A 70,690-nucleotide genomic window follows, 5' to 3' on the forward strand; every position below is an offset into this window, starting at 1 on the left:
AGAACGGAATGAAGAGCAACCTTGGCCCTCAGGAAGCCTCACCAGTCTTTCTTAGACCGCTAAATGAAGACAGATTCTGGCCGCACCTCCTCTGCCACGAGGCCTCGGGTGAGTTATCTCCTCATCAGTAGAACAGAAATGACCCTTGCCCCTCAGGTGTGCTGGCAACACTGGTGACCCGGATTCCCTGTACACAGCACATGCCCAGGACATGACGATGGAGTTCAGAGAGAAAATGCAAGCATTGGCGACAGCTGTCATCTTCCTGACTTTCAGGAACCAGGCCAAGGACTCTTAAGCTAGGATCCACTAGAAGTCCATGAACCTGTAAAACTGCCTGCAGAATTCTGTATTTTCATATTCTCATGATTACTCACGGGTTAACGTCTACTTAATGCTTACTGTATGATAGGTTCTGCATACACTATCTCACTCAGTAACCCTGTGGGAGTGAGTGCTGCTGTTACTTCCACGTGATGTCTGTGCATTTTGAGGTCCGCACATCTAGGAGTGACAGAAGCCGAGAGGGAGCCCATCGGCGGCTCCACAGCCTGGCCTCTTACCGCGGCACCGTTGCTTTGACACGTTGCTGGGAGCAGGGAAACACTCTCCAGGCACTCACGATGCAGAGGAGTCCACGAGCCATACATCTGAATGAAAGGAGAAGAAAGTCGAGGCCGTTTGCCAGTGTTGCCTCAGGTAAGACAGTTTTCTATTTCGTCCTTCCCTCGCTTCCCTGCTGTGGGTGCTGAAGCCCCAGTGCACTGGATTTGCAGAACTCTAGGAGCCACTCCTGTTCCAGAAGGCCAGAGGAGCAAGTTCCTGGGGGGAGAGAGGAACCCGTTTTCCCGGCCAATACCTTCTGGAAAGGGCTGCAGCAGGAGGGTGTCTGTACTGGTTCCACTTCACGGTCACTCCTTTCAGACTGCGGCTCCACACAGCTAGTGGTGTGGCATGATCATAACCCCGAGGGACCACTGCCCTGCTGGCATCTCAGGCACATGGCAGTTCTGTGCTTAGAGTCACGTGAGGCAATGGGACGATAAGGGCAAGACCAGATCCTCTGCAGGTAACCCTCAGACTGAATAGATCTGCACTTTGGGGGTAAAATCACTAGGGGGCAAATCATCACATTGGATGGGGTCCCTTAAAGAAAGGCTTTGGGGATGGATTCCTCTGAGCTTAGAGCTAGGAGATCACTTACCTTCCTGTTCAGTTGGTGTGCATTCTTCTACTGGTAAGAAATGCTCCATTTTCTGCTGTTTTTCTCTTTGCCCTGGCTGTAAGGAAACCCCTTGTGTTTGATACTGTGCTTTTCCTCCGTCAGGGTTTCGTAATAAAATTCTTACCCGCCTCACCCAATGTCAGTCATTTTGTTTGGTGTTAATGTGCTTGGACATGTCTCGAGTCTTTCCAAACTGCCTCGAGTCTATTTTGGAGAAGCGGAGAGTGAAGAAAGGGCTGCTTATGTGGTACAGGAGGTGAGGCTGCAGAGAAGAGGGTCGTGTAGTTTCCAGGAGGAGGTGGGACTGGGGCGGCTCCGCATAGAGGGTGGGGCATTCCGGGTGGAGGCCGTTGGCACTAAGGGCTGCTCTTATGTAGTGAACCCCTAGGGTACTTGAGAAATCTGCTTTCGGTTGGAAACCATGTTTTTCAAACAGCATAGGGACATCAGAAGGGAAGTTTTTCTGCTCAAGAACCCGGAAGAGCCAGAGGCAAGGTTATGTGGACAGAGTTGATGGCCACTTTCAGCTTGGCCCACGTGCCATCCTTCCCACCTCTCCCAAACACATAGCATCAGTGCTTTGACTGTGAGTTTGGGTGGCCCTTTGCTGTGGGACTGAAAAGAAGGGAGTCTCTCGGTTTTAATGTCCGCTCTATGTTCAGTCATTTGCCTAGTGATGTGGGCACGGGTTCTATGGTGACAGAGGTGACCTGTGGTTAGATCTTGGCACTGACGTAGCCTTGGGGAGCTGCTTAACCTCCAAGCCTGAATGAACACCTCTGTAAAAGGACGACCATAGCTCCCATCTATGGGTGGTACAGTCCATACGAATTGAAAAATAGCACCCCAATAAGTAGTCCTTTTTTTATCTTTTTTTCCCATGGTTCCTTGCCAAGGAAAAGACCCTGCCATGGCTACCAGGTGTTTCAGACTGTGTATCTTTGTCCCTGTTCCCCAGCGCCATATCCATCTCTCCTTTGGACTGCTGGACCAACCCAGAACAGTTTGCTTTTCACTGGGGTGTTTCCTGAGCTGCTAGATGTGCCCCCGGTGGGGTGGGAATCCGAGTCTCTTCCCCAGAGGTGCGGACAGGAAGCAGTCTGTCCTAACATGGCGGCCTGCCGGGTATTGATGACCACAATACCCAAAAGTCACTGCGAGGAGGACCTTCTGTCATTGAAGATGGAAACAGGAGCTGTTGAAATCACACCTTGGGCCAGCGGGACCTGCTCTTACTCCATAGACCACTGCAGTGGCTGCCTGCAGGGAGCTGCCCTCCTTGAGGCCAGGATGGGAGGGAGCACGGAAGGGCACCGTTGGGACAGGGTAGATCCATGTGTGCTTGAGCTGGGTGTGACACCAGCGAGGGGCTGCGGTGGGCTGAGAGAATCTTTGGTGAGAATTTGTTGGCTCATCCTTTGAAACCCTCTGACAGTTGTCCTATAATAAAGGAATGAGAGCAGTACTTGTTTCTTGGTGTGCCTGGCAGGACTTAAGTTCACATATATCCAGGGCTTGAGGACATTGACGGCTTGTGGTGCTCAGTATGTTGTTTCCTAGCTGGCAGTTCTGGCTCAGCACTTCCACTCTGTTAATGTACCCTAAGGAAATGACTAAGGATGTGCAGCCTTTTTTTATAACACTGAGAATTGGAAACAACCTAAATTTCCAACAATAGGGGAGATAGGCTGTGATGATTCATTCAAGGAATAGTATGTGATCATGAAATAGATTCTTTTAAGACAAGAATTTCAAGATAAACTATTGAGTGAATAAACATAGATTACAGAACAATAGAGAATGAGTTCATTTTGTAAAGTAAACTTTTTATTTTGGAATAATTTTAGGTTTACAGGAAGTTCCAGAGATAGTACAGAGAGTTTCTATATGCACGTCACCCAGCTTCCCTACTATTAGCATAATCATGGTATTTACCAAAACTGAGAGATGAACGTTGGGACGTTACTAGACTCTGACTTTATTTGGTTTTTACCATTTCTTCCACTAGTGCCCTTCTGTTCCAGAATCCAACTCAATATACCACACTGCATTTAGTTGGGGTTTTTTTTAAGTATAGTACATAGAAAAGCATCTGGAAGATTATAGACAAAAAATATTAAGCATGATCATAGCTGAGTCATGGAACTAAGGGAGATTTTTATTTTTTTTAAGTTTACGTATTTAGGCAATCTCTGCACACATTGTGGGGCTCAAAGTCATGACCCCGAGATCAAGAGCCACACACTCCACCAACCGAGCCAGCCAGGTGCCCCAGGAAATTTTTATTTTTAAGTTTTGCTTGGGTCTTCTGTTATACTCTGTATAACATATCACATAGTTAACAGCAACAACAACCAAAATGAATGCCTTCAGGCTAAGCTGATTACTCCTAGTATGGCTACTGTGGATTACTTACTCATTTGTCCTCTTTAGACTGAGCTCGGAAGAGGGGCCATGTCTGCTTCACCCCTCCTTCCCCAGCTTACAGCACAGGGTCAGGTGTGGGAGGAGGCACTGACATCTGGTTGAATGAAGGAGTCTAGTCAGAGAAGTTTACTGCTACCAACTCTCGGAGACTAACTAGTCTTGCACTCTTTCAGCTCGAGGAAACCCCAGTCTTCTGTTTCCCCAGATTAGTCACCCTCAGCAGAAGTACAGGACCTGTTTGTAAAGCTTGCAGGCTCAGAGCTGACTCTCATGCCCATCACTGAATGAGTTGCTGTGGTCAGTTGGCCAAGCCTTTAGATGACATCCAAAGAAAAGTCAGGTTCTGCTATTTAAAGGGGGGAGGATAAATGCTAAGCAGGTTACGTATATCAGAGCCAGCCCTCCAAACAGGCATTTTAATCCCTGATGCTTTCCATCAGACTGTAAGCACTTTGAGGAGGATAGGACCACATCAGTACATTGTGCTTGGTGTGGAGCAGAGGCCTAGTCGGTATATAAGTGAATAAACGTATTTGTTGGTAAACACAATTGTTTACTGGATAGTGTTTGAATCAGGATGATTTTAGTTGCAAGTAATAGACGATCGACTTAACAATAAAGGAAGTTTGTTGGTTCGTGCAACCGAAAAGTCTAGCGGAGCCTGGCAGTCGGGCATGGTTTGATCAGAACTCCATTTCTCTGCCGCTGTCCTACCTCTGGACCCTCAGTATCATCCTCAGGCTGCCTTCTCTCAGTTCCTGGCTGCAGCGGTTCCAGACCTCACATTTGCACTGCACACCATGTGGAGCCGCAGAGAAAATAGAATCTGTGTCCCAGCATTCCCAGCAAGTCCTAAGATTCACTGTGGATTACATGAGTTCACCTGCCCACCTGTAGATTAACCCCTAGGGGCAGAGGTTGTTTAGTGGCTTAGCTCAGAGCATGTGTCTCACCCTTAGAATAGGGAGTAGGTGGGAGTAGAATCAGCTTCCCTGAAACTGTAAATTCCCAATGGGAATTGAGACTGGAGAAGGAAGAGCAGTCTAGATCATGGGGAGACGACCTGGAGAGGTGACCAACAGGAATCCAACTCAACCGAATATGCTGACTTATGCAGCACAGACGAGGGCCCCAGGAGGAGGAGGACGCAGTGAGTGAGGGGTGCGGCAGTCAGAAGGGCGGCTTCACGGAGGAGAAAGGGGTGTGTGGAGAGGAGGGAAGGGCACCCCACAACAATATGTTGAGCATTTCCCACGTGCCAGATGTCACGCTAAACTCTGTATGCATCATCTCGATGAATCCTCACAGTGACCTGCAAGGTCGCTATCCTCATCCCATCCATTTCACAGACAGGAAACAAACACGGATCTCACGGTAAATGTCGAAAGTGGGACTTCGACCCAGCTTGTCTGGCTCGGGAGCCACAATGCTAGTGAGTAAAGGGGGCCACTGTTGCCCAGAAGGTCTGTGCACCAGTGGAGTGGCCTAAGGTAGTGAAAAGTGGAAGCCGGCTTCCAGAGTCTCCTCTCCCAGCCTGTGTCCTCTATCTGCTGTTGTGAGAAATTAAATGAGTCCGGATAGAGCTCTCAGCACCGAACCTGGCACGTGGTGGCCCTGCAGGAATTGAGGGGGTTTGTTATCAGAGTTGCAGCCTGTGAGACATGGGAATGCCAACCCCACCCAGTGGGGCCTTTGGGGTCCTGTCCTCTTCTACACCCTAATCTACACACCTTCTCCTCAGAGCAGCCAAGAGACAAAAAGGAAGTCATGTGACCTTGCGGTGGCAGTGGGCCAGAGTCCCCCTCCCTTGGGGTGCTGGCTAGGGCTGATATGACCCCCTTGTAGGTCCCAGCCACCACTACCCCCTGCTGCTCCTCTGGTCTGAAGCCACTAAGGCTGGGCCCGGAGCCTCCCCTGCTTCTGCCTCAGGCTGGGGCAGGTGTGGGGAAAGCTGCAGAGCTACACGGACTCAGGCTGGAGCTGGGCCAGAGCCGCAGGCCGCAGTGGCAACCGTGCAGTCCCTCACGTGCTCCAGGGAGACCAGCATAGCAGCACGAGTATAGCACTGGGCAGATGCCCAGATTGCAGGGTCCTTGGTCTAGGGCCAAAGGACATAATCCCAGGAGTAGGCCCCAGTCCCCCACAGAACTACACAGCCTTCCCCTTTGAGAGTCCCCACCTGGCCCTTACTCCTGTTCATGTGAGCCCCTGAGCCCCAGGCAAGGAGGCACTGAGCCTAGAGTTCAGATCCTGGCTCTGTTTCTCCCTGACTGGGAGATGGTGGACAAGTCACTTCCCCCTGGTGAGCCTCAGCTTCCTCCCTGTACATTGAGGATCACAATACCTTTTTCAGAATTAAATAGAATTCTCTATATGAGAATGTCCATGCTAGGTCTTCACACAGTAGGTGCTCAATATATCTCTTCCCTTCTCCCTCAAGCATGCCATCGGCAAGGCAACAGGGATCAGAACTAAGGCATGATTCCTTTGAAAGTGTGCCAAGCTCTGACCTTAGCCATCTGAAGCCATGCCTTCTTTCCCCACCAGATGGACTCCCCAAACCTGGGCTCAGTCCTGGTTCATCAAACCATCATGCTGTGCACCTTAAACTTGCAAAAAATTTCCTTTTGTCTATGCTGGGCCCTTGGACCCAGAAACAAAGATGAATGAGACAGTGCCTGCCATCCAGGAGCTCCCAGTCTAGTAGAGGAGACACATGTAAAATCAGAGACACAGAGTGGGAAGAACAGAGCAGGGAGTGAGAAACCTAGCTCAGGTGGGTTGGGGACGGCCTCAGAGAAGGGTTCACTTCTGAGCCACAGCTTGAAGGATGATTAGGAGTTTACCAGGCAGCCACTAGGGAGAGAGTTTTTGTGTCACATAAACATGTTTTATAAACTGGGCTGCCTTTTCCTGCTAGGCTCCTACCTGAGCACCCATTGCTCCTGTGGGAAACAAATGCCCTAGAAACCCCTCCCCAGGTCAAAAGTGCTGAGAATAGTGGGCAGGGGAGGGATATCATCTGCTGGGCAAAGTCTGAACTCACTAGCCGGCCACACAGAGGCCTGGCGAGCTTCATCTCCCCTTTATATTGTACGCTCTGGCAAAATGGAACCACTTGGCAGTCCATGAAATCAACTCCACCATTTCTCCTCCCTGGGTCTCCCCACACTACCTGGCAACCTCCAGTTTATCTCCTGGAATTGTGATTAGGCCCACACCCAACTCAAGCCACCTGGCACTTTTCTATTCGTAAATACACGGACTTGTAAATACACAGACTTGTCCTAGCTCCCCAGGTGACTGGCGCTCCTTCCAGGACAGCCTCTGCCTGCCTCCTCCGCCCACCCCCCCAGTGCCCAGCACAGGGACTGACCCAGAGCTGCATCTGGATGGATGCTTGGAAGTCCTCCCCTTCCACAAACATCGAGCTGCTCCGGCCTGCTGGTGCTGAGCCAGGCACAAAGACAAGGGCAGGGCACAGTCCAGGGAGAAACACATTCACAGGTAATTGCAGTGTTGGGTGATACGCTGGGAACAAGACAGAGCAACTACTTCAGCTGGGCGCAGCAGGGAAGGCTTTCAGGGTCACCATCCCATCTGGGCCTGGAGAGTCAAGCAGGGGCTTCCTGGGTGGTGAAAGAAGGAAAGACTGTAGCTCGTACAAGGCACGGAGGCATGGAAAAGCGCAGCAGGCTCTGGAGACAGCAAGTGTTTGCTACAGCTGGAGCATGGGAGGAAGGGAATGGGGCTGGGAGATGAGACCAGGGAAGCAGCGGGGGGCAAAGGAGGAGCAAACTGCACCCTCCTGCCAAGGCGTCTGTGGACACCTGGTCTTGAGCCCATTTATTGGAACTTTTCAAACAGGGAAGGGCTGATGTGGTCAGTTTGTGTTTTAATGTTGAGGACAGAGGGGTTAGAGAGGACAATGAGGAAGTCGCTCTATCCGTCCAGGGATTTGGGCCACTTAACAAGTTAACACTTACTCAGTGATCACTCTGTTATAGGCCCTGTTCTAATTACCTTTTACATATTAACTGATTTAATTCTCCCACAGTCCTATTTGCAAGACTGAAAAAATGAGGGGGCACTTGGCTGGCTTAGTCAGTAGAGCATCTATCTGACTCTTGATCTCAGGGTCGTGAGTTCAAGCCCCACGTTGGGCACGGAGCCTACTTAAAAAATAATAAAATAAAAGCAAAGATTTTAAAAATGAGGCATAAGGCAGCTAATTACCTTGCTTAACTTTGTAGGTAGGGGAGCCTGGATACGCCCCCTGGTTGGCACACTTTCAGGGCCTGTGCCTTTAGTCACTGTGCCACATGGGTTCTTGTTATCACAGTAATAATAATGATGCCATGCTAATGAATGTTGAGTGCATATGACATGCTGGGCTCTGCTCTGTGTACTTCAGACTGTTAACTCAGTTTTAATCGGGTTGGCAAGGAGGACACGGTGCAGCTGAAAGGCCAGGCCCAGAGCCCACAGTCCAGTGGAGACGCTGTTCTAGGCCTCGCTGTGTCTGAACCACCCACTGGGAAGTGGCCTAGTCACCTCCCCAAATTGCTGACAGCGACCTTTTGGCAGGGGCAGCCAGACAGAGCCTCGTGCTGCAGTTGGCTGAGAGCCCGGCCAGAAGGGCTGAGCCAGTGTGGAATGAGCAGCTGCAGGGCCTGGGCCCCTGGGGCCTCCGGGCACCCTGGCTTGACGCCCGAACACTGTACGAGGCTGCTACAGCCCAGAGCTGGGGACCGAGCAGCAGGACCCCTGGGTTTGGAGCCGAGCTTGGTCACTGATGTGCTGTGGGATGTTGGGCAAATCCCTACCCCTTCATGAACCTCAGTTTCCTAGCGGGTGAACGAATAAGGTTGCCCTTGTCCTTGGTCCTTGATCTTCTTCCCACATAATGCCTGATGGTGAGGTACTGTAGATACCATGAAGTAGTCTGTCCTGCCAAGAAACCCAGGTCCTGGTTACTCAGGACCTTCCTTGGTGTCAGACCCTGTGCTGCTGTGCACTGGGGCTGCAGTGAGGAGCTGAGCTGATCCCTGCCCTCAAGCATTTCCCAGTCAGTTGTGAGGTTGGGGACAGACAGGAAGCCAATCCCAGCCCAGTGTGGTGGGTGCTGTACTGCATAGAGAGAAAAATACCCAAGCGGCTCTGGGGCCCAAGGCAGGAGCAGCGAACTCCGAGTGTGGTGGCCTGCAAGGCTTCCCAACAGGAAGAGCACGGAGTCGAACGTGTCTTGCACCTTCCAGGCAGAGAAGGGGTGTGCACTGCCATTGAGGGGACAATGTATGCAAAGCCCTGGTGGGGGAACAGACCAGGTCTGTTGAGGAATTCGTGTGCTCCCCGTGGCAGATGCTGGTGGGGGGAGTGGGTGTCGGCGCAAGGAGACGAGCGGAAGGGGCAGGCGAGAGGCAGCAAGGGGCTGAGTGGAGCACCAGGCGCCAAGCCACATCTGAAGGTTCTTAGGCCAGAAAGAGCAGAGCCCCCCCACGGGCCTCACAGGCATCTGGGGGCAGCAGGGTGCCAAGCCTCTGGAACCTCAGCTTGCCCACACCACCCCCTCCCTTCCCCCAATGCCAAAGCCATCCTGCCTCCTGGTGAGGGCACTCCCTCCCTCTAGTCTCAGAGAAAGACCTTCACAGGGCAGCCCATCCACCCAGACACTTCACGCTTGGGGCCTCATCCTTGACCTTCTGGGTTTCTCCAGCAGCCCAGTGAGGCAGCTAAGACTCAAAGAACCTGCCAGGTGATACAGAAATAGTTATTGAACACCTATGGATCAGACCCCGTGTCGACCTCTGGAGAACAGGTCAGACAGGATTCCTGGAAGGAGCCCACGGGCTGGCTGGGAGGACAGACACTAAACATGTCAGCATGCCAGTAATGAGCTATTTGTGATTATTTGGGTTGTTTAGAAAAATATAGGTAGCTGGAGAGCTTTATAACAGGAAGCTCACCTCTCTGGGCAGGCGGGAGAGGCATTATTCCTAAGGAAGTGATGTTGCAGTTCAACCCTGACATGTGGAGGAGCGACTTCCTCAGTGGAGCAGTGGAGGGGAAGAGTGTTCCCAAGCCCAGGATGATTTGTCCGAGGTCATCTGGCTGTAGGGGGATCTGACTCCCGGCCAGACAAGGGGCTAGAACCCATAAGCTGTGAGATCATGACCTGAGCTGAAGCTGGACACTTAACCGACTGAGACACCCAGGCATCCCGAAATAAAGACGTTTCTAAGATGGGGAGGTGAAGTGGCTTGCCCAGGGTCACAGCTAGGAAGCAGAATCACAGTACCCAAGATGCTTGGAGCCCATCCCCCTCCTGTTTTATAGAGAAGGAACGAGAGACCTAAAAGGGAATGTCCCCGTTCTGCTGATGAGGAAGTAGAAACACAGGAAGGCCAGGTCTTCTCCAAGCTGTTCAGTGAATAGTGATCAAGCCCTCCAACTATCCTGGGTGTCTTTTCATCTGCCCACGGGGCTGGGCCTTTCTACTGTCCCCAACCCCAGAGTTGACAAAAATACTTGGCCACAGGATCATGGGTTCACGATCACGCCACTGCAGAACCAGATACAACCCACTGTCGCTCAGCACTGAGATCCAGAGAGGGGAAACAACCTCCCATGTCACCGCACAAGCCCGGATCTAACTCCCAAGGCCATTTCCCTGGGCCGCCTTTGGAGGAGCACAATAGAGGCGTGGCTAGTGGGCCAGCCTCTAGGAGACCCTGGGAAACTGCTCTGAAGAGAGAGAGGCTCTGAGGCCCAGAGAAGGCGAGTGGGCTGGGCTGCGGCTCCTCACGCTGAGGCTTTGCTGCCGCCCCATGAAGCACCGGGGGAACACCTGGTACTTTCTGACCGCGGTGGGGGCCGGCTGGGGTCACAGCGCCCGCCACAAGAACGCACCCAGCTCAGGGAGCTTTTTCAGCCGATCCCCGCGAAGTTGCGCCACCACCCCCAGTCTCACCACAAGCATTTCCTTCTCTAAAAACTCCCTTCTCGGTAGGCCTGAGGCCAGCACGGAGGACGCACACTAGCTTCTTGGTGTGGCGGGCACACCAGCTCAGGAATGTCCCCGGGGGCCCTCTTACCCCGCCTCGCCACAATTCAAGGGTTGGGGGGCAAGGGGCGGGGTGCTGGCCTCAGGAAGGGCTGGGCCTCCGAGAGTGAGAGTAACCGGCTCCCACCGCTTGCAAGCCGTTTACAGGCAACGGCGCCCTGGGTCCTCACTGCGGTCCTGGGGGCGTGGCACGGTTACGGTGGACAGCCGCCGGCTTACAAATAAGGAAATTGAAGGCAGGGAAGGAGCCAGGGGCAAGGCGGCTCTTTTCCCCCCGCGTCTGACTCAGCTTTCCGCTCCTCCTAAGGGTCTATCTACTCAGTGGTGTCAGGTATCAGGTTTCGATTTTGCTTTCGCATTCGGAGATTTTTTTGGAGGGAGGTTGCCTGGGAAAGAGTTAAAAGACTTAATCACGCCAAAGCGGGAAGGGTTTCCCGGGATGGGGAAACGGGAGCGGGAACGGAGACCTGGGTCGGCGAAGGTTCCACAGCAAGTGAACTGGCTGGCTGGGGCAGACTTGGCCCGGCTGCAGCCTCCCACCTACCCACCCACCCCTAAAGCCTCAGTTTCTCAGCCCTCTAGGCTGGGGCTCCGCCAGAGCGCACGCCTCGGGTGGGGCCGCAGAGTGTGGGAGCTTGCGTGTGCCGGAACGGGTTTGGCTGTGTGGGTGCACAGATTCCGGCCCCGCCTCCCCCAGCCCCGGCTGGCCCCCCCTCGACACCCGCCCCCCCATCTCGAAAGGCCCCGCCCCCAGAGACGCTCCCGCTGTGAGGGGCAGGGTGTCGTCGCAGCCGGGGCCAGGCAGGAGCCCCGCGCCCCACCTGAAGGACCCACCCAAGAGAAGGGGTTTCGCTCCCCCTGCGAGAAAAGAGGGTTGGGCTGCTGGACGACGCCTACTGGCTCCTGACTCATTCATACCTTCTTCCATTCACGCGTTTGGTCTCCCCATGTTTATTCATCCATTCTCTAACATTCTTATCCATCCCCTTCTTTTTTTTTTTTTAATTCTTTGTTTTTTAATTGAATTTGAGAGAGAGAGAGAGAGAGTGCATGAGCGGGGGGAGAAGGGTAGAGGGAGAGAGAGAGAATCATAATGTTTATTTTTGAGAGAGAGAGAGAGAGAGAGAGTGTGTGTGTGTGAGCAGGGGAGGGGCAGAGAGACAGGGAAACACCGAACCGGAAGCAGGGGAACTGACAGTGCAGAGCCTGACCCCAGCTCGAACTCATGAACTCATGTGCAGTGAGATCATGACCTGAGCCAGAATCAGGCGCTTAACCGACTGGGTGCACTTAACCAACTGTGCCACCCAGGCGCCGAGAGAGAGAGAGAGAGAGAGAGAGAGAGAGAGAGAGAGAGAGAGAATCTTAAGCAGACTCCATGCTCAGCGCAGAGCCTGAGGTGGGGCTCGATTCAGGGACTGTGGGATCGTGACCTGAGACAAAACCAGGAGTCCCATGCTCAACAGACTGAGCCACCCAGGTGCCCTTTATCCAGCCCCTTCTAATTCTCTCATTTGATGTATCCTGACAGCGACTCTGGGGCATGCCTTCTGCTGGACCCTGCCCTAGGGACACAGAAATGAACAAGGCGAGCATAGTCTCTGCCCTGGAGGAGTTTAAGAGTGTAGGGAGTACAGCATTGTGTGTCTGACGCTATAGCAGAAGGATGGTCACCGGACAGCCACAAGACAAAGGGAGTGGGAGGTATGGGAGCTGCTGGGGAAGACTAGAAAGGAAAGAGGCAACTGACCTGGATCTGGAAGGGAACAGCAGTTGGCCAGGTGAACAGTTAATAATAGTAACAACCCCAATATAAGCTCTTTGCAGGCTCTTACCGTATGCTTTATTTCCATTAATTTTCATGTTGACCACAATCCTGGAGGATAGATATTAATACCTCCATCTTACAGACAAGGAAGCTGAGACTCTAAGAGGTTTAATAAATTGTCCAAAGTGAAACAACCAATAAATACAGGAGCCAAAATTTGAACCAGGTCTATCTCCAAATCCAATGCTAAGTTTAGACCTAAATTTAAGTTTAAACATACAGGATGTTAACTGTAAAGTCCTGGAGGCTATGCCCCAAATACTAGCAATAGTAGTCTCTGGGAGATGAGTTGGCATTGTTATATACTGACATACGTTTGGATTATATATTTCTAGCATATATAGACATATCTATATATGCTAGAATTCACAATTATCCCCAGGTACACTAGTTTTGTTTTCTCCAATTCTTTTTCTTCCCCCAGAAATGAAAGTTGCTTAAGTGTGGGGTTTTTTTTTCTTGATTGCAAAAATATAGGATCATTTTAAAAAATCAGTCCATATTTGGGGCGTCTGGGTGGCTCAGTCAGTTAAGCATCTGACTTCGGCTCAGGTCATGATCTCACAGTTCGTGGGTTCAAGCCCCAGGTCGGGCTCTGTGCTGACAGCTCAGCGCCTGGAGCCTGTTTCAGATCCTGTGTCTCCCTGTCTCTCTGCCCCTCCCCTGTTCATGCTCTGTCTCTGTCTCAAGAATAAATAAACATAAAAAAAATTTTTTTTTAAATCAGTCCATATAAAAATGACCATCACCAGTGATTTTTTTCCCCTTTCTCTTTCCTAAATTACTGCATCAAGGATGTATTACTCTTGTCATTCAAAAGTAAATGTTATTTTTAAGAAATAAACTGCACGTGGGGCACCTGGGTGGCTCAGTCGGTTAAGCATCTGACTTCGGCTCAGGTCACGATCTCACACTTCGTGAGTTCGAGCCCCACATCTGTGCTGTCAGCACAGAGCCTGGAGCCTGCTTTAGATTCTGTGTCTCCGTCTCTCTCTGCTCCTCCCCTGCTCTCTGTCTCTTCTCAAAAATAAATAAACATTAAAAAAATAAATAAATAAATAAATAAATAAATAAATAAATAAATAAATAAATAAAATTTAAAAATAAAAAAAAAAAAGAAATAAACTGCACGTGTCAAGGACTGGGGTGACCCAACCAACCAGACCTCAGGCAGTTCCTAAGAAAAAGGCCTGGGGGTTTTGGTCAACCTCAGAGCAGAGTGAGTCAGCAGGGTGAAGTAACTGCCAAAGCTAGACAGACAAGTAGAAACATAGGTCCCATATGGGAGTAGGAAACTTCCCCTGCACCCTCATCTGAGGCTCAGACTTGCTAGAGAGCCCCTAAGCACCGCTGAGGGGTACCTTGGAGAAGAGACACCCGGAGGAAGGTCTCTATGGCACGTGCACAGTGGGTATGCAGGTGTGGGAAGGGCTTGACCAGGCGGTTTAACCTGTCTGGAGAAATAGTGAGCAAGGACAGGCAGGAAGACCGCCTCATTGTAGGGCAGCTGTGTGGGTGATAGGTTGCACATTAGGAGACCTCCCTAACACGTACAGTGTTTGTAGGATATGAAGGAGGAGGGATACACGCCCAACTCAACATCTCAGAGGGAACGTGCTGGAACTATCAATAGTAAGCACTGGGTGGCTCAGTCAGTTAAGCTTCTGACCTTGGCTCAGGTCATGATCTCACGGTTCATGGGTTTGAGCCCCACGTCGGGCTCTGTGCTGACAGCTCAGAGCCTGGAGCCTGCTTTGGATTTTGTATCTTCCTCTCTCTCTGCCCCTCTGCCACTCATGCTCTGTCTCTCTCTCTCTCAAAAATAAATAAACATTTAAAAAAAGCAAAAACCAATAACAAGAACCATTTGTTGAGTGCTTATTGTATGCCAGGCTCCTTACACCTAGCACATTATATGTAATACAATATATAGCATATTAACTATGTTAAGTGTATCTATAACATATGGTATGTTATACAGTACATAATATAATTATATATAGGCAAGGCATAAAGGCATATATATAAATGGCTTTCAAGCTTGAGCTACACTAGAAGTCTCTGGAAGGAATGTTGCAACATAGATTTCCGGGCCCCATTTGAAGAGTCTCTGATTCCATATATCAGGGGTGGGTCTAACTGACAGGTAATATTAATGGAGCTGGTCTTGGAACCACACTTTGAAAACCGCATTACATTATACATTATCTTATTTATTTGTCACAACTACCTTACAATGGAGGTTCTGTTATTATACCCATTTTACAGATCAAAAAACAGGCAAAACAATGTATATCATCTGAGTCTTCTCCCAGAGGTAAAATTACTGGGGTTTTGGGGTGGTTTTTTTATGTTTGTTTTGTTTGTTTGTTTTTGTGAGAGACAGATCACGAGCATGGAAAGGGCAGAGAGGGAGACACAGAATCCAAAGCAGGTTCCAGGCTCTGAGCTGTCAGCACAGCGCCCGATGTAGGGCTCGAACCCATGAACTGCAAGATCCTGACCTGAGCCCAAGTCGGACACTCAACCAACTGAGCCACCTGGGCACCCCTAAAATTATTGTTGACAGCTAGTAAGTGGCAAAGCCTAGGTTTGAATCCAGGCCTTCCAGATTCCAGATAAATTCATGCTTAACTGAAACAGTTCTTCTGTTCAATTCATTGATAAATAGAAATCAAGATTCTGTCGTTTGGTAACAAACTTATAAACCGTTTATTCATGATATAAAATAAGAGTAAAAATTGTGATGCCTGGAAGAGGCTGGAGCAGGAGTTACCAGTATTCTGGGGGCAGAACAACAGCAAAGCCTTGGGGGGAGGTGGGGATCTAGGATCTCATGTGTGGGCTCTCTGCTGGAGCAGTATTCTTCCCTTTCTTATGATGCAATTCACCAAACATGTGTTGAGTGTCTTGCTCAATGGAGCAAGTCAGGCTGAATAACGGCCAACCAAAGATATCAGATCCTAATCCCCAGAACCTGTGAACATGACCTTATATGGCAAAAGTGACTTTGCAGATGTGGTTAAATTAAGGATCTTGAAAATGGGGAGACCACCCTGGATTATCAGGGTGGGGCCGTTGTAATCACAGGGCCCTTGCGAGAGAGAAGGCAATGTGTGGAGACAAGCACAGAGAGAGAGAGGTCTGAAGGTGCTGGGCTGCTGGCTTTGATGATGGAGGAAGGGCCAGAGCCAAGGAATGCAGCTCTAGAAGCTAAACAGCCCAGAAAACAGATTCTTCCTAAGGGTCTCCAGAAGAAATGCGAAGCTCTGCCATCACCTTGATTATAGACCCTGTACGACCCGTTTTGGACTTCTGACCTCCACCTGTAAGACAGTGAAACTGTCATTGTTTTAAGCCACTCAATTTATGGTAGTTTGTTACTGAAGCAATAGGAAATCGATTCAAACGTAATTGCCTCTGGTTTTTGCATAAGTTTCCACACAAATCCACACACATTCACACTCACACTGCTGCTGGCCTTATGTATGCAGGGGAGCGAGTGCAAATTGATGTTTAAGTGGCTTCCAGCCTTGGGGAGCATCTGTAGTCACCTAGACCCACACAGACCACTGCTGGTCTTATTTCCACAAGTGAGCAAATGTGATTCATTCCCTTGACTGTGCCCAGCATGGTGCTGGATATGGGTACAGAGAAATGGACCCAAACAGATCCTCGTGGGGTTTCTGGTCTAGGAGTGGGAGAGGGGGTTAGAAATCCAATACCCTCTCACATGGTGAGGGTTGTCTCTGAAGGAGGTTTACCTCTATAAAGTCAGCCCTCAGGTGGAAAGGGCATAGCATTCAAAATTATATTTAAAAGCCCTTAAAGTGCCTATAATGCACACTGAATCTTTTGCATACTTGGGTCTGAGACCTGGGCTGAAAGAGGTAATTAAAGCCATCTTGAGATATTGGGACATTAATGCTTCTCTCCCCTTAAGAAAAAGACTCTACCTTTAGGGACGAATTGAGGTGGAGCAGAGAATTCAGGAGTGCTCCTGGCAGCTGCAGGGATGATTCCAATCTGTTTTTCTATTAAGCGTCATCATCCTAGTGCGTGTTAAAAGATTAGTTTGTGGGGCACCTGGGTGGCTCAGTTGGTTAAGCGTCCGCCTTCGGCGCAGGTCATTTCATGGTTTGTGGGTTCGAGCCCCGCACCAGGCTCTGTACTGACAGCTCAGAGCCTGGAACCTGCTTCGGATTCTGTGTCTCCCTCTCTCTCTGCCCCTCCCTGCTCATTCTCTCTCTCTTCAAAAAAGATTAGTTTGCTTTTGTGGGGATAATATCAAATTCTGGAGATGCACCTGGAGGTCAGTGGCTGGAAGGTGAGTTCTGAAGTTGGTGTGAGTTAACTGTGCCTCTGGTGCGAGTCCACAGGGCAAACTGGTGTCAGTGCAATTATGGAAAAGAGAAGACTCACTAGACTCTATGGTTAGGAGACCGTGGGGGTTCACAGAGCCCTTCCCAGAGGAAGTTACATTAAACTGACATCTGAAGGGCAGGTGGGCATTAACCAGCCAAGGCAGCTGAGAGGGAGAATGTCCTGGGCACACAAACCACCACAGCGAGTGATTAGAGATGACACCTCCACGGTAGGCCCCAGAGAGTGACACAACATGGCCAGCCGCCTTGCTGCCTAGAGGAACGCTAGGACGCTCAGCCCTAACCTTGAAACCTCAGGATATCCTGGTCTTTCAAACCCCAGGCACTGTTCTACTTCCTAGGAAATGCTGGGGATTCCTTAAGATGGGATTTGTTGTTTATGCCTAGGGCACTTTCTGTTTTCTGGAATGGTGAGGTGAAGCTTTGGCGAAAGTGTTCCGAGAATCTGCTCTCATATTGGCTTGCTATGTGACCTTGGGCCAGTCGCCAGTCCAGACCTGTGGGCCTTGATTTGTCCATCTATAAAGTGGGGCTTGGGGCAGGCTGAGCCTTTCCTGCTCCCTCCCCCAGAGGGACTGTCATTCGAACCCCCAGACCATGGCACTGGCTCGGAGCGTGAGTCTCGACTCCGTCATTTACTGGGAACTTGGGCAAGTCATTTCACCTCTCTGAAGCTCCATTTCTTCATCTGTAAAACACAGGCCTTTGTTCCCATCCCCCTGGACTGCATGAGGATTAAATGAGATCACCGACATAAAGCATGTGTTGCTGGGCTCGGCAACTGCTGTCATTTTTTGTAATGGTTGTGAAATGGAACGTGTTGACTCTGCTGATGACTGCAAAACACACCACCCTCAGGGTTTACCATCCATGCCATCTCTGCAAACAGCATCAGAAGGTCCTCTGATGGGTGTTCAGGGAAACACCCAGAGCTGGGTGGCTTCATTTTGGCAGGAACGGAGGAAACTCCCTACTCTGGGTAGGCGGTAGCTTCACTGACTCTGCCTAACTTGCGAGGCCAAAGATGGTTCCCAGACTGAGCTGCAAGAGTGGGCCTGGGATGGAGTCTGGCTGGCCTGAATTTGCTTGCGGCGGGGGAGGGCAGGGAGAAAGGAAACATCCCTTGCCCTCGGCTGGTAACCAGAGCCAGGGCAGGCTAGCACAGGACAGACACTGCTCTCCCCCACGACTGGCCCTGCCATCACTGATTCCAGCTATCTAGTGTCTACTCATACTGTGGCTAACACAGTCTGACCGCTCTTTAAACAAGGGATGGGAAACGGAGTCCCAGAGAGGGGCAGGGACTTGCCCTGCAAGTCAGAACCAGAATCAAGGTCTCCAGGCATCAGATCCAAGAATCTCTGACAGCATCAAGGCAGCCTCCTTGACTGTCAGAGTGAGGGAGTAGCTAGTTGTTGCCTGGCAACTGCAGCAGGCCCAGATGTTTTCCTTCTCCACATTTCCATGGGAATCAGGCCACCCAGTGACAGTTGGGCTCAGACCTCAGAGACCAAATGTTTCTGGCTTTCAGGGCAACAGGGACGAGGGCTTCTCCTGTTGAAGCACAGACCCAGGCAAGAAATAGTCCCCCTCCAGGTACTGGGACTCCTCCCAGGCAGCCCAGACCTGTCTATCTTTCTGGCTTAGGGACAGACTCCCATCATTCCTTCTGTCTAGGCAGAGCTGAGCTGTGGGCTGTCTTCACAGACAGCAGCAAGTGCTGGAGGAGAAAATCGTGCCAGAGCAATGTGGAGAGAGAGCAGCGTGGAGTCCCACGTGAGCCCTGGCTCTGCCACTCGTTGGCTACGCAACCTTAGTCAAGTCACTTCACCTCTCTGAGTTGGTTCTCGCATCTGCAAAATAGGATTATTAATAACTACCTCTCAGGTCTGTATAAGGAGTGAATGAAATAAGAAAGGTAAAGTACCAGGCATAGAAGTAGGTACTCAATATTGATATCTGTAGCAGTTAGCTTGCTCGATTATAAACAAGAGTCCACTCTAGACTGTCAGGCAGAAAAGGGCCAGAGAATCACTCTGGGAGGCTCTACAGCAAGGGACCATTGCTTGAATGCTACTCCACTGAATGCTGCTTCAGTAGAGAGAGCACAGATATGGCAGCATGCACGAGGGATGCTGCAGGCACCCCGTGCGCTTCTCACTCTCCTTTGGGGATCTGGTACAGGAGGAAAGAAGGAGAACACCAATATCCAACACATATATGAGCACTAAACACCTGGTACTGCTTACAAGTCTTGGGGAGAGATACTATTATGATGCCAGTTTCCAGGTTTGGAAACTGAGGCACAGAGAGACTTCCCTAACTTGCCTGAGATCACCCAGCTAGTAAGTAGTGAAACCTGGAATGGCCATGCGGCCCAGCGCCAGAGCCTATGCTCTTAACTATTACCTCTGCCCTACTGTTCTGAACTGGAACTCAGAGTGAGGTATCCCGAGAAATAGTGTTATACGTGATGGGGAGCTTCTATCATAAATATGACTAGATGGATGGATGAATGGATTTAACTCATTAACTCAGCTAGAATTAAGCACTTTCTATGTTCTCTGTGATGAGCACTGAACAAGACTAACACGTCCTCTGCTTATAAGGAGCTTAGCGCTAGTGAGGAAACAAGAAGTAGGCAAATGCCCAAATAAATAAAACAATCACAAATTACGATAAGAGAGATGATGGGGGTGCCTGGGTGGCTCAGTCAGTTAAGCATCTCTTTGTTTCAGCTCAGGTCATGATCTCACAGTTTGTGAGTTCAAGCCCCAGGTCCGGCTCCAGGCTGACAGTGCGAAGCCTACATGAGATTCTCTCTCTCCCTCTCGCTCTGCCGCTCCCTCGCCCCCCACTTGTGCTCTCTCTCTCTCTCTCTGTCTCAAAATAAATAAACTTTAAAAAAAGAGACGAAGGACACACAATGGTATGAGGAAGAATGACTGGGGCATTATTGGGGGTATGAGGACTCTCTCCCTGGCTCCTTCTGTTCCAGCCATGTTGGCCTTCATGCTGCTCTTTGAAACCACCAGGCACACTTAGAGCTTTTGCATCGGCCGTGGCTTCTGCTTAGAAAAGATTGTTCCTGGTTATCTACATGGCTAACTCCCTCACCTCCTTAACGCTTTACATAAATACCATCTTCTCGGTGAGGTCCCTGACACCACTGTTTAACATTGGATCGCCTCTCCACCCCTACACCCATCTGCACTTATGCTAACGGTACTTAGCCCTTATACGTTCTAACAAAACTTAACTGTGTTTACAGTTTATCTGCTTCCCCTTGTAGAATATAAGCACTAAGAGAGCAGGGATCCTTCTTCTGTTCACTGAATGGTGTGTGGCGCATGGTGTAGTGAGTGTAGGTGCTCAAAAATATTTGTTGAATGAATGTAAATAACACCCCCGAGGTCACGCAGCTGGGAAGCAGCATGGCTGTGATTTGAATCGAATTTTTTTGTTTGTTTTGGTTTTTGTTCCAAAGCTATAGAATCTTCTTTCTAGGGCTGTTATGAGGCTCGAGTGAGTTCACATGTGTCAGTCACTTAGGAGAGTGCCTGGTACAAAGGTCAATGTACCATGAACCTGAGCTATCATCATAATCACCATTATTATTATTATTATTATTATTATTAATGCTCCCCTCTCCTCCTGGGTCATTTTCCTTTTTCTTTTTTTTTTTTTTTTTAATGTTTATTTATTTTTTAGGGAGAGAGCAGGGGAGGGGCAGAGAGAGAGAGGGAAACAGGATCTGAAGTGGGCTCCATGCTGACAGCAGAGAGCCCCATACAGGGCTCCAACCATGAGATCATGACCTGAGCCCAGGTCCGACACCTAACTGACTGAGTCACTCAGGCACCCACTGGGCTCATTTTTCTAAATTCCATAATAGTTCAGTCAGCTTTTTGGGGTGGAACTTCAGACCTAATTTTGGCAGACACACTGACATGAGCCCCAGGAAAGAAAAACCCCCCACATCTCTTGCCAGCTCAGGTAGCAGGGAGCCAGGCCCCTGCAGGACCCAATCCTCTATGTGGCCCCACCCACTTTGTAACTGACCTGAAATTGTTCTCCCACAAGTGCAAACAACATAGGCTTCCTGTGTTTTAAGAAAGGGGAAGTCCAGTCAGCAATTTACCTTGAGTCATTTGTTTCCAGAAGGAAGCCTCCGCAATTGGCAAAAGGTAGTAGGAGGAGGAGGACTGCCAGAAAAGAGAAAGGAGGCCTGACTTCCAGGAGTTCACCCACTTCTCAGCTGACTACAATGAGCAAGCTCCCTCCCTGTCCTTAATTTTCTCACATGGAAAATGGGACAATGATCTTCAATTCACCTGCTTCTCTGCACAGTACTAGCATGGATGTGGGAGCACATGTGAGTGTGTGTGTGTGTGTGTGCGCGCGTGTGAAGCGCTGGGAATATGAAAGCACTATGCCATTGGGAGGGCTTGCAGTGGCCTCTAAGTCCAGAATTAAAAATACACAGATCTGTGTTCAAATCCTGCCTCTATCACTTTCTAGCCGTGTGTCCCTGGGCAAGGAATGGAACCTCTCTGAATCTTGGTTTCTTTTCATATAAAATGGATCCTTGGTTTCCTCAGCTGTGAAACGACAACTTAACTCCTAATCTGGCTTTGAGGGTTAAACGAGCTATGCACATCAAGAGCCAGGAAGGACCTAGGCTCAGAGCAAGCTCTCAGGAACAGTGGGTCTTGTTTTTAATCCTCGATGACCTCTCACTTCCTCCCCTCTGCCCTCTATGCTGTCTTGTTCAGCTCTGGCTGTGCTCAGGGCAAAACCCCTTGTCAGATTGCTTCTAATAGACCCTCTCCCACACCTGTGAGGCCACACAGACTTGTTAAAATGGAGGATAATTTTATTTTTATTTTTACTGATTACACAAATAGTCCATGGCCAAAAAAAAAAAAAAAAAAAAGTTTTAAGCAAATAAGTAAAAAGAAGAAAATAGAGATTACATGTAACTTTACCCAGAGATAATCACTATCGATGGTTGGGCGAACTTTTCTTCCTGATTTCTTTTTAATACATGTATCACAGGGTTTTAAATGCAAGTTTCCTGTCACTTTGCATTTAGAGCGGAGGCAACAAATGCCAAGGACCACCCAGACAGGGCATGCCAGAAGGATGGAGAAACTGGTTCTACCCGAATTAACCCATCATCTACCTCTTGTCACCATGGAGTGTGTTTGTGTTAGAGAGAGAGAGAGAGAGAGAGAGAGAGAGAAACTGAAACAGACACAGACACAGAGATACAGAGACAGAGGAGAGGCTGGTTGTGGGGTGATTTCTTTTGGACAGGGCTGTTGATTATTGTCTGGTCCCCACTGCAACAATCCCCTCTACCCAGAGAGGAGGGATGAAGGTGTGCCTCCTCCTCACTTTAGGGTGGAGGGATTTAGAGGTTTGGCAAGTTTGTGCCTCAGGGGTCCATGGGCCAGAGAAAGGCAAGGCTAAGGCAACAGCCCCTCTTCTATCACCTCCATCCCCCCAGCAGAGAGATGATCATGCTGAATTGTGAGTGTCTACTGAGTTGTCTGCCTCCCCACCTTGACCTGTATCCCCTGCCCCTGCAGGAGGCATAGCACCTAGTTGATGCTTGATAAATGTTCTGGTGAACAGAGGAAAGACTGTTGGAGCCACACAGATCCAAGTTCAAATCCTGCCTCTGCCACTTTCCAGCTGTGCTCCCTTTGGGGAAGTCACATCATCTCTCTAACCTCATTTTCTCACTTGTAAAATGAAAATAACTGAGTATCTGTTCTTAATAACACAGAGCTTTATTTTCCCCTGAGCCGTCATTTTATTCTGACACAGATCAGAGGTGCCCCCCGACGGGACCTTCGTACCTTCCCTCAGCCATGGGCCCACTGGTGGGCGTGCAGGGGTGCCGGCCAGCACAGTGGGCATGGGCTGTCAGTAGCCAGAGCCGGGGACCTGGGCCAAGCCTGTCCTAGCTCCTTCTTGCGGGAACAGAACCCCATCTGCTCCTCTAGGAAGGAGATCTGCTCACTCAGAGAGAGGGTCGATGCGGTCCAGCTGCTGGAAGGGGTGAGCCAGGAAGCTGCTGGGCTCAGGCTGCCTGTGCTCGAGGGCCCTCAAGGCCAGGCTGTACAGTGGGGCCAGCAACAGCTACAGCTTCTGCTCCAGCACATCCACCCTTGACCGAAGCCGCCGCACCTCCTCCTCCTCTACCGCACTGTCCATTCCTGTTGTGGGGTTCGGGGCTACCCTGGGGGTCCCTCTCTCGGGCAAACAGAGCACACCATCTGCTGATGGGCCGTGCCCTTCCCGACACTGGCAGCAGTAACTACCCACGGTGTTGACACACCACGGGGGACAGGTGCCCCCTCCAGCACTGCATTCATCCACGTCTGTCTGGCAGGTGTTGCCCTGCCATCCTGCAGGGCGGTGACAGCAGCCTGGCTGGACACAGTTCCCCCCGTTCTGCCACAGCGGCTGGCATATTGCTGCTCCACGGGCCCTGGGGAGACTGCTGGTCCTCTTCCAGCCAGGGCAGCAGGCGTGGCGAAGCCCAGCGGAGGCTGGCCCAGGGCCGCGGCAGTAGGCAGTCCTGTAGATGGTCCAGTAGGTGCTGCAGGCTCAGAACTGTCACAGGTGGTGAGGAAGGGTTGGTACATTCGCTACACAAAAGTCTCGACTCGGGGCCCTTGGGAGCCCCGATGGCACACACCCTGTGGCCAGGCCGGTAGACATGCTCAGGGCCACCCACTGCCAGCACGGAGAACCACAGCAGAAGTAGCTCCCTGGAGTCACACATGCCCCATGTTTGCAGGTGGGATGGCCTTCTCCTCAGGGCGGCCGCTCCAGCCGAGAGCACACTGAAAACCAGAGTGTTTATTGAAATGAGATCAACCATTGGCACGTAGTAGGTCTCCCAACAATGATGAACGTATAAAGACACAGCAGTCTTGGAAATTGCACACTGGCAGGCCCTCCTGAGAATTTCCCATCTGAGCTGATGCAGTGCTGGAACTTCTGGATCTTGGTTTCCTTCCCTGTTCCTTCCTCAGTCACCACCACCATCATCATCATTAGCAGCAGCAACAGCTGCCGGTTGTATGGCAATTTCCAGAAATTCTATGACTTGGTCTCATGTAAATCCACCAATAATCCTGTGAGGTCTGTATATAATTCCTATTCCACAGAAGGCATCTAGGCCTAGAGAGGGTGTATGACTGGCTCAAGGACACAGGGATTTGAGGCTTGAGGGCACTGCTTTTGACCTTCCTTAAATGAACTGATTTACTATGTATTCAGTACCCACTGTGTGCCAGGCACGTCAATTAGCAGCATGGCTCCTGTCCCCTCACAGATGAGTCGAGAGGACAGGCATGCAAGGCAAAACGGTACTTATAACTCTGCACGGCAAGTGCTGCCCATGAAAACCCCAGACAAGAGGACAATTTCTTTTTGGGGGGGGGGGGCAATCAGTTGGAGAGCAGATCCAGTCCACTTTTTTTTTTTTTTTTTTAAATCTCTGTGGCTTTGGGCAAGTCCCTTCACTTCTCTGGGCCTTGATTTCTTCATCTGTAAAACGGGGACTATGAGGAATGCCTCATATAGGAGAGTATGACTCTCTCACACAATCACTGCAGAGATAACAGACATAATGCATATGTGTGGCACAGGGGCACAAGCAAGAACTTGGTGAATTGTAGCTGGTTCTTCATTATTGCAACCTAGAGGTGAGCCAGGGGCCGCCTGACCCCTTGAGATCCTCACAAGATGAGCCCAAGCACCCACTGCAAAACCCTCTTCAAGATTACTGCAAATTCCTGGGACACTTGATCTCTCCTGACCCGGCGCCTGCTTCAGCCTGTACTGTCTTTGGTCAACATTATACCAAAATAGATGTAAAACTTGGCCCCCTCCACTATTTCCACTATTTCCACTGCCATTCCAATCTAGGCAGCCTCAGTGAGTATAGGAGGCTTTTTTGAAGGTTTCCAGGGATGGGAGACCGAGAAGGGCATCACATCATAGTTACAAAAAACCTCTGGGTGAACTAAAAATAACTTGGTTCCCTAGATGGCCTCAGCCTTCTCTTCTGCTTCCTTTTCCGTTGTCCCCAGCCCTTCAGCCTTGGGACAGCTGCCATAGTTTGGCTATTGTCTCCAATTCCCTCTTCCTAAGGAGCTCTCCAATTTCCATTCCGGGCATTATCCCACTGTGGGAAGCCATAGAGGTTGGAAGGGTTGGCTCTCCCTCCTATCTCTCCCTCACCCAGCCACCCACGACACCCCCATGAGTAAAGCACCACAGGGTGCCTTTCCCACCTTCTCATAGCCCCCACAGGAAGGGAAAAAATGTTTGCAATCATTCCTGGTAGTTGATGGTGGTGGGTGGGTGACCCCGGCTAGCTGCTGGCTGCAGACCTGCCTCCCCCATTTTCAAGACCCAGTCCTCCAGTTTCCGGTAGATTCTCTTGAGTGCTCGGTAGCTTAAAACATCCAGTGTCGTTTTAGGAAAAAATTCAAATCCTAGTCCACTTTCTTGTTGCCTCCACAGCAGCTGTGTCTCAGAGCTTCAAGAACAAACTTTCACCTTCAACAGTTTTTCAAAGTGTTTTCCCAACCAAAGCCATCCTCTTCTCTAGGACAGGAAGTCACATGCTGAGGATCTATGAGCTGCAACTGGCCCGCAGGGATGTTCTTAAGAAATCAAATCAACACTTAAAAATTCAAAGATTACACATGAAAATCTGGATTTGTGGCATTTCATGTAAACTCGTAATATCGGTCATCGTAGGACCCACATTCCTCCCAAGGAGCATGTTGGCCTGAATGGAGAGCAGAGTCTCTGCCCTTTAGACAGGTTTTTCTTGTGCTGTCACCCACTGGCCTTATTTCTCTGCTTGATCCCTGTAGGCTTTCAACTTTGTGACCTTTGTTAAAGGGCATTTCGGCACCGGTTTCCACCCTCCACTGCGTTATTACAATCAAATTGGGTCTATAAATGTGCTAGGTTCGCAAAGGGTACCCTAGGCAGAAGATACGGCAACAGTAGTCACTTAAGTATGCAATCGGTGACTGTTCCTGGAAGGGCAAGGGGTCCGGAGGAACTGGGTCTCTGGGCTAGGGGGCTGTAAAGGGTTAAACTGGGGCTTGGTTCTGTAGGGCCTTAATGCTCTCTTACAGGACACTGGGAGCCAGCGTGGGGTTTAGAGCAGGGACACGGCATGGGGTGTGCATATGAGAAAAGGGGCTGGGCAGCTCATGAACGGGATGGACTGAAACCCTCCCATCCCTCCGAATGTCCCCCCAGAAAGCCCAGCGAGAGGCTGAGGCCGTGATCCAGGAGGGCCCGGGACGCTGCGGCCAGGAGCGGCGGTGGGAATGGCTGGGACGATGGCAAGGGAGGGACTCTGGAGACAGCCTTGCGCGGGAACGGGTACGCCTGACCTTGACGCAAAACACTGCAGGCGCCGCGGCCGCAACGCGTTCGTCTATCCCCCCCTCCCCTCCCCTGCGCCGCAGCGGACTGCGGCGGAATCCCGGCCCCTCGCCTCCGCGCCCTCCCGCGCCGCTGCGGCACGCGAGGGGCGGGGGCGGCGGGGTGGCGGGGATGCCCGTCTTCCCTGGAAGGCCGGAGAAGGGGGTGGGGGAAGGAGGCCGGTCACGTGGCGCCGCCACCAGGCGCAGCCCGATTGGCGGTTCCGCAGCCCTGCCTGCCCGGCTGCTCGGATTTCCAGGCACGGAGCAGCCCCTCCTGCGTGTCCGGGCTCGCAGGGGATGCTCTGGCCCAGCGCCGAGCAGGGTAGGGCGGGGCCCGGGCTCTCTGTCCTGTTAACCGCTGCCAGGACCCTGGCTTCTCGCCGAGATCCTCACTGCAGCTTGGGAGGTCTGATTATTGTCTCAGTGAACACATCCCTTCTCTGCGTCTCTCCTGCCTTCCCCCATCTGTCCCTTTTCCTACCGTGCTACCTGGAGGCCAGCTTTGCGAGGACTGGCTGAAGCAGGTTTGTGTTACTTGCCACAATGTTGCAGCTTTGGGCGAATCAGTTAACCTGGCTGGAAGTGGGGAAGATTCAAATAGAAATCCCACAGACACTCTTTCTCTCTGCTCCTCCCCTGCTCACGCTTTGTCTCTCTCTCTAAAATAATAAATAAACATTTAAAAAAAAATTTTTTTAAAGGGGGTGCCTGGGTTGCTCAGTTGGTTGAGCCTCCGACTTGGGCTCAGGTCATGGTCTCGGGGTTCGTGAATTCGATCCCCGCGTCAAGCTCTGTGCTGACAGCCCAGAGCCTGGAGCCTGCTTCGGATTTTGTGTCTTCCTCTCTCTCTGCTCCTCCCCTGCTCACGTTTTGTCTCTCTCTCAAAAATGATAAGTAAACATTAAAGAAAAAATTTAGAAATCCCACAGACACCTCAAGTCCCACACATCCAAACCGACCACAGTCTCTCCCGAACTGCTCCTTCTTTGTTTCGCCATCTGTTTTAAGCAAAAACCCAATAGCCGTGTCCATCTTGCTATCCCCCATCAAATTTATGACCGAAACCTATTAAATTTACCTCCAAAATATTTCTTAAACCTCAGAACCGGGTATTTTCCCTTAGGATTTATCCCAGTTTATACTGTATGTTTATTTGTGTGATTGCTGTTGGACAGTAAGCTCCATGAGAACAAGGACCTTGTCATTTTGCTCATCACTGTATCACCAACACAGTACCGGCACATACTAGGTGCTTCATAAATTTTTATTAAATGAATAGATGCACGGCAAGTCCCATGCTAGGTACTAGCCGTGGAAGGGACAACAGAATTTAAGGTGAGACACACAGTTCTATCCTCAAGAAGTCATCTGTGTAACAAACGTGCCCTGGGGCCTTCTCTATGTTAGGCCAGTGCACAAGACGAGTAAGACACCATTTCTACCTTTCATCTTAGGGGGACCACACATGACCAACCTAAACAACAATAAGACTCTGGTATTGGAAGGGTCAGGTGTGGTGGTATATAATGACCTCTAGAGTCAGAAGAGTCCAGGGTTTGGAATCTAATGATCTGGCTTCCCAGGCCAGCTTTGTCTCCTTCTGGCTATGTGACCACAAATCTCCTCTCTCTCAAAGGCTCCATCCTTTCATCTTAAAAATGGGGGATAATAATACTATCTAAGAGACATGAACAAGACAAATGAAAACATTGAGTGCCAGGTTTTACAACAATGCCAGGTATGGGTGGGCGGCTATACCTCCTTCTTTGCCTGAAAGAGACCAGTTGACACCCGTTGAACCAGGGCAGTTAATTAATAACAGCATTCCTGGGGGCACGTGGGTGGCTCAGTTGGTTGAGTTTCTGACTTTGGCTCAGGTCATGATCTCATGGTTCTTGAGTTGGAGCCCCACGTCAGGCTCTGTGCTAAAATCTCAGAGCCCGGAGGCTGCTTCAGATTCTCTGTCTTCCTCTCTGCCCCTCCCCCACTCACGCTCTGTCTCTCTCAAAAATAATTACACATAAAAAAAATAATAATAATAGCATTCCTGAGGCTCCTGGGAGGCTCGGTTGGCTAAGTATCTGACTTTGGCTCAGGTCATGATCTCGTGGTTTGTGAGTTCAAGCCCCACATCAGGCTCTCTGCTGTCAGCACAGAGTCTGATTCGGGTCCTCCGTTTCCCTCTCTTTCTGACCCTCCCTGCCCCTGAGTGCACGCACTCTTTCTCTCAAAAATGAATAAACATTAAATAAAAAAAAATAATAGTGTCCCCGTTCGTTCTCAAAAGTGTCCTGGGCTTGGACAGTAAATTATATGGTCATCCTAGTAATAGGTGTGATACTAGAGTTATCTACACCGTGCCCTGGGGACACAAAGGTGGGAGGGTGGTGGGGCTGACTGTAGAAAGGGGGGCTGTGACCATGGAAATGAGCCTGGAAGAATGCATGCCATTACACCAAGTGAAGAGAGACAGGAAGGGCGTAAGAGGCAGAGGGACCAGCATCTGCAAAGGAAGCAAAATTTGGTAATTCTGGGCATGCCTAGATAGCATCAAGAAGGCCAAATGGTGCTCGTTTTGGCAGCATATATACTAAAATTGGAATGGCACAGAGAAGATTAGATGGCCCCTTGCACAAGGATGTCACACAAATTTGTGAAGCCTCCCATATTTTTAAGGGGCGCTTGGCCGGCTCAGTCGGTAGAGCCTGTGGCTGTTGCTCTCCAGGTTGTGAGTTCCAGCCCCATGTTGGGTGTAGAGATTACTTAGGAAAAAAAGGCCAAATAGCTCAATTCTAAGAGGCATGGAAGGAGATGAGGCTGACAGTGGGAACTGTAGAAGGGATTGGCATGAGTTGGTGGCTTTACAAAAGAGTCCAACTGAGGAGCTGGGGCCAAAGTCCAGGCAAGAGAAATAATGAGGCCTGAAGCCAAGAGAGGTTCTAGAAACACTTTAGAGGTTAACTGGACTTGGGGGGTTGGAGGACAGGTCAGGGGCAGGAGAACGTCTAGGGGAATGGAGAGGCCATTCATTGAAGCAGGTGGGGAGGAAGGGCCAGGAAACCCAGGAGACAGGAGGTGACCCAGATTGGACTGCCAAAAGTAGGGGTCATAAGAAGTAGGGGTCACTTCTGAGGCCAGGGGAAGGAGCTGGGGCCCAGTTGGTATTCAGGTGACATCTGAATAAAAATTACCTTTCAGAGCAACCTTGAAAGGCAAGAGAAAGGTCAAAAATAGAGGCTCAAGAAAGAGCTGATTTCGCAGACCAACCTCATTGTACATATCGCTCTCCTTGATCAAAATGTTCCCACAATGCCCCGCTGCATAACAGAATAAAAGCTGAGGTCCTCAGCCTGGTGTTCAAGGCTTCTGGTGACCTGGCCCCAACCTATCTCTGGTAAACGTTTCATATTTCACCTGGTCACTTTTGGCCCCTCCCTTCTTCGGAAAACAAGAATTGCTCTTCCCCTGGCCTAACATATGGTCCAGGTGGGAACTATCAATCATGGCATCCCATTCCCTGTGATCAAGGGTGTGAGTGAGCATGTGACCAAGCCTGGTCAGTCAGAATCCTCCTGCGGGATTTTGGGGATTTGGAACAAAGGGAAGAGAATTTCTCGTCTCTCTGGTGAGGGAGCTAGAAGGCATGAGCTGGGGATTGCTGTTGGGCACAGTTCCAGCCTAGAGAGGAAAGTGGTCTGAAAAGCCACAGTAGGGAGATGAGAGGGTTACTGTTTAATAGGTACAGGGTTTCAGTTTGAGAGATAAAAAAGTTCTGGAGATGCATGGTAACAAAAGTTGCACAAACAACGTGAACATACTTAATGTCACTAACTGCACACATAAAACTGGTAAAAATGCAGGGCAGCTCGGTGGCTTAGTCCATTAAGTGTCCGACTTTGGCTCAGGTCATGATCTCACGGTTTGAGAGTCCGAGTCCCGCATCGGGCTCTCTGCTGTCATCTTGAAGCCCCCTTCAGATCCTCTGTCTCCCTCTCTCTCTCTCCCCCTCCACCATGCTCGCTCGCTCTCTCTCTCAAAAATAAACACTAAAAAAATTGGTAAAAATGGTAGATTTTATGTAATGTATACTTTACCACAGTTAAAAGGAGGAGGAAGAGGAAGAGGAGGGGGAGGAGCTTCCAGGCAGAGAAGAAAAGATGAATGATGGAGGAGTGCAGGTGGTTCCCTGGTTGCAGTGGGTCCTTGGGCCCCTTTGCTGTAGTACTTGTCTCAAAGGATTGCCTGAGTCAACCTCCTCTTTTAGTATCAGCTAGTTCATGTTGGGTTTCTCTTCCTTGCATCCAATGGAGTCATAACACAGAGGCTTTCCATTCTCTCTTCTCTCTCGCATCCTTTCGGACATTCTCCACTCTTGTCATTCGCTGCTGTCCACACTTGTCAGACTGATCCTGTGTTTGTACTCCTATGCCTTTCCTCCAGACTCCCTCTGCCCTTTCCCCTACTGACAAGTGTCGACTCCCTACTCTACTCCTCATTTGAGACCCAGCTCAAAGGGCTCTTGCTCGGAAAGCCATCCCTGACTACCCCGAGCAAGGCTTGCCATTGCCCTCCTCTGGCCTGTCCATGTCTTTGTCACCTAGTATCCCAATGACCTGCTTTCCTGTCTGCAACCCTCATTAGGCTCTGTTTTTCATCTCCATGATCCTAGTGCCTGACAAACAGCCTAGCACAAGGAATCATAAATGTTTACTGAATGAGTGAAAAATGAGTAAGAATCCTTCCTTCTCTCGTGCCATCCCCCTGAGTCACTACTCAGTCTCCACCAAGTGGAGACACAGGAAAAAAAAAAAAGTAGGAGGAATTGCTTTAGTCCCTCGATTCAAGGGTGATGGATCCAGGAGGGAAGAAAACCCAGTAGGAAAGGAATGGGGCCATTGCAAAGTTCAATGGCATTTATGAGAGGTCAGCTTTCTGCCAAAGCACTGATGGTGGCAGCTTTGAGCTGAGGCAGAGTTTGTTTGGACGCCAGTGCCAAGACAAGCAAACATTCAGTGTTGAGCTTTTCAGCAAGCTTGGATTCTGACAGCTGTGTGGGGAGAAACAACTAAAAGCCGTCTGGGTCTGCCTGGAATCAGGAGTCCCTGTCTCCTTCAGACACAATCTGACCCAAGGAACAAGGCAGCCTCTTCTCTACCCTTCATCCCCACCACAGGCACACATCTCCTTGAAGGGACCCTGCCACTGATCAGGACATTTGGCACTGAGGACAGAGTAAAAAACAACTCTAGGGAGCTGTAGCTTTGATAATATGGCTTACTAAATAGTCCATGGCTTCCCCCCTACAATTCCCAGCCTCCCTTGCCGTTAGATTCGGCTTGTGTGACAAGGTCTGGTTAATAGTCTGAATGGAAGTAATGAGGGTCATTTCCAGGCTGAAGTCTTTCATTGCCAGTACATTACCTTCTATGTAGCAACCTTTCCCTTACTGAGGCAATCCTGAAAGCCTTGTATTGAGGTTGTAGAAGTGACCTGGATCTCTGAGTTACCCAGTGGAGTAGAGGATCGGTATGCCGGAGAGCACCTTGAGCCATATCAGGCTTTGCATGAGTGACAAAAATAAACCTTTGTTGGGTTAAGCCGTTGAGCCATTCGGGTTCTTTGTTACCATAGCAGAGCCTAGCCTATTCTGACGAATATATAGAAATTAATTGTTGTTTTAGCCATCCAGTAGCAAACCTCCTTACTTGAGGAGAAACATGCCCCCTCCTTACGGTATTGGTCACTTCTCTCTTCTTTCCTGACTTCTCAGCAGCAGTTGTCACAATTGACAATCGCAACATTTCATCTTGGTGTCTGTGACATCACACCTGTCTGGTTTTTCTCCTCTCACAGTCCCTGCTTCTCAGTTTCCTTTGCTGGCTCCTCTTCCACTGTTTTACCTCAAAACTTTGAAGTTTCTTAGGGCTTATTCCTGGGGACCTTTCTCGAGGTTGTAAATGCCACCCATGAGAAAGACAGCTGGTACCTTCCAGTATTCATTCTACCATTCTCTATCAATCACAGAGCCTCTATTTTTAGCCGGGCACATCGCGCCTAGTTAAAAGGCGACATTTCTCATCGTAGCTCATTATTTTGGCCAATGAGATGTCAGCAAAAATGCGTGGGCCTTCCAGCGCAGTCTCTTAAAAAGAAAAGGGTGCACTTTTCCCCCCTCTCTCCTGCATGCTTCCAAAGGTGGAGCACAATGAGGTAAACTTAAGATTGGAAACCAAGCGCTGAGTGTAGCAGAGCAGCTCAAAACTGCCTACCTTTGGACTTTTTTGTGAAGAAAGAAATCAATTTCTATCGTAAGTTATTATTTTTTTTTCTTTTGTCATTTGCAACTGAACCTCATCCTAACTGATCGTTCCTGTCGCTGTCGTAGTTGCATGCTCACATCCCACCAGGAAGCCTGCGTACAGCAGAGGACAGACACCTCCAGGGGGAAAGAAACGCTGGGCCTCCTTCCGCAGTTGTAAGTAACCAAGCTACCAGGAGGATAGGATGGGAGGTGGGCCTAGGAATACAGTTTATTAGCTCACAGAGAGCACTGAATGCTAGATTAAGGAATTCGGACTTTATTCTGCAAATCCCTGGCGGACAGGACACCCTGTCTGTCTTATCTAGTAATGCTTCCACTTTGTAGATGCTTAATGAATGACTATATTCTTTATTAATGAATGCTGTTAACTTAAACGACAGAAGAATTGTTGCGCGGTGGACCAGTTGGGAATCACCACCTGATCCACCCTGTCCGGGTTTTACAGGTGAAGTAACCTAAGTATCTTTTGCTGGAAGTGGCAATCAGCCTATCCGCGAGGAAAGGCAAACCGAAAACTCCCATCTCGAGGATGAAGGCGGTAGGGGGTACAGAACTGGTGAACGCGGCCGGGAAAAGCAGTTGGATGTGTGGCTCCTCAAGATGGCTGCCCCGAACCCCATGACCGGGAGGAAGCGGAGCTCCGCCCCAGCGCGCCGGGCCCCACCCCACTCGGCCCCGCCCAGCGCCCCCCCCCTCCGGGGGGGGCGGTGCGGGTTGTGAGGTGTCTCAGCGAAGCGCCTGCGCAGTGGGCAGCGGCGCGCGGGGCGGAGGCTTTATAATCACTTCGACGCGGCCGCTCGGCTTCTAGCTCGGGGAGGGCGGCCAAGGCGGCGGCGGTCGCCGCGCCGGTTGAGGGGGCGCTGAGGCGGGAGCAGTGGTGGCGCTGGGCGCCCCTCGCTCCTGGGCCTCTGGGGGCCATGGGCTCCGAGAAGGACTCCGAGTCGCCGCGCTCTACATCTCTACACGCGGCCGCGCCCGACCCCAAGTGCCGCAGCGGCGGCCGGCGCCGGCGCCTCACCTTCCACAGTGTCTTCTCCGCCTCGGCCCGCGGCCGCCGCGCCCGGGCCAAGCCGCAGGCCGAGCCGCCGCCCCCGGCCGCGCCGCCGCCGCCCGCCCCGGTCCCGGCCGCGGCCCAGGCCCCGCCGCCCGAGGCGCTGCCCGCCGAGCCGGCCGCCGAGGCGGAGGCGGAGGCCGCGGCGGCGGCCGGGCCCGGGTTCGACGATGAGGAGGCGGCGGAGGGCGGCGGCCCCGGCCCGGAGGAGGTGGAGTGCCCGCTCTGCCTGGTGCGGCTGCCGCCCGAGCGGGCCCCTCGTCTCCTCAGCTGCCCGCACCGCTCGTGCCGGGACTGCCTCCGCCACTACCTGCGCCTGGAGATCAGCGAGAGCCGGGTGCCCATCAGCTGCCCCGAGTGCAGCGAGCGACTCAACCCGCACGACATCCGCCTGCTGCTCGCCGACCCGCCGCTCATGCACAAGTACGAGGAGTTCATGCTGCGCCGCTACCTGGCCTCGGACCCCGACTGCCGCTGGTGCCCGGCCCCGGACTGCGGGTGAGCGCGGGGGCGTGGCCGCCTGGGCAGGGGCAGCGGCGGAGGGGGACCTGAGCCCGCGTGTGGCCGGCCCGGAGAGGCGGTCGGCGGCGCCCAGGGTGCGCGTGTGTGGCCCAGCACCGAGGGAGCGGAGAGGGATGAACAGCGGGAGGAAGGAGAAGGCGGCAAGTGCGGCGGGTTGGTAACCGGCCCCCATCGGCAAGCCCAGACCGGTGGGGGAAGGCACCCACCACCCGCCCTACCCGAGGGCTTGAGGTGGGGGCTGAGCGGTCCTCGAGGGCAAGGGAGCTGTCCATCAAGTCAGGAGGCCTGGAGAGGCTTTTAGGTCGGGTGAACGCCCCTCTGTCCAGAGGTGTAGGGGGAATGTCTTAATGAGGGCTGGGAGGGAATGACTGGCAAAGGATGGAATGAGAATATCATTCTGAGGGGCTCGCAGCAGTCGGAGGGGTGTGTCCCTTTGGCCATGGGCAGACTTAGCAGCATTGCAGGAGAAGGTGTGTTCTGACCACCGCGGCTGAAAGTTGGAATGGAGGTGATGGAAATGGCACTAAGGGGGAAAGGACAGCTCACTGGCAGCTCTGGGGCACCCGGGGCATCGTGTGCCTTCTGTGCTAAGCTGTTGGGAGGCCCGCTGTGGTTTTACACTGCTGCCTCGGGCAGAGTGAGGGGTGGACGGGCCCTTTCTTTGTCCAGAGAAGCAACGGGGCACTGAGAAGAAGGATGCCCAGAGGTTGATACGGTAGGAGAAAATGTGTTACCCGGCCCCTCTGATCGTGAGTTCTTGATGACAGTCTTTTTCATGCACCGTATATCCTGAATTTTTAAGGTCAGTGAGAAAATATGCAGTCTTTACAGGGACAGAATTCCAGCAGATTTTGCTATCTAAAGTATTCAGTGGAGACCACCCTCCCCCCCCCCCTTGAAAAAAAATCTGTGTGTTACTGTCAGTACAAACCATGAATGGTTGCATGCAGCAAAGAAGAGCTTATCTAAGTGGTTGGGAGTCAGACAGTGCCATTTACCAATTCTGTGACCTTGGGCAGATCATTTTATTCTTGTGTATTATGCTTTGGGGGCAAAAAGATGCTAGGGACTCCTTGCAGTGTGAGAATGTAATGCCAGTAAAAAGCTGCATGGTCCTTTGCTTCAAAGGAGTTAAGAAGGGCTTTTAATTGTAGCCTGTATATCAAGGCTGTTTTAAGATTTCCCCGATGCTATTTGTCTCCTTGGAAAGAAGCTGTCTTAAGAGTGTCTAGAAGAGTTAACTTCTTTCTATTTTGCCAGACTTGTTTAGAGATGGGTGTGTTATTTAACCTCACTGAGATGGAGTTTCTAAATTACTTTGAAGGGTTGTAGTCAGAGGTATGGTGTTTGTCTATGGTAGATCACTTTCACTTTCAATTAATAAGTGTCGGAGGGAACCTTGTAGGCTCTTATTTCTGGTGGTCTGGTGATCTTAATGGCCTTTAGAGGTTAATATACATATGATATGCAGGCATCATACATACTGTTGATCTATTTTCTGAACTAAAAGAACATTAGGAGAACATTGCATGGTTAATTTTGGAATAGTATATTAAACTACTTTTTTGAAATGTCTTTCCCTGAATTTTAACTGAGAAATGTAGCATCACTGATTATCTTTCTGGAAAAACTCCCTTTTTGTTTTTCTATGAAATCAGTCACTATCTTTGCTCACATCAATAAAAATGGACAGGAATTCACTTACCATCTTGATGGTAAACTGTAAGCCTTTACTGAAAGCTATTAAGGAATTAAGACCATTTCTTATTTCAGCCAAGTGTTGGATTAGTATCATCCAGAGTTTTTTTAATTAGTTAAGAGAATTATAAAAATTATATAACTATATTTTTAAGTGTGTTATGTGTGGGTTTAAAGAAGGTAGAGTTTGGAGAAAGCAAGCAAGCTGGCAGCTGAGTATACATGTGCCAGGCATACATAATTGAATTTGATTCTTACAACATTGTAAGATAGATTTGATCTAGTTTTACAGATGAGAAAAATGAAATTTAAATAAATTGAGTGACTTGTTGAGGGTCATATAACTAGTGGGTGGTGGAACCAAGCTTGAAACACTTAACTCCAACCAAGGCCAATATTCTTTCCTCTTTTTAAAAGCATGAGATTGTTGGCATTATTGGGGATGCTACTGTTTGGATCATTTTGTCAAATGTTGTAGCCTAAGGACAACATGGAAAGAGCCAAGGATGCTAGAATCTAGTTTCTTTTCTGATTCTTTTTGTGAAGAGCCACTTATCTGTTTTTTCTTATCTGAAATAGGCCTAATCCTTTCCTGACTTGAGAGGCTTATTAATTAATGTTTACAAAGTGTTTTGAGGTGTGCAGTTGGACGTGTTAGATAAATAGAGAGTAACTTTAAAATTCTGTCACTTCCCAAACAAGTGTCTGAGTTCCCTGGGGATGTGGCCAATGATTTTGCCACCTCTTTTTATTTTAATTTATTAAAAATAATTTTTTTTAACGTTTATTTTTGAGAGAGAGAGAGAGCATCAGCGGGAAAGGGGCAGAAGGAGGGAGACAGAGGATCCAAAGCAGGCTCTGTGCAGTGAGCACAGAGCCCAATGCAGGGCTTGAACTCACAAACGGTGAGATCATGACCTGAGCCGAAATCAAGAGTCAGGCAGCCACTTAACTGACTGAGCCACCCAGGTGCCCCACCACCTCTTTTTAATGCCAGGAGAAAAATAGCTTATTTTGTTTTGTTTCAATCAAATGGTTCTATTCTTCTATGTCTGTTAAAATTCTGGATGAGCAGTTAGAGAAGCATAATCCCCAGTTCTCTTCTTGAACCTGACCACCTTTATTCATAAATCAACTTCTTGCAGCCAGATTTATCAAGTCCTCCCTTTGCTCTGTGTGTGTATATGTGTGTGTATTTGAAGGAGGCATGTAATTGATCTTACAGAGTTCTGATCGTTAGGTTCACTGTGATTATGATAACGAGAACACTGTATATTAAAAGATTATTTGTTTACGGGGCGCCTGGCTGACTTCAGTCTGAAGAGCGTTTGACTCTTGGGGTCATGAGTTCGAGCCCCTTGTGGGTTGTGGAGATTACTTAAATAAATAAACCTTAAAAATTATTTGTTTACAAGGTATTTGTAGAGCAGAGCAAAGAGTCATGAATTTTTCTTTTCCCATACTTGAATATGATTTTATTTTAATCATAAATAAGAGGACCAGTTTCAGTGGGGAAACATTTACATTATTATTTAATATTATTAAGTACAGCATTACCAAGTACATTTAAAACATACTTTCTAATAGGTAAAAGTAATTGAAAATACAAATAACTGATCTTTTTATAGTTCTTTATGGTAAATTTATTTTATAGAGGAGAAACCAGCCCAGAGAAGTTTAAGTGTGGGCTTCAATGTCTCAGTGCTAATAAGTGGTGCAGTTGATTATAACTGCTTAGAGTCTCTGCTTAAGCATGAGGTCTTTTCAGAAACCCCCACCTCATGTAAATATATAATGTTTTCCTATCAAGTACTGTGTTGCCAGTCTTCAAACCCTTTCAGAATCTCCGGAAGACTGAGGGGTGAGCAGAGGAGGCAAAGAAAATTCCTGGTGTACAACAGCAGACCTTCTGTACGAATGAATAGGAGATAAGGCTGTCTTGACCTAAATTCTTTGTGCAGGTCCACCACTCCACCACTCCAGCCTCTCATTGCTGGTTCTCTCTCAGTGCCCCCTCCTACGTGACCCCAACAGGTAGTATCAGCTGTTGGTCTTCCTGGAGAACTGGACTGGACCATCCTGTAAATAGGAACCTTCTGTTCATCTCTAGCACACGTATGAGCAAGACAAAATTCTCAGTCAATGAGGGAGGATTTTCTTTTCCTCTCTGCAACCTTCCTGGACATCTTTTATCTCTCTCTTTTGGTGTGGGGTGTGTGTGTGTGTGTGTGTGTGTGTGTGTGTGTGTGTGTGTGTCTTTCTGGTATGACATGTAAAAAATTGAGATAAAGTTGATCTGGTCGTTTTCTCTTAATTGATGTCTATACCTTCTATTTCACAACTCTTAAGTCTCTTAAGCCTCTTAAGCCCCCCATCCCTCGCTTGTCCATCTGCATCATCCTCCAGCTCCATATATCTTTCCCATATTTGCCAAAGTACTCACTCTAAAGTGGAACATCTTATATCACTCCCCTGCTTAGAACTGTTCATACCTGGGGCGCCTGGGTGGCTCAGTCGGTTAAGTATCTGACTCTCGGTTTCGACTCAGGTCATGATCTCAAGGTTTCATGGGTTTGAGCCCCAAATTGGGCTCTGTGCTGGCAGCACAGAGCCTGCTTGGGATTCTCCATCTCCCTTTCTCTCTGCCCCTCTCCCAGTCACACTATCTCTGTCTCTCTCAAAATAAATAAACTTAAAAAAAAAACAAAAACCTGTTCATACCTGACATATAAGATGACTTCTTATGTCTTTAAGAAGTGATTATTTATATGATCTACCCTTATAATGCAAGCCCCATGATAGTCTTCTACCATCTTTTCATGTTATTTTCCGTTTTTCACCTACAACAGTATTTTCCAATGTATATTATACGTATTACTGGAAAGGAAAACGTTTTGTGACCAAATAAGCTTGGGAAATACCGGCTTGAGCAAAAAAAAAAAAAAATTTCTGAGCTTTCTGGACCCTTTAAACATGCTAATATACACTGTAAATTTTGCTAATGCTAATAAACAGTGTAATTTTCAATCTGGTGTAATTTCCCCAAACTTAGACCAACAGGAAACATGTTTTTGTTTTTTCGATGGCATCTTGAACTGAAACTTTCCCTATTTGCAGTTTTCCAACTCCTTTAACAGCTATTCTGTCTTCTGTTAGTGTCCTTATTTAACAATGAATCTTGTACTCTGAATAGATTAAGAGCTCCTCTAGACTAGAATATCTGTATTCCAACTTTTTCCACAACACTGTGAACAAAATTTTTCGGTTAGATCTCAGAAGAATGGGATATTGAATTTAGATAGTTGAAGATAGATAAAGATAATGAATAGCACAGTTTTTGGAAGAGAAGCAGATAATGAGGGGGAGGGTAAGAAGAGGACAGATGATCATTAAGTAGACACTTTTGAGAATTATAAAGTGTTGAACCTTAGGTAAATATTGGGTATTACAAAAAGGACTTAGACATGGTCCTCTTGATAGGGAGTTTGGCCTGTTAGAAGAGATGATAGGTAAGTAGATAGGTAGGTAGAGAGATAGAAAGAGAAAAAAAAGGAAAAGGAAGAAAGGAAGAAGAAAGAAAGAAAATGCAGTGTAACACATCCTAAAGAAAATACAAATCCTCTTAGAGGATAGATGAAAGATTTTGTATGAGGGTGTCAAGAAAGGGGTGCCTAGGTGGCTGACTCAGTTAAGCATCTGACTTTGGCTCAGGTCATGATCTTACAGTTCATGGGTTTGAGCCCCACATCAGGCTCTGTGTTGATGGCATGAAACCTGCTTCAGATCCTCTGTCTTCCTCTCTCTCTGCCCCTCCCCTGCTTGTGCTCTCTCTCTCTCAAAAATATATAAACATTAAAAAATCTTTATTAAAAAAAAAAGACTTCGCAGAGCAGGTAATATTTGATCTGGGCCTTGAAGAGTATGAGTAGTAATTCCTACAAGGCAAATAAAGATGCAAGTAGAGAAAAAAGCATCTTAAATCAGAGGGTTATGAGCAAATACATAGAGGTATAAAAATGCAATGCTAAGTCTGGAGGCTAGTTTGGTCACCCTCTGGATGCACAATATGGAGAGCATGATCTGGAAAGTAACTAGAGATCAGTCTGAAAATATAGACTGGATTCAAGTTGATAGCCCTATCTAAGCCATGCAAAGTTTAGGTTTGAAAGACTTTTTTTCTTTTTCGTTGAAGGATTTTAAGTAAAAGAGTAACATCATGATAGATAACTTTCTGGAATTGGAATTTGGATTGGAGTGGAGAATAAGGAGACTAGATAGTAGACTCTTAGAGTTGTCTGGCCAAGAGGTGACATGAGTTTGAACCAAGCGGGTGGGAATAGAGGGGGGAGAGATAGTAAGAGTACAGCTCATGACAACTTGGTGCATATCTGCTACCCTTACACATGCTCAGGGTCCATTTGTAAATGAAGTTACATGGCCTGGAGCTACAAAGTGCAGACATAATATAGGAACACACTTCTTTTTTTTTTTTTTTTTAATTTTTTTTTTTTAACGTTTATTTATTTTTGGGACAGAGAGAGACAGAGCATGAACAGGGGAGGGGCAGAGAGAGAGGGAGACACAGAATCGGAAACAGGCTCCAGGCTCTGAGCCATCAGCCCAGAGCCTGACGCGGGGCTCGAACTCACGGACCGCGAGATCGTGACCTGAGCTGAAGTCGGACGCTTAACCGACTGCGCCACCCAGGCGCCCCAGGAACACATTTCTTTAACTACTAGGGTATGTGGAACATAATCAAATAATAATGGGATTTTTTTTCTCCAGGGCTGAAGTTAGGTAATACTGTCGTCTAGCCTGTCACACATATTTCTGAAGACTTAGGAAGTGAATAAAATTGGTAAATTTGTATGAAATTAAGGGGAGGGAGAAGGACACGTCTGTTTTCTTAGCAGCATGTAATTTCCAACACCTATTTAGCTGCTGCTTCTCCCTCCCCACCCCCCCATTTAGCTTCTAATTAGCAAGCCTGAGTGCTTGGTTAATCTAAGAGCAGGGTGGGAGAGAGACTCCAGTGTGGGATATGGAAGAGAAAGAACAAGATCATCAAGGTGGATTTGGTCTCAAGGATGAAGTTTTTTTCAATTACCTGTGGAAGAAGATTACCCTATTCAGAATTTAGGAGTTTACTCCTAAAATGGGCTTAGACAAAGTTTTAGGACTAAGTTATAGTACCTGGCATATAATAAACCAGTAGATACATGGATAAAGTTTAAAGATTGCTTTAGGACAGAGTAATGGTCCATGAGAAGAGTTAGAATGGCCTGGGGAAAGTAAAGAACTTAAGCAGGAGAGGGTCTCTATCATTCGTTGAACACAAGCATTTTAAGCATGAACCAGTATACTATACCCTGAAGATTAAAAAAAAAAGGATGATACTTTTCCTTGAGTCTAGTCTGGTTGGGGAAGCATATGTATACACAAATAATTAGAACATAATGTGATAAGTAATATGAAATAATCATACATAGACATAAAGTAGGCAACCAGCCGCCTAGAGAGATTAAGTGGATTTTATAGGGAGATGAAATTTGAGCCGGTTCTTAAATGGATAAAGTATTTGCCAGGGCAAGAAGAAGAAAGGAAAGAACATTTCTAGGCAGAAGGAGTAGATTATGCAAAGGCTATGAAGTAGGATAAAATGTGCTGTGTTTTTATACCATACCTTTCAGGGCAAGATCTCAAATGCAGTTTTAGAGTATGTGTAGTTCCACTTAAATGTGGCAAGCATCTATACCTCCATTTTTGGGGTAGAGGTTAAGGCTTGGAGATTTAAATTAGCTCAGTGTCATGCAGTATGAGTCAGGGACAAGGAGCCCAGACCAGGCACCCAAAAACAGGAATGCCAAGTCTCGTGCCCTGAGTAATTCTGTGTCATGGTAATAGATTGCTGTGTGTTCGTGAGTATTTGGGGTTATTTTACTTCCTTAGAACCAAATTCTACACCCAAAATTGACATTATCAATCTTGTCAAATGTTCTTTAAAGAAAAAATAAAAGATTCTGTTAATAAATATTTACTCCCACCATGTGAGGTAGGAATGGATCAGGAAATGATCAAGGCTTCCTGACTGTGTAATTTGTATCATCAGAAGTTGACTACTTTTCAGAGGCCATCCGGTACCTTTCCTATAACCCAGAATAGTAAGGAAGTCACTTTCTTCAGGAGAAACATTGTTTATCTGTAGTAGTTATTTTGCAGCGAGGTGGGGTAAATTTGCTCAGAACTCCTACAGGATATGAATCATTTGCATTCATACATTGACCCCTTTGCTGTTTCTGAGAAGAGATTTAATACAGACTATATTATGTAACATAGATGATATGTCATCGATACCTTCAATGTCATTCTCAAATCAACTTGCAGAATCTATAATAAACCTGAGAACTTGAGTTGCTGTTATGAACATCTAATGTACATTCAAATAAACAGTAGAAGAAACCCAAGAAAACTTTTATTAGCCTTCCATAAAAGTTGTTTAAGGTCTTTGGCAATTGGAAGAGAAAGTGGAATAGGGGACAGCAAAGCCCAATGGCAACACCTAAGCCTACAGTCATTGACCTGTTTAAAAATTGTTTGAACTTTCACAACTGCTATTTTCCCTTCTTTGTTTCTTTAAATTACTTAATTTTTTTGTTTTTTTATTTTAAACAAGCATTCACTTGTTAGGGTAATCTGAACATTTAGTTGACATATTTAGAACTAGTCAAAAGTGCTAATAGTTATTAATATTTTGGATTGTGAGAGAGAATTCTTGGAAAATAAACATGAATTATAAGACACAGTTGATGTTGGTGCAGATAGATTCTGAATTGCCCGTCTTTACTAAGAATGTGTATCAGAAGAGAGAAGGAAGGAGAGGGAGATAATAACCTTATTCTGTATTAATTAGTAAGGTAGAAGAATGATATTCTTGGACTCTGGAGCCTGTCAAGGAAGTAGATATTTCAAGGTATAGATTTGAGTAAAAAAAAAAAAAAAGTTTGAAAGATAAAATGAGCTTTCAATAGGAGAAGCTGGTCATAATCCATCTGTGGCTCTTGTCTCAGGCTGTGTGTGGTCAGACCAGCTTCACTGTGGAACTTAAAAATAAAAAAGTATACTTTAGTTTTTGCTATAGCTTGTTTTACAAATGTTCTGTCCTTTAATGTAAACAAATTCTAATCTCTCTAAATATAGTAAACCATCAAAAGGATATAGTTTTGTACCCTGTAATTTATGAAACTTGCTGTGGGAAACTGCTTTTAAAGCAGCTTGAACTGTGACTGAATATGTGCTAGAATTCAAGCTACCTATGGTATTTTCCCCTGTTTTTTCACAAATAAGTGATCTGTGTTTTTTTAGAATCTCAAGAAGAAATTTACTTTCTCACACAGAATATGTTTTACAGTTTGTTCGGCATGCTTGTGTGTATATGTTATGTGTGATATGTGTACTCTTTTCTCTCTATATCATGTGTAGTGACAAGGAGTGTCAGTGTTACCCCACTGACACTGATGAATAATGTCTGTCTTGTTCTGATCTTTCTTACCTTACTGATCTCTCTTCCTGTGTCCTTACCCAGTTATGCTGTTATTGCCTATGGCTGTGCCAGCTGCCCAAAGCTGACCTGTGAGAGGGAAGGCTGCCAAACGGAGTTCTGCTACCACTGCAAGCAAATATGGCATCCAAATCAGACATGCGATATGGCCCGTCAGCAGAGGGCACAGACTTTGCGAGTACGGACCAAGCACACTTCAGGTCTCAGTTATGGGCAAGAATCTGGACCAGGTATAAGTTGGCATTTTCTCATTTTTCTCTTTATTTGATATTTCATAACATGAGCCTAAAGCTAGAAGAGATTATCTTAATGTATAACCAAGTGTTTCCTGGGATCAGAGAGCAGAACATATTTGGTAATACCTTCAACGTTGTATTTGATATGTAGCTTCTCTCTCTAATAACTATAGGTTTTCCAACCTATAAATTGGTAAAATTGGAATGCAACAAAATTGAATTCTCTAGTTTCTACCTTCTAAATTTTTTTTTTACATTTATTTATTTTTGAGAGACAGAAAGACAGAACACAAGTGGGAGAGGGGCAGAGAGAGAAGGAGACACAGAATCCGAAACAGGCTCCAGGCTCTGAGCTGTCAGCACAGAGCCCGACGCGGGGCTCGAAACCACAAACCACAAGATCATGACTTGAGCTGAAGTCGGATGCTCAACCGACTGAGCCACCCAGGAGCCCCTCTAGTTTCTACCTTCTTAGTAATATGTCTCATATTGGAAAGTAATTAGGTCCTTCTGCTAAGGACTTTTTCAAAACCTTCATTGTAAGCAGAAGGACATTTAATTAGTATTAAACTTCTATTATTTTCCTACCAGCTTTAAATGCACCACTGCTTTTGGAAGTAGGGTACAGAGTTAAGGAAAGGAAATAATATTAGTATGGATTAATGATTAACCTTAAAAGGAGGAACCTTGGCAAGTCAGAGTAAACCTACTTAAAAATTTCACTGAGTTTATTGCCTTTTATAAATGTATTTTATTTCACTGATGTCATTTGGGAGAGGCTGGTAGGAAAGATTTTACCATTTACTTTTTCCTGGCACAGCATAATCTCCTAAATTGTCATTTTAATAGGACAGTTCCTAGCTTGCTGTGAAAATTACTAGGTGTGTGCTACATAGCATACCCACTTATATTTAGGTTTTGAATTTGAAAGTATCATGGGAAGGGTCTGTGGGTTGTGTTAACAGCAAATCACAATGATACTGAGACTGAGAAATGAGTTTCTTGAGCTAAAGTTTTTTTGCAGACTGTTCCTCCTGCAAGACTCTGCTTTGAATTCTGCCAGCCTATTGGCTGATGAAATTCCATTTTTCTTGGAACGATCTTTCTCTCTTGGGAAGTATTCTTGCTCAGAGTGTGGCTTAAGTGCTGTGTAAGATGCCAGTTTGGGGGATAGGCAGCTCAATATGAGACAGGATCCATTTTATGAAAATTCCTGAGGTCTAGACATAGCCAGCCTTCCAGTGAAGTGGGTTGCACAATTTGGAATTCTTAGTTGAGAGTTTTTGACTGCCTCCTCATTTTTTATATATATTCCTAGGAATAATAAATCAAACTAGGTTTAACTAGGGATATTTTTCTACCCAATTTTCCTTCCCCTCTTAGCAGATGACATCAAGCCATGCCCACGATGCAGTGCTTACATTATCAAGATGAATGATGGGAGCTGTAATCATATGACCTGTGCAGTGTGTGGCTGTGAATTCTGTTGGCTTTGTATGAAAGAGATCTCAGACTTGCATTACCTCAGGTGAGAAGGCAAATGTGTCCATTGCTTTATAATCTTGTTCTTTTACTGATTGAGGGGAAAAAGGAGGTCAAAGAGACATAGTTGTCTGTCCTCGCATTACAGAGTAAGGAAGCTATAAAAAGTTCTTCTGAAGCACTCCTGTGACCATGTTTTTTTTCGAGTTCAGCAACTTCCAGGGACTGTTTTCATTACCTTCCAGATAGAGTTCAGTTTCCCTAGCATGGCTTTAAGTCTTTCCACAATTTGGTCATCATCTAATTTTCTCGCTTTTTCCATGTTGCTTTTATACATGCTATATATTACAGGTAACCTGGGCTTGCTGTTCCCTGTGTCTGCTCTGTGCTGTCTTATTGTTCATGTTCTTTCATAATTGTTTATGTTCTTGCCTCTGCTCAGAATGCTTTCTGATCACATCGCCCTCCCAGCAACCTCTTTTTATCTCAACCTGTTCAGTTTTTATTCACCTTTCAGAGGTCACTTAAATGCCATTTTGTCTATGATGCCTTCCCCAGCTTTTTCTGCCTCATTCTTCTATATTGGCATTCGTTAAATGTTTGTTAATAAACATCACTACTTTTGCTTCATATACAAGTCTAATTTTGCTAAACTGCATAAGTTTATTAAGGTCGGACTTACCTTTTTACAGTTTCTTGCATGTAATGACTTCCTAAAGGATTCTAAAGGATTCAGGTTGAATATTAAAATATTGTCCTGAAGGAGTTAATATTTACCAACTTAACATTCATTGTGTGCATGAAGCATTTTCATTTCCAATATGGCAGGCATTGAGTACTGACACTATACCGAGTATCAGTGACATGAGTGTGTAAGACATGATCCCTACTTTCAAAATTGCTTATCCTGTCTAGTCAAGAAGATGGGACAAAGGGAGTGAGCAAAAATGGTTGAACACATAAGGATTGGGTATAAAAGTAGCCAAACTCGGAATATGAAACTGACATAAAGGGTGTGACAAAGTCTTTTTATGTCCTTTCCCAGGAACATAGTTTACACTATCTATTGGATATGGGTAGGACAGATGCCAAGAAAACTATGCAAATCAGTGTTTATTAGCTGCCGGGCACAGTGCTTTTGGATGTGATATCGAGTGTGTAGGTTGTTCAGGATCCCAAGTAGTATATCAGTCAAGGAAGCAGAATCAGTGTTGATAGGTTAAGGAGGACAGAGTTCAACAGAAAAGAAAGGAAAGAGGTTTCAAGGCTGGAAGCGTACCTTTACAAACAGTAAAGGGCCCAGAGCTCTAGTAATCTGACCTTGTCTTTTGCTCCCCCTCATATGATATATTCATTTCCTGTAACCTCTTGTAACTATTAATCATTCCTGTTGAAAAAGAAGGCTCTTGCTCTTAGTAAGCCCTCTGGTGACAGTAGCTGCATTTGTAATATTACCATTAACTTCAGCATGTTTCCTCTGCAGCCCCTCTGGCTGCACATTCTGGGGCAAGAAGCCGTGGAGCCGTAAGAAGAAAATTCTTTGGCAGCTGGGCACACTGATTGGTGCTCCAGTGGGGATATCCCTCATTGCTGGCATTGCCATTCCTGCCATGGTCATCGGCATTCCTGTTTATGTTGGCAGGAAGGTAAGACATGCTGAGTTCTATGTATGTTCCATCCCCAGGTTTGCTGGTAAAGGTTTGAAGGAAATAGGGAGGAGCTTATATTTCAGAGCTTCCTGAAAACCAGCTGGTTCTTGGATAAAAATAACCTTAATTTCTTAAATGGATTTTCATAAACCCCGAGAGATCTGGAAGTTCTTATTAGCATCCTGGGCCTGGTTTGTCTCGGTGACTTAAAGGTGAAATACTTTTCCTCACTCCTCTGAGTTATTTTGTCTCTTCTTGGATTAACTTTTTCTGTGTTACTTTATGTCACCCTGGTCTGAGTTAGGTTCAAATTGGAGTAAGATGGCCTCTTGGTGGGTGGGGGATATATTTTAATACAGATAGAATATTCACTTGTCTTTTTTCACCCTAGCAAAAAGATTGATATCCTAACCTGCTGACCTGAATTTTATTTCTTCTTCTTAGATTCACAGCAGATATGAGGGAAGGAAAACCTCCAAACACAAGAGGAATTTGGCTATCACAGGAGGAGTGACTTTGTCAGTCATTGCATCCCCAGTCATTGCTGCAGTTAGTGTGGGTAAGCTAGCCGAGACCACAACTCTTCTCCTTCCCTCCCTCTCTTTTCTTTAGCACCCCCTCCCCGCCCACCTCTCGCTTTCCAACTATAGCAGTTTAGCCAGCTGGCCAGATGCTTCACCTCGGAGGCTCCTACATTCTATGCCAAACCCATCTTGGGAGTTAACTCTTTTAGGCACTATCATTGTGATTATCAGCTGCACTAAATTGTCACACTTTGGGATCTTTCATTCTTAAATTAGTGCTTAGAACTCCATCTGGCACATAGAAAAGTTTGAATTAAAGGATGTCACTTTAAGGCCTAGTTTTTCACCTTTCCTCTCCACTTGCCAGGGAACCCACAAAATAAAATTACTTTTATTTTGATTTGCTTAATGCCTCATAGTATTTTAAGAGGCATCAGGGTTTGTTCTAGAATAAGACTATTATAAGTAACATTTATTACGGCTCTCCATGTGCCAGGAGCAGTTCTGAGTGTTTTGCATGTATTAATTCATTTGATCCTCACAGCAGCACAATTGTAATAGAAAGGTGCAGTAATTTGCCCAAGGTCACTTAGCTGGGACATGAATCAAGGCAGTCTGACTTCAGAGCCTATGCTCTTAACTAAGCCATTCTGCCTCTCACAGCAGTAAGATTTTGGAATTAACACTCTGCAGGCGTGGGGATTCTAAGCCCCCACTTATTTAATGTTTGATTATTGATTGTTTCTTGGATTAGCATGTCAGCAGTGAGTAGAAGAGGGAAAATGAAAGCAACGTGTACTCACTGTGCTGGGCACTGTACATACTTTTCTTGTGGTCATTGACAACCCTGGGAAGATATGCCCGAGGTTATACAGCTAGTAAATTGGAGCCAGGATTCTAATCCAGGCCTAATTCCAAGTCCGGTCATCGTCTCTTAGTCCCACCTACCTCTTTAGGATAAGCCATCTTCTGTCTTTCTGTGGCCCTTTATAAAGTGGTTTGTCTGTGCTCAGGCTGGAAAGGAAAATTTAGGGCGGTTGAAACCTGATGGCCTGCTGACTTGTTTCCTTCTCCTCCCCCAGGTATTGGTGTCCCCATTATGCTGGCTTATGTCTATGGGGTTGTGCCCATTTCTCTCTGTCGTGGAGGTGGCTGTGGAGTTAGCACAGCCAATGGAAAGGGGGTGAAAATTGAGTTTGATGAAGATGATGGTCCAATCACAGGTAAAGGGAGAATTTTAATTTCCCTTTAAATTTATGGGACGGAAGATAAAAATCAGTAGAATTCTGTACATTTTACAGAGAGATTGTCATTGGATTACTTTGGGTAATGAGCTTTGTAGGGGGTAAAGTATTTTTAGCTTTTCATTTCTTTGTTCCAGAGTTATTAGGTTAATTCCTCTGGTACTTGGCTCTGTGTGGCAGGTACAAACTAGTAGGATTCCAAGTAACTCCAAGTATGCTGGTAATAGTAGTGATTATAATAAAGTCTTATACCTGCACAGTACTTTATAATTTTCAGAGGACTTTACACAGTTATTATCTCATCTGGTTTTTATAGCAGCTCTCTGAATAGGGAAGGCAAGGGCTATTATCATCCGCATTTAATGGGAACTTCTTTAAGCTTTTGTCTCAACATCTGTTAAATGGGTTTAAGAGCTTCTGCAGAGCTGGGACTAGAGCAAGTCTTTCGACTTCTTCCCCGCCTCCCCACCCCCCCAACTTCTACTTTGATGTTTTTGCTTTACCATATTAACTAAGCTAGGGCACAGAGAGTCCCACAAGTTTTTTAAGCTTCCTACTAGTATCAGCACGTGACCTGAACATATTTTGAAATCTTCATGTTTGATTAGATGGCATCTGTGGTATAATAGTGGGCTTAGAATCCGAAGTGTAGTTTTGTGTGACCAGCCATGAATGGGACAAGTCATTTACTTCTTTTTTTTTTTTTTTATTTTTATTTTTTCAACGTTTATTTATTTTTGGGACAGAGGGAGACAGAGCATGAACGGGGGAGGGGCAGAGAGAGAGGGAGACACAGAATCGGAAACAGGCTCCAGGCTCTGAGCCATCAGCCCAGAGCCCGACGCGGGGCTCGAACTCACGGACCGCGAGATCATGACCTGGCTGAAGTCGGACGCTTAACCGACTGCGCCACCCAGGCGCCCCAAGTCATTTACTTCTAAGATTTCACTTCCTCAGCTGAAATTGGGCCTGTTATTGCCGAGTTATTGGGAAGATTAAATATTAACATATGTTCAAGCATTTGACATGTAGTGGCTGCATGTAGTAGCTGTTCATTAAGTGGACATACGAGTATTCTTCTACATGAATGCTCTCCACTCTGAAGAGTCATTACAGGAAAATAACAGACTCTGTCTTGATGCTGTGTTATCTTCAATTGAGATATTTCGTTCCTTCCCCAGTGGCAGATGCCTGGAGAGCCCTTAAGAACCCCAGCATTGGGGAGAGCAGCATTGAAGGTCTGACTAGTGTATTGAGCACCAGCGGAAGCCCTACAGATGGACTTAGTGTTATGCAGGGTCCATACAGCGAAACAGCCAGCTTTGCAGCCCTCTCAGGGGGCACGCTGAGTGGTGGCATTCTTTCCAGTGGCAAGGGAAAATATAGCAGGTAAGCAAATAGATAATTCCTGACAGAACCAGTTGGAATCATAAGAAGTAAAATACCTGTTTTGAGTCATTTCTCTGTGCTGGGCACATCTCCTATATCATCTCATTTGATGTAATCACCAGTGGAGCCGGGGGGTTTTGTGTTTTTAACTTCACAATGAGGAAATGGGCTCAGAAATGTTAAGTGAATTACAGAAAGTTTGGTGTTCTTCCCACTGCACCATAGCGACTCCACATAAAGAGTAATCCTGACTTCAGATCTTCCCTCTACTACATTAAGCTGCCTGCTTCTGGAAGGGAAAGCACACGTTTTTGTGGCAATCACTAAAGTGCACTCCCCATTAGGCTTGTCACTGACTTTCAGTTGAACAGCATTCATGCTGTATGTTGTTGGCTTATTGGTGTTGTGATCCTTATTACCTTCTTACTTCTATTTGATAGGTAAGGAAAATCAATTCTATGAACATGTGTTGAGACTATGTAAAACTTTATGACTAAAAACGTTTTGACCTGCTCAGTTATTTTACCAGTGAGATAAACCAGAACATATTCAGAGAAGCATAACAGATGTCACATGAGAAGCAGTGAGTTGAGTGCACTGGAGAAGGGAGACCTGTGGATAGGGCAAAACAAGGCGAGGAGGTAGGAGAAATTATTGCCTTCAGATAGCTGAAGGACCTTGAGTTGGAAGAAGGGATTCTGACTCATGCCAAGAGGTAGATTAAGGCAACTTAGCAGAAGTTAGAGGGAAACTAATTTTGTTTCATTATAGAGATTATAGGGAAAATCTATATAAAAATCCAAAGAAGGATTGGATTGGATAACCTTGAAAATACTGAGCTGCCTATCCCTGGAACTATTTAAAGTAAGACCAGATGGCCATTTGGCTATTAGGCCTTTTGGCTAAGGAGTCAAGCAACAGATGACAGATGGATTGGATCCCACACCTGAGTACCTGTCAGTCACCTGGGAGCCTCTTAAAAATAGACTTCAGGGCCCTATCCCAAAATGAATAAATTGAATCTCCTGGAGTGGAACCTGGGGATCTATGTTTGGAAAAGGCTCCCCAGGTGATTCTAGCACAGTCACTGTACAAGCTGGCATCTGGGAAGCACCTAATGGATGGTGTTTGTGAAGAAGTCTCTTCCAATTCTCCGAATCTGTGGAAGAGCCAAAACTAGAACCCAAGTCTGTGATCTGACGCCTCATTCTCTTGGGCCGTGGCACATGCTTGAGGGCATCTGAGGCCGGAGCTACAGAGCAAGGCATAGGCAGCAGGATGGTGGTTGCTCAAATGTGCAGCTGAAGGCTGCTGCTGACCTGTCTGTATCTCATGACTCTGGCCGTCTCTTGTTAGGGGATCCCGCCCCCACATGCCAGAGAATTCACTGCTGGGCTTTCTTAAAACCATCACCCTTGTAAAGAAGCAGACAGACATAATTGGAGACTGACTTGCTGAAACTGCTGCTTAACCAGTCTAGATGTTCCAGTTCTGTGAAAGCCTTTTATAGGAAGTGCATGAGTCAGGTGGGTTTGACTGTGAAACCTATTAAGAGGAAATACTTAAGGTGAACTGCAAACTGGTGTTACAGCCAAGAAGGGAAATTGTTATGGGTTCTCAGCTTTGAGACACAATCGGGGAAGCTTGCTGCTCCTGTGGGAGATCGGATCCTCTGTGTCCTTCAGTCTCATCATCTGGAGGTAATTTGATAGCTAAGTGTTTGAGTTCCCATGTGCAAGATGTAATATAAATGAGATGTGGTCTCTCCTTTTTTCGGAGCTCACAGATGATTGGAGGAGAGATGCACGAATTGATTTAATAAGTATGTAGGTGCTATGGGAGCACTTAACAGGAAATGACTGGTTTGCTGGGAGAATGAGGGGAGATGATACCTCCGTTGTTGTTAAGGACTGAATATGAGTTTGTCACATAAGGAAAGGAAACTTCCAGAGTGAGGGAATGGTATGTGCAAAGTCATGGCGTATACAATGTATATAGGTGTGTAAGGAAAGAAATAATTCAGAGTGATTATGATTTAGGACTGTGGTGAGAGACGAAACTGGAGAGAGAGCTTGGAGGCAGATCGGGAAGACTTTAAATGCCTGTTGGCAGTAGAGAACCAAGAGAGGACTGTTAGAGTGATCGGGTCTTTGTCCACATTGGCACTGATCTGGAAGGTGTTGGACTTGGACTTAGGGCTGCTGGAGAGAGAACCCAACTGCAGTTTTCCAAGGAGGAGATGTTGAGCACCTAAAGTTAAGTAGTAGCAATGGGGATAGAAAGGAGGGGACGATTTCAATAGGTATTCAAGAGAGAAAATATGTGGGCATCTATCTGAGCTATTTGACAATTGGAGAAGATCAGATCAACTCAGTTTGCAAGAGAATAATAGAAGAGATGTGTGCCAGGAAGCAGACTGTCTCAGAATACCCAGGTCTCATATTAACGTGAACGTCCCCTCTTTACACAGGTTAGAAGTTCAAGCCGATGTCCAAAAGGAAATTTTCCCTAAAGACACAGCCAGTCTTGGTGCAATTAGTGACAACGCAAGCACTCGTGCTATGGCCGGTTCCATAATCAGTTCCTACAACCCACAGGACAGGTATGTGAACAGTCAGAGATGCCCAGGAGAGGTTGGAGTTTGTAGTTGGGTATAGGCCTTCAGAAGCTCAACGCCTCCTGTTAGGGCTGCGTGTGCTATCGGATGGGATATATCGTGTGTGCCCTTTGAGTTCACCCGGCAGGTTCTTGGTATAGGAGTGTCTGAGATCTCTTGATTGATTCTTCTTGTTAGCACTTGATTTTTAGAGATTTCTTTCTTTCTCCCTTTTCTTCCTTCCCCCCCCTCCCCTTTTTTGGGTCTTTTTTGGCTATTGTATAATTATTCACATGAAACTTAAGGAGCTCGGTTGCTGTTCACTGATGTCTGTGGGTCTGTGGTTTCTGCTCTCATGTTGCTCATTGCTTGATGTGACTCCCGTTGCCTATTTCTCTTTATTTTTGAGGAACTGGTGTAACTGACATGGTGTGATTGCAGCACCCCCTGCTGGAGGGGTTCTGGTTCCTTCCAATTGTGACACAATAGCAAAACACTATGAATCTCCTTTCACTTTCATGTTTTGAGTAAGATAGTGTGAGGGTCCGACCCTTAGCTGAATTTTGAAAGCTCTTTTGTAGTTGTATAAAGAAATTGGCAGAGGTGCGTATGTGTTTTTAATCATCGAAAGAGATCTAGTTCTTCACCATCTCACTTGAGAGTTAGGTTAAATTTTTACGTTTGCCAAAAGTGAGCTCTCGTCTCCTGACTACCTGTGTTTCGGACTTTCTAATTCTCAACCCACAAACTGCTTGTACCAACAGGTATAGCATGACCCGTACGTGACTCAGCAAAGTGGATTTTGTCTCCACAGAGAATGCAACAATATGGAGATCCAAGTGGACATTGAAGCCAAACCAAGCCACTACCAGCTGGTGAGTGGAAGCAGCACAGAGGACTCACTCCACGTTCACGCCCAGATGGCAGAGAACGAAGAAGAAGGTGGTGGCGGTGGCGGCAGTGTCGGCAACGAAGAGGACCCCCCCTGCAAACACCAAAGCTGTGAACAGAAAGACTGCCTGGCCGGCAAACCTTGGGACATCAGTCTGGCCCAGCCTGAGAGCATCCGCAGTGACCTGGAGAGCTCGGACACGCAGTCGGACGATGTGCCGGACATCACCTCAGATGAGTGTGGCTCCCCTCGCTCCCAGACGACAGCCTGCCCCTCCACTCCCAGAGCCCAAGGTGCACCGAGCCCAAGTGCCCATATGAACCTCTCTGCCCCAGCCGAGGGGAAGACTGTCTTGAAGCCAGAAGGTGCAGAAGGCAGAGTATGAAGTGGAATGAATGCTCCTGTTCTGAGAAGCACACTTGTAACTGCATCTTTTGGAATTTTTTTTTGTGGGGGGGGGGGTGGGCGGGAATTTATGTATTTTATTTCAAATATTCTCTGGTCACAGGTTTTCCCCAGGGAAATTCTGAGAAATTTGCTATTTCTTACCAGGTAAAACATGGAAATTTTTGCCCTTCGTCCCACCCCCAACCCCTTCCCTCCTTGTTTTAGTTTTAATTTATTGGTTAAACTGAAAGTGGCAATCCGTGAGGTGTGTCAAAGAGTGTACAGATGTATGTGTGTATATTGTACGTATGCTAACATATTACTGAAAGAAACACATTTTAATAAAGATTTCTGTCGTAATTCAACTCCTCTCATTTTCCTTGGCTTGGGACAGTCCTACAGAGCCAAGTGTTTGATTGAATAGACCAGTCTCAGGATGGGAGTTTTCCTAATCCCAGGGAAGAAGCATTGTGTTCTAGTTAGACTGCAGTGGAGCCCCTATACACCAACGACTCCGAGCCTGACAGGAAGCGAAGCTTGGCTTGTTTGGGACTCCAGGGTCAGACTGCAGAATTAGCTGAGTCAGCTGTATGGAGAAGCTGTAGATTAAAATGGAACCTCGTTTGTCCTCTGGAGGCAGCCTTCAGTTTTCCTGTTCAAGCTTTACTTCTTTTCCGCACTGTAGCCGCCAGTAGGAATGTGCTTCAGAGGAGAGAAGGGGTGGCTGTGCCAGTGACTCTTCAGAGAGTCCCAGTGAATGATGTGAGGTTACAGGCTGGGGACCGAGTATTCTTACTGGAGGAGGAAAGGTACTGGTTTTGCATAATCACCGAGCAATAACCCCGAATGTTTGTTACATTCCTGGGTACACATTCCCCGTTCCAAAAGGCTTTCTTAGTTTTGCCAATGTAGTTTGAGTAAGAGGGACTAAGGAATGTGGCTATAACTCATAATGAAAGGAGATAGGAGACATGCCATCAAAATCTCAACATTTGATTTTATCTGCTCTTATAAATTTGTCAGAATTGAGCTATGTTAGTACTACTTGGGGTTTTGGCCTTAGAAATGAGAGCGCATACATAGTGTAGCAGCAAAACTAAAAGATTCATGAAACCTGATGTAAGATTCTAAACCTGGCAGTAACTTACTTTGTGACCTGTGAGTCAGTTTTTCTCTCACGCTCTTAATTTCCCCAACTCTTCCACAATATTTAAGGAACTTCTTTAGCACCTTAGCCCTGGGCCCAGAGGAAGAATTGAAAACACCCTTTCCCTAAGGACCAGATGGCTTTCTGTTTCCTTCCACAGATGCACCTGCTCCTTGTCTTCCTGGCCTGTGCTTTACCACAATGAGGATGATGAGTCTGGACAACAGACAACTTGGAAGACTCTTATCTCTTGGGCACTGCAGCCAGACTGAGCACATTTCCCTGCACCTGAGATGGGAAGTGCTCTTAGCGGACTTTGAGTCTCTGGAAGAAAGTGCCCTGGAGGGTGTCCTTGTGTGAAAAAGGGAAACTGTTGGAAAAGGGGGCAAACAGTCTGCAAATCTGTGAAATGCAAATTATCAGCTCAAGATTGCAGTTCTCTTGAAGCCTTACCAGGACAGCAGTTAACTTTGATAAACTGGAAGAAGTCTTTGGGAGGGGCAAGAATTGGCAGCCAGACCTGTGTTCTTATCTAAGCTCCACTTCTTCCTGCTGTGACACTTGGACAGTTGCCTCTGAGTCTGCTGTCACTCAACCAAAATGGGGAAAATAATCGTTAATTATGGGGTCGCAAAGATTGACATGGTGTACTGAAATGCTTTTGGTAAAGACCCATGTTTTTTTCTCCTGCAGAAATAAGAATAAGTTAAGGGAGATTATGGGGGTCATCTAAGAAAAGCCCAGAACTCTAGACCAGAGGCTATGAAAAACTAAGCTTATTCTAATCCTTTGCAACACTTAATTTGTATAACCTAGACATTCGCTGATGAAAAGGCCCTTCGGCACCACCTGGAGGAGAACATGAGTAATGCGTTGGAAAAGTTGGTTCTCCCTTTAGAAAATGGGCAAAGTTTAACTTCTTTGTACAGCATTCCTTCGTTTGGAAATGCCTACTACATTTCTTTTTTTTTTTTTCAACGTTTATTTATTTTTGGGACAGAGAGAGACAGAGCATGAATGGGGGAGGGGCAGAGAGAGAGGGAGACACAGAATTGGAACCAGGCTCCAGGCTCTGAGCCGTCAGCCCAGAGCCCGAAGCGGGGCTCGAACTCACGGACCGCGAGATCGTGACCTGGCTGAAGTCGGACGCTTAACCGACTGAGCCACCCAGGCGCCCCACCTACTACATTTCAAGTGTAGCATGCAACAACGAAGAAAACACAAAATTGTTGTCCCCGTGGAACGTACACTCTAGTGGGGGAAAGACGATAAAATGGATGATCTGGATGAGGATAAGTGCACTGGAGAAAACAGAGTAGAGAGAGTAGAGAGAGTGGTAGATGGAGCCACTTCAGATGGTAGTACAGGCGTCTTTCATGAACATTTGATCAGAATCCTAAGGGGAGTGAGAAAGAACCAAATGGTTCTTTCTATCTAGGGGAAGAACATAGCAGGCATTGGGAACAAAATACAAAGGCCCTTTGGTGGAGCATCTTTAGCCTGTTTAAAACACACACACACAGCTTAGAGACCTATTTGGCTGGAATATGTGGACCAAGGAGGTTGAAGAGATGGCTGGGGGTGAGATTGTACAGATCAGCAAAACAACTCTGAAGACCAGGAAATTGTAAGTTTCTCTGAGTCCAGGAAGAGAGGTAATCTTCGAAGCCAGACAGATGGGATGCTTGCAGTCAGCTTTCAAATGGGCTAAAACTGGGAGAGGGTGTGTCACCAGTCCCACTTGAATGGGGTCATGTAAAGAAACTCGTGGATATGGTAAATGCGTACTCATTCATTCTGACCCTTTCTAATACACTTTCTTGTACCCAGAGGCTGGAAAGCTAAAAGCGATGGGTTTTAAACTTCCTTAAAGCAAGGTTCTGAATATAATTTAAATTTTGCCAATTAAATGTATAAATAAGAGGTGGAAGGAAGAAGTGATCGTGGGGCCATCTTCAGCTACTTTGTTGCTACTGCAAGGATCTAAAGACCTTGGGTTTCCCTTCAGTGGTACCCAATATCCGCCCGTAGTTTTGTGAGTGTTGAAGGGCTTCCTGATCATAAAGAACAGTGATGTGTGTTCTTGTAGTCAGCCTGTGGTGGCCTGATGATTCCTCATCTTGATGGTGGCAGAGGGAATGCTACCAGGGTAGACCTGGAGATCCAGTCTAGAGCCCACTGCTCAGGCTTTCCAGTTCTTGCAAGCACCTAATTTACTTGCGTTGAATCCTTTGCTACTTAAAATAGGTAGGGTTTTGTGTCTTGCAACTACTAAACTCCAATAACCGTTTGTTTCCGAAAGTGGTTATAGGCAGTAGGCCCTCACAGATGGCACTCTTAGATTAGTTATGACTGTTGGATTTGAAGGAAATGAGGATAAATTGCCATTGGAAAAAAGTAGACAAAGATTACGTACATTTGTGTTTCGGTTGAAACGAAAAGTCTCTTGGAGGACGTCGGCAGATCAAATGGCTGCCACTACAGACCATCATGTAAGAAATGAGGGCCTAGATGGTGGTGGCGATGCTAAAGAAGTAAAGGAGAAAAAAAGCGAAAAACCCAAAGACCCCAGAACTTTACATTTTCAGCTCCAGGCATGTATAGGAGAGCCCCAGAAGAATTTTGTCTCTTGCAACTGCAAGGCCGATGTACATGAAAATCAGAAGGAGATTCTGGGTTACAGAATTACAGCATGAGTTAAATTCATAGCCTTACCATGTCTCTTATGTGAAAATTAGAACCTTGTTTGGGAGAGAATGGGACCCTGAAACGAGAAATGGGGACATTTGAGTGGATTTAGGTAAGTCCCAGTGTTCTGAATCCAGATTCCACTTAGTGTCTCTTACCAGAAGAAACAGCCTTTCTTCCCCTCACTAATATGGCTGGTCCTGTCTTACTTGGAGACCTTGGGTAGTTGCCTTGAAAGGGAATGCCAATACTCATGTCCAACCCACTACCCCATGTTGCCACCAGATCTGTAACTAGAGTTAGATCCCGATGTGCTTCTGGAAAGCAAACACAAAGTCTGATCCGAGGGAAGGCTTACAGAAGAATGGTAAGGCTTAGTTAATTTGAATCAGCAGAAACCTGGGTTTTAAAGGTTTAAATTAGACCAGGAAGAAAAGAACAAAATTTTATTTCATTTGGGTTGAATTTATGGATATGGAAATTCTAGAGATTCTGGATTCAGTATATTGGCTTTAGCAGCTACGAGTGGCTCTTAGCTGGTTGGTTAGATGAAACCTGGACTGCACATGATGTACGTTCAAATTGAAACTCCTAAAATTCCTTAGCATAGCAGAAGATAAATCCAAAAACATGAAGATAGAAATGTTGATGCAGATTTGTCATATGTGTGACTTAATCTAATTTTGCCCTCTAGAATTGCTCAGAGGATGTTCCTTTCACCAAGGAATTGGAAAGTATGTAGATAAGAGGAACACCTTATCTTGGAGAGTGCTGTAGTTTATATCCTCCATAGGCTGGGAATGAAGCTAAGAGATGCTGCCGTTGAAATGGAATCCCTGACGTCAGTAAGAATGATGGGGTCCCGGAGTGGAGGAGCCAAGGGGCAGTACCAAGGCAACAGAGCCGGAGTGATGAAATAGAACCTTCCAAGGTCCTATTTGGTTGGTATAACCCAAATCAAGACTCCAGATCTGGCAAAAAGAGACGTGTTTTGAGTCACCAAAATGGAAAGTTACGAACTCTCACTAAATTCTCGGGCCCAAGGTCCTTGAATAAAGGGGTGCGGAGTACCCTGAAGGTAGCACCCAACAATATAACCATCACTGTAATTGCAAATCTTTCAGTGTTCCCCAAGGGAATCTTAAGCCACTTATCTATGTTCCTGTGCTTAGGGGAATGGAAATACCCAGGCCTTTAGGGAATACTTAGAAACTAGCCCTATGCTAACAGTAATCCCCAAAAAGTTCTGTGTTCCACTAGTTAGAATTGAGGTTTGTGGGGTATCAAGGGTTTGGAGGGGTGTCCTCCAAAATGTATGTGTTGGAACCCTAACCTCTCATACCTCAGAATGTGATCTTATTGGAAATAGGGCTGTTGCAGATATAATTGCATAAAGTGAGGTCATACTGGAGGAGGTAGGCCCCTAATCCGATATGATGCATGTCGCGTGAAAGGGAAGAATTTGGACACGGAGACCCAAAAACAGAACGTCATGTGAAGATGAAGCCAGAGATCGGGATGATGCAGCAGAAGCAAAGGAACTGCGAAGATTGCCAGCAAACCACCAGAAACTAGGGGAGAGGCCTGGAAGAGATTCTCCCTCAGCCCTCAGAGGAGCCAAGCCTGCCCACACCTTGATCTCAGACTTCTAGCCCAATAAAATTGTGTTGTTTAAACCACCTAGTTTGTGGTACTTGTCATAGCATATCTAGCAAACGAATATATGGGGATCAAAGAATTTTTTAATGTCTATTTTGAGAGAGAGAGAGAGAGAGAGAGGCAGAGAGAAAGAGAATCTCAAGCAGGCTCTGTGCTTGACAGCACAGAGCCGGACGTGGGGCTTGACCTCACAAACCATGAGACCATGACCTGAGTCAAAATCAAGACCCAGACACTTAACTGACTCAGCCACCCAGGTGCCCCGGGGATCAAGCCATTTAAAAGGAATGTTGGCCCGGGTCTATCTCACATATTCGTCCTGTGGTTACTTCCCAGTTCGAGTGGTCACAGTTGTTCTAGACGTACTTGGCAACTGGCAGAATCTTTCACAACGACCTGTACAGTTAAAGCTATTGTGGTGAGAAGAGTAAAAGAAAGCCCCTGGAACCGTCCCTCCCTACCAGAATAATCCAAGAGCAGTAGTGCGCCCCTGAGGGCATGACAGATACTGCTGCCTCGTCAAAGACTGAGAAATCCAGGAGTGCTGATTGATCTCTATCTCACCTCCATTTAAAATTATTTGTTTGCCCTGTACAGGACTTGCAGCTGTTATTTCAGATGTAATCTCTTCATGAAGCAAGTCAGCACCTGCCCCAGCACCTGCAGCCATGCAACTGTTGACCTGGAAGATGCTTTCTTCTCTTCTAGCCCTAGGAGCAGAAAACGTCAAAAGTAGAATACTTTTCACCTATCAGGGTCAACAGTACATCTTACTGTCCTACATCTGGGTCATATCACCTCACCAGCTCTGTTGAAATCCAATCTGCAGGCACTTAAGTCATCTCGTTTCCCAGAACACCGCTCTACATGGGATGAAATCATGTTTCTGGACTGAATAGGAAGTAGCAGGTGTCTAAATGCCTCGGTAAAGCACATGTGTTCTAGAGGCTGGGAGATAATCCCCGTGGGGATTAAGGGCACTTCCTCCTCCATGAAGTTTTTAGGAAACCAGAGCAATAGTGTGGAGCATGGCAGGATGTCTACAGTGAAAGATAAGCTATTGCACTCACTGCACGCCTGCCACCACTCAGAAACCCTGAGAATTTGATCTCTTTTGATATTGGAGGTAATAGGCCACGTTTGGTTATGCTGCGCTGACCTGTTTGCCAAGTATCTCACACGGCTACCAACTCCAATGGGCCAGGAAGAAAAGATGCTCCCCAGTTGGTATAGGCTGCAGTGTAAGCAGCGTGGGTTTTATGACTCTGCGGATCCAATGGTGGGCAAAGCCCCTTGGCAAATGAGGATAGTGTATACATACACGCCAGCAAACTTCCATAAGAGAATCACAGTGCAGGGCCTAACGATGTTGGAGTCAAGTTGTGCGATTTTGGCAAGGCCTATTCTTTTTAGAAGCTGGTATTGGCTTACTACTGAGCCCTGCTCCGTCGTCTGGGGAGATGAGCTGCACGTTTCGTAGCAGATCAGCTCCCTCCCATCACAGAGGACACGGGGATTTTCCTCAGTGGAAAATCAAGATCTGGCTTGTTTCCATGAATGTCAAGCCTAAAATATTCACAAACTTGAAATTAAATTATTACAAAACCAAAGACATCCCCCCTTCTCATTATTCTAAAAAAAGTTTTTTTAATGTTTGTTTATTTTTGAGAGAGAGAGACACACACACACACAGAATGTGAGCGGGAGAGGGTCAGAGAGAGAGGGAGACGCAGCATCCGAAGCAGGCTCCAGGCTCCGAGCTATCAGCACAGTGCCTGATGCTGGGCTCGAACTCACGAACAGTGAGATCAGACCTGAGCCGAAGTCGGACACTTAACCGACTGAGTCACCCAGCCGCCCGCCCTCCCCGTTATTCTAAATTTGCTTGTACTCTCACAAGCATGGTGGTTAAGAGGATAGACTCCAGAGCCAGAATGCCTGGATGGGAATTTCTAACTCTACCTTTTAAGTAGCTTATGACTTTGGGCAAATGATTTAACCTCTCTGTTTCAGCTTCATCATTTGGGACTGTGAGGATTACATGAATACTGAGAATAGTGCCCAGACTGTAGTAAGTGCTTTATGTATTAGCTAATATTTTCATTTATCATCATCACCATCATCCATGAACTTATTGAATGCCTTATTCATTGTCTGCACACCGCCTCTCATCAAGTGAGCTAAGTAAGCTAAGGCCAATGGGCCTGTTCGTGACATGCCATTTTGCTAGAGCTGGTGGGCAATCAAGATAATAATAATAAATTCCTGGAAAGTCTGAATTGGAAGCACCTTTGAAGATCAATGACCCAACTCCTTCATTTGTCAAATGAAGAAGGGAATTGAGACACGATAAGGACAACACACCGTCCATGAAGCTGTGCCCGCGGTTCCCTCAGCCTCCTCCCAAGGCCCGTGGACCTGAGCTGGTCTTGCCTCATGGAATCACTGCGATCTAGGTCATGTAAATCCGATGAAGCCAGCCCTGCTGACCTTCCTGCAGCTGATTGGACACAGGATTTGGGCCCAAGCCAAGTGCCGCTGTGAACAACCTACATGTGCTGGAGGCCAACTGCCTGTGTGAGACGAGACTGCCAGACATGGGAGACAGAAGCATTAGAAGCACACCCAGAGCGCGTCACCACATCATCGTTCCTGTTCCCCAGGGACCTGCGTGGGCTGCCGGGATGGCTTCCCTGCCCACCGTACTTCCTCACTGCCCTTTCCACAGCCCCCATTACTGTCAGTCATCCGAGCATGGCTCTTGCTTGCACACCTGAAGAGGCTCGTGAGCATACCCAAACATGGCCACTGGTTTTCTGGGGGGTCACAGCCAGATTAAAAAAAAAAAAAAGCAGGGGGGTGCCTGAGTGGTCAGTTGGTTGAGCGTCTGACTTCTGCTCAGGTCACGATCTCATGGTTTGTGAGTTCAAGCCCCGCATCGGGCTCGCTGCTGTCAGCGTGGAGCCTGCTTGGGATTCGGTCTCTCTCCCTCTCACTGCCCCTCCCTACTTGTGTTCTCGTTCTCAAAAATAAACAAAAAAACATACGGAGGAGGAAGAAGCAAGCCACAGACCCAGATCTGGAATTCCAGACCTCACACTCTTTCCACTCTGACATGGCCGTGTCACATGCAGTATGAGAGAGAAAGGGCTTCATGGGTGCAGGGACCAGAGGAGGCTGCCGGCGCTGTGCAGTTGAACTCTGAGGCTTGCGGTGTTACCAGAAGGATCCAGCAAGGGCAGGGCCACCGCCCCACCTCTTAGCCTGTGCTGGAGATGCTGCTTAACTTTACTTCTGTGTGTCTGCCTTTGTGAGTGGCTTGGGGTATAGTTCTAGATGCAGATGCTGCTTTGTCGTTCCTCGGGCACCTCCCTTGGAGGAAATTCATCCGTCGCTCGCTATATGTGGACAAGGGCTCTGCTCGGACCCTGTGCCTGGGCAGACACAGACAGACACGGGCCGTGGAGCTGGGAAATCACCAATGACAAAATGGCATTTGAAACCACAGATGTGAATGACGGGAGAGTTGGCTTTCTCTTCTCGTAAACCTTTCACCGACACGTGCAGAGAAAGGAGCAACCAGAAAAGGGGCGAGAGGGAACCCAGGAACGAGCAAGACAGCGGAAGCCAAGCAGGGTCCGAAATTCCCAAGAATTTCGGGAAGGAAAGCACGGTTAGCGGACATGTGAGGTCAAGCTGGCCGAGAAGTGAGTTCGTCACATGAGAAGCGATTGCTGACTTGAGAGCGAGCCATCTCGGAAGACAGCCGCAGTAGAAAATGGAGTTCATTTAGTTGAGGTGTGAGTGGATGGTGAGGAGGTAGAGGCGGTAGACAGATCTCTCCTAAGAAGGGGAGATTTGTTTTTTGTAGTAGGAGAGACTCATGCACGTCTGGACCCTCGGGAGGAAATACGGAGAGAAAGGAAGCGATTTAACGGTGCTCCGTCTCTAGAAGCCAGAGGGACGAAATCAAGGGCAGGCAGAAGGGTTGGCTGCGGACACAAGAAGGGGCCCTCCCCTCGCAGCTTGGAGGCACATGAAGACAGCCGCGAGATTTAGTGTCCTTCCCAAAGGGGCTAATCTTTGCTAGGAGAAGGCGTACGATGCCTCCAACAGAACAGATGGTTGATAAATACCAATCCTTCCTCCCCTCCCCGGCTGGGTGGTTCCAGTCCTCTGAAGTCACACACGACATCACTCAGGGTGTTATGTTACAAGGCTAAGGAACACAGCTAGAGCTGGAGAAATTCAAGGCAATCCCAAACTTTTCTGGAATTTCGGAGAACTAGAGGCTGCTTTCTCCTGAGGTTCCTAAGCTGGAAGGACATAAGTGAGTGTGGCTCTTCCACTATGTGGACAGACTTCCTGACACTGAAGCCACACAGCAGAAGGCAGAGCTGAAAAGCGGAGGGCAAGAGACAGGGACACCGTTTAAAACCACCAGATGACATCATTCTAACCATGCCTGAAGTCCCTGAAATTTCCCATGCCGTAATCCAACAAATTCTTTCTCCCTATCCAAAGCCCGCTTCTGTTAAGATTCTGTCATCTGTAACTGAAGAGTTTCTGACTAATACAGGAAGTGGGGTGTTACTGGTCGTGATTCCTAACACACGGCATTGGCAGGGGGGAGGTAGGGTACAGAGAGTGAGGATCTCCCCATCCCTGGCTGGGAGGTCGGCACTCCCTGCCATGCAGGTGTACAGCCAGGGTCTCTTGGAGCTCAGACCATGTACCTAACACAGGTAGGAGCTCGGGGACTTGGTAGAAATATGTCAGAAGGTTGTCTGTTTTGGCTGTTTTCCCAAGCCTTTAGTTCGGAGTCAAAGACACAAATTTTGCAGACAGAATAATGAATAATAAAAACTAATGTTTCTTTTTTTAAAAAATGTTAAGTTTATTTATTTACCTTGAAAGAGAGAGAGCATGTGCAGATGGGGAAGGGGCGGGGGGGGGGGAGAGAGAGAGAGAGAGAGAGAGAGAGAGAGAGAGAGAGAGAATCCCAAGCAGGTTCCACATCACCAGTGCAGAGCCCAATGTGGGGCTCGAACTCACAAACCACGAGACTATGACCTGAACCGACGTTGGACGCTCAACTGACTGAGCCACCCAGGTGCCCCAAAAAGCTAATATTTCTGAAGCACTCATCCTGTGCTGGGCTCTAAGAGCTTTACCCATATTGATCCACTGACCCTTCACAATAACACAAAGAAGTAGGTACTGTTGTTATTCCTGATTTTACATTGGAAGAATCGAGACACAGCACCATTCACCCAACGTCACAAAGCTAGACAGGGAGCTGCAACGATCGCTTGAAGCCGGGCAGCCTGGCCCCTGACCTTGTGTGCCTACAGCTTTGCCAAGAGAGACTTCCTGGAGCCAGCAGTCCGAGCTGACACAGTCTGAAGGTCACGTGCTTTGCAGGATTGAAAAAGCTCATCTCTTCATGTCAAAGTTAAAGTGAGCGGAAACAGGGGCGCCTGGGTGGCTCTGTCACTTAAGCGGCCGCCTTCAGGTCAGGTCATGAATTTGAGCCCTGCATCGGGCTCTGTGCTGACAGCTCAGAGCCTGGAGCCTGCTTCGAATTCTGTGTCTCCCTCTCTCTTTGCCCCTCCCCTGTTCACGTTTTGTCTCTCTCTCTCAAAAATAAACTTTGAAAAAAAAAAGTTTTTTGAGTGGAAACAAAGGCAGGAAGGCAGGAAACGCAGCCCCACCCAAGCCCTTCCTGCCTGTCCCCACTAACAGGAGACTTAGCCTATGCAAAGAGCTTTCCACTGGGATAGAGCCCAGTGGTCAGAGTTGCTCCAAAGCAGTGAGGATGGAAACCCTAGGCTGAGCACTAGGAGGTCCCACAGCTGAGAGACACCCCCCCCCACCACCACCGGTCTAGATTCAGAGACCATAATTCACAATTCTTCTGACTTGGTTATTAACCCCTAGAGTTATCCAAATATGAATAGTCAGAAACCTTCTGCATCTTTTAAGGGAGTGGTTTTGCAAAAAAAAAACCCACACAAAACAAATCCTGGCACAAGAAAGCTTGCAACTGATCAACCCCTAGGGCATTGTCTCAGTTCCAAACAATACGAACAGGACATCTTCACAATCCTTCTAAGATGTGGCCTGAAAGTTACAACAAATAGGGGAGACCAGCCAACACGGCAGAGCAGACAGACCAGCTTCACTCTCCCAAGGCAGGGCATCCTTGCTGTTCTCCACCTCCAGGATGCAATACACATTCCATACACCCCGCAGACCACTGGGTGCTGTTTTGCCTCCTCTCCTTTTCCAAATAGGGGTGTTTATAATTATCTTGTGTTCCCTCCGCCTGTGCACCAAGGTATTACGTATGGGGCTGATTAACTTCAGTGTTTATCTGTAGTGGCGTTTCCTAAACTTTTTGCTCTCAAGATCCCTTCACGCGGGGCGCCTGGGTGGCGCAGTCGGTTAAGCGTCCGACTTCAGCCAGGTCACGATCTCGCGGTCCGTGAGTTCGAGCCCCGCGTCGGGCTCTGGGCTGATGGCTCAGAGCCTGGAGCCTGTTTCCGATTCTGTGTCTCCCTCTCTCTCTGCCCCTCCCCCGTTCATGCTCTGTCTCTCTCTGTCCCAAAAATAAATAAAAACGTTGAAAAAAAAAATTAAAAAAAAAAAAAAAAAAAAGATCCCTTCACGCTCTGAAAAACTGAAGACCTGAAAGGGTTTTTGTTCATATGGGTCACATGATCGATATTTGCCATATTCGAAGTCAAATTAAGAGTTTAAAAAATAAGCGTGCCTGAGGGACTCAGTCTGTTGAGTCTGACTTTGGCTCAGGTCATGATCTCACGGTTTGTGAGTTTGAGCTGTTAGCACAGAGCTCTCTTCGGATCCTCTGTCCACCCGCCCCCCCCCCCCCCCGCCCCTCTCCTGCTCGTGCGTGCATGCTCTCTCTCTCAAAAATAAATAAACATTACAAAAAGTTTAAAAACATATTTTTAAGTAAAAATGATGAACCCACTAAAGTTAACACAAATAACACCCTTTTCAATGAAAAATAACGACATTTTCCAAATCAAAAAAAAATTAGTGGGAAGAATGACATTGTTTGACAGTTTTGCATATCTCTTTAAATGTCTGGCTTAATAAAAGGCGGCTAGATCCCTATAACTGCTTCTTTGCTCCTTTACTCAATCTGTTGAGATTTGTTTTAGTTGCAGTATATGAACAAAATTCAGCCTCACACAAATATAAAAATGGAAAAAGGAGGGTTATTTTATTTCTTTATTTAAAATGTTTATGTATTTATTTTTTTGAGAGAGACAGAGCAGGAGTGGAGGAGGGGCAGAGAGAGAGGGAAACACAGAATCCGAACCAGGCTCCAGGCTCTGAGCTGTCAGCACAGAGCCCGACGCGGGCTCGAGCTCATAAACTGGGAGATCACGACCTGAGCCCAAGTCCGATGCTTAAACAACTGAGCCACCCAGGCACCCCAAGGAGGATTATTTTAAGCTTTTTCAGATAACTGTGATATTCCTCTTTTCCTTTTTTTAAGAGAAGAAAGTGAACGCAATCCCCCACTGCCTTAAATTACACAACCGAGTCTCCCGCATTTGGGGAAATTGAAGAGATCGGCACCCCGAGAAGTGCAATGGATGGGCCTTGCCCGGAAAAGCACCTTTATGATCACGGTTTTCCCTTGCCTGGTAAGTATGTGGATATTCCTCTTTGATACTATACCAAAACTTAACAAATGAAGACTTGCAAAATTTAGTTTCAGTGTGGAATCTGAAACCAATTTCTCGTTAAGTTAAAATACATTGGTCTATCATGCACTTTGAATGCATCTTTTATCTGTGACTGATTTTGTAACACTTGGAAAATAGGGTTCACTGAGCTATGGAGATCTTCTAAATGTCGACACATGTTATTATACAATGTAAAAGAAATTATATTCATTAATGTCACCATTGATCTCATCAGAAGTCCTTAAGTAGGGGCGCCTGGGTGGTTCAGTCGGTTAAGCGTCCGACCTCAGCTCAGGTCATGATCTCACTGCTTGTGAGTTCCAGCCCCGCATCGGGCTCTGTGCTGACAGCTCGGAGCCTGGAGCCTGCTTTGGATTCCATGTCTCCCCCTCTCTCTGCCTCTCCCCTGCTCTGTCTCTGTCTCTCTCAAAAATAAACATTAAAAAAAAATTGTTTTAAGTCCTTAAGTATTGGGAAGCTACTAAACTCACAGTGGTGGATACAAACATTCCAAAAGGCTAATTTTCACTCAAAAGCTGAAATTTTATTATTAGCAGCAAATATGGTCAATTTCCCCCTTGAGTCAATAGGCTCACTTCTTTCATTTTAGAGAAAATGTCTGCAAAAATAAAAAAATGAGAAAAAAAAAAAACCTACATTTGCATAACCATGGTCTGTCTTTCAATCCTTCTTCCAGGTAAAAATGGTGTTCAACTTGCAACTCAAAATAATTCCACAAGTGATCTTCCTGAGACAACCATGGTACTTAGGCATATAGCAGAATTCTTCCCACCCTGTCAAAATATTTAAAAGAAGTATAGTCAATGGGGCGCCTGTGTGGCTCAGTCAGTTAAGCGTCCGACTTCAGCTCAGGTCATGATCTCACAGTTCGTGAGTTCGAGTCCCGCATCAGGCCCTGTGCTGACAGCTCAGAGCCTGGAGCCTGCTTCGGATTCTGTGTCTCCCTCTCTCAGCCCCTCCCCCACTCATGCTCTGTCTCTCCTTCAAAAATAAATAAAAACATTAAAAAAAATTTTTTTAAAGAAGTATAGTCAAGGGTAGAGATTTAATAAAGTTAATAATTTGTACTGTTTCATCAAGTCAGTCTTTGAAATTTTTCTTTAAGTTTATTCACTTATTTTGAGGGAGGGAGAGAGAGAGAGAGAGAGCATGAACAAGGAGAAGGGGAAGAGAGAGAAGGAGAGAGAATCCCAAGCAGGCTCAACACTGTCAGCACAGAGCCCAACGTGGGACTGGGGCTCACAAACCACGAGATCATGGCCTGAGCCGAAATCAAGAGCCGCTTAAACAACTGAGCCACCCAGGGAACCCTCATCAAGTCATTCTTGAATGAAACTGCTGTATTTGTTTCCTTTGCTGAGCACACACAGCAGTGAGGAATACAGTGATTACAAATACAGCCTGGAGCCTCGCCTCGCTTTATCTTAAGGGGCCAGCTGCTGTATCCGCCATCACTTTCCCACCACCAAAAAGGCAACATAACATCTTAGTATTTATTACGAAAATAGCTCTGACTTCACAGAGCCTCTGAAAAGATTTGGGGGATGCTCAGGAGTTTGTAGACCACGCTTTGAGGAGCGCTGATTTAATGCTTTATTTATCCATTAACAAATATGCACCAAGCACCTACTGTGTTCCTGAGACTGTTCCAGGCGCTGGGCGTTGAGTGGTGATATACGAGATACTTAAGGCCTCTGCTCTCATAGGGCGCACATTCTTGTAGAAAGAACTGAAAATTAATAAAGAAATAAATCAGTAAGATTATTTCACCTAGAGAGAAATGCTTCGAAGAAAATAAAACTGTACACCCTACACCCTATACGGTGATGTATGTCAATTATTTCTCAATAAAACTGAAAAAAGGAGAAGCAAAGAAAATAGGATGATTAGGGGCCCCTGGGTGGCTCAGTCGGTTTAGCGTCCGACTTTGGCTCAGGTCATGATCTTACGGTTGGTGAGTTTGAGCCCCGCATGGGGCTCTGTGCTGACAGCTCAGAGCCTGGAGCCTGCTTCACATTCTATCTCCGTCTCTCTCTCTCTCTCTCTCTCTCTGCCCCTCCCCCACTTGTGCTCTGTTTCTCTGTCTCTCAAAAATAAATAAATGTTTAAAAAAATTTTTTGGGGGGCGCCTGGGTGGCGCAGTCGGTTAAGCGTCCAACTTCAGCCAGGTCACGATCTCGCGGTCCGTGAGTTCGAGCCCCGCGTCAGGCTCTGGGCTGATGGCTCAGAGCCTGGAGCCTGTTTCCGATTCTGTTCTCCCTCTCTCTCTGCCCCTCCCCCGTTCATGCTCTGTCTCTCTCTGTCCCAAAAATAAATAAACGTTGAAAAAAAATTTTTTTTTTGAACTAATTTGGTGGATCGAAAGAAAGGAAGGAAGAGCAGTGTGGCTGATGGGTAGAAATCGAGGGGAGAGTGATAGGATATGATGCTGGAGAGGTAGAGGGGAGCCAGGGCGTGCTGGGCATTGCAGGCCACAGTGAAGCCCTACGTAGGCCATGAAAGGGAGTTTTTATATGACCTGACTTACGTTTTTTGAAAGTAAATGGTTGCTGTGTAGAAAGTGGGTTGTAGGGGTGGAAGTAGAGAGGCCAGTTGGGAGGCTGCTGGATGAAGGGAGGGACAGCGGAGATGGAGAGAAGCCGTTTGACATGATACATAGTTTGGAGACAGAGCAACAGGGCTTGCAGATGGGTAGAATATGGAGAATGAGTAAAAGGGAGGAATCAGGAAAGGCTTTTGTGCTTTGGGCTTGAACGTGTAGGTAGATGACGGTGCTGTTTACTGAGATGAGAGAGACTAGGGGAAGAATGAATCGAGGGGAGAGGAACCAAGAGCTCTTCCTGAGTCCACTAAGTTTAGACGGGCGTTAGGCATTGAAGTAGAGATGACAAGCAGGCAGCTGGGCACAGAAGCTTGGCACATAGTGAGGGCTCAGAGCTGGAGATACACACAGGGGCCATTGACATCTTGATAATAGAGAAGCCAAGGGACTGGCTGAGATCATTGAAAAAGAGGGTGCAGACAGAGAGAAGAGGTCTTTGCCCAAATTTTCAGGCATGCTATCATGAAGGGTCAGTCAAGAGATGGGCATCCCATGAAGGTAAAGAATCATTGAGGCTGCAGATAGAAGCTTTTGCCAAATGATGAGATTTGAGGAAGGAGGAAGGGAGGCAGAGAAATGAGTCTGGGGGCAGTGTGTGTGTGTGTGTTTTGTATTGTTTTAAGATGGAGATACACAGATGTGGAGATATGTCTGGGTGTTAACTGGTGAAGAAGTGCTAGATGTTCCAGGAAAGAAAGGATATAATTGCAGAAGCAAAGCCCTTGATAAGGAGAGAAGTTCTCTTAGAAAGACCCAAGAGGGGGCAGCTGGGTGACTCAGTCGGTTGAGTTCCTGACTCTCGATTTCGGCTCGGGTCATGGTCCCGGGGTCATGAGACTGAGCCCCGCATCAGACTCTGCAATGAGCATGGAGCCTGCTTGGGATTCTCTCTCTC

General features: G+C 47.1%; 1 protein-coding gene, 2 non-coding genes and 1 pseudogene across 5 annotated transcripts; 2 read left to right on the top strand and 2 right to left on the bottom strand.

The window, feature by feature from the left end:
- Positions 1–22,801: 22,801 nt before the first annotated feature.
- LOC124514378 (epidermal growth factor-like protein 7) lies at positions 22,802–23,727 on the bottom strand (annotated as a pseudogene).
- A 5,243-nt stretch (positions 23,728–28,970) lies between these two features.
- LOC124516726 (U6 spliceosomal RNA) lies at positions 28,971–29,077 on the top strand. The gene has a single exon (XR_006963134.1). It is a non-coding gene; the product is annotated as a U6 spliceosomal RNA (small nuclear RNA).
- A 4,360-nt stretch (positions 29,078–33,437) lies between these two features.
- Positions 33,438–54,319, top strand: RNF19B (ring finger protein 19B). Of its 3 annotated transcripts, none has more exons than XM_047082765.1 (9): positions 33,438–34,275; positions 43,580–43,785; positions 45,178–45,319; positions 46,757–46,919; positions 47,367–47,481; positions 48,529–48,669; positions 49,872–50,079; positions 52,550–52,681; positions 53,440–53,574. In XM_047082765.1, the coding sequence occupies exons 1-9, from the start codon at positions 33,644–33,646 to the stop codon at positions 53,459–53,461; spliced, it is 1,761 nt and encodes a 586-aa protein (XP_046938721.1). In that variant the 5' UTR covers positions 33,438–33,643; the 3' UTR covers positions 53,462–53,574. The 3 variants fall into 3 exon arrangements, with proteins under 3 accessions (XP_046938721.1, XP_046938718.1, XP_046938719.1); XM_047082762.1 differs by having other exon boundaries at positions 33,510–34,275; positions 45,175–45,319; positions 53,490–54,319; XM_047082763.1 differs by having other exon boundaries at positions 33,512–34,275; positions 53,490–54,319.
- A 12,659-nt stretch (positions 54,320–66,978) lies between these two features.
- On the bottom strand, positions 66,979–67,138 carry LOC124516872 (U1 spliceosomal RNA). The gene has a single exon (XR_006963257.1). It is a non-coding gene; the product is annotated as a U1 spliceosomal RNA (small nuclear RNA).
- Positions 67,139–70,690: the final 3,552 nt, after the last annotated feature.

The sequence above is a fragment of the Lynx rufus genome, unplaced genomic scaffold (assembly GCF_022079265.1).
Source record: "Lynx rufus isolate CCGP_SWC_20201006 ecotype Redwood Valley unplaced genomic scaffold, mLynRuf1.p SCAF_2, whole genome shotgun sequence".
NCBI classification, from domain to species: domain Eukaryota; kingdom Metazoa; phylum Chordata; class Mammalia; order Carnivora; family Felidae; genus Lynx; species Lynx rufus.

Excerpts from the sequence above, each read along its gene's own strand:
- RNF19B (XM_047082762.1), top strand. The coding sequence starts at position 33,644 with ATGGGCTCCGAGAAGGACTCCGAGTCGCCGCGCTCTACATCTCTACAC. Across the intron at positions 45,320-46,756 it reads TCAGACTTGCATTACCTCAG|CCCCTCTGGCTGCACATTCT; the intron begins GTGAGAAGGCAA and ends TTTCCTCTGCAG. Across the intron at positions 50,080-52,549 it reads GGCAAGGGAAAATATAGCAG|GTTAGAAGTTCAAGCCGATG; the intron begins GTAAGCAAATAG and ends CTCTTTACACAG.